The sequence below is a fragment of the Oryzias melastigma genome, linkage group LG24, assembly GCF_002922805.2.
Source record: "Oryzias melastigma strain HK-1 linkage group LG24, ASM292280v2, whole genome shotgun sequence".
In the NCBI taxonomy this organism is placed as follows: Eukaryota; Metazoa; Chordata; class Actinopteri; order Beloniformes; family Adrianichthyidae; genus Oryzias; species Oryzias melastigma.
Window position 1 is genome coordinate 10,878,566 of NC_050535.1, and position 70,428 is coordinate 10,948,993.

Here is a 70,428-nt window from a genome sequence, read left to right on the forward strand (position 1 = left end):
CGCAATATCGATATTTTGGCACACTCCTAATATTGACATTTGGTTAAGGCCCATTCCTGGATGTTTTGGGCGTCCCCAACTCGTTTTTTGACGTGCTGGCTGTTCATAAAATCAACGGTCCGCAACCCTTGGAGCGCGGTACCATATGTGCAGTGGTCCTCTGGACGCGCCCAGTACCGATACCCTAACCATAACCCAGTACTGGCCCGATGCTGCGTCTGGCATTGGTTCAGGTCTTATACCACATTTGGTCCCGTGTCAGGTTAGGGTTAGGGTACCGGGTTTAAGGTAGTGGTCCAGTTTTGGCTCGTGGGCCCAGAGCTTGGGGACCTGTGATTTAATGGGAACAGCCAGTACGTCAAAAACGATGAGTTGTAGAAACCCAAAACATTTAAAAAAGTAACAAGGAGGGGTCTTTAACCAAACGTCAACATGTGACGTCTTATAAGTTGATAATGTACTGTATTATCAGAAAACACACTCTTTGAAATAAGCTAGACTTTCCTACAATTCAAACACTGTGTTAAAGTTATTTCTGCTACATGAAATGAACACAATAAAATCCAAAAATGACACTATAAAGGCACGGGTTGGCAGGAAAGCTGAACCAATGGGAATATTTGACAGACCAGTGTCGACCTACATGCATGCAAGTGATTGTGATAGTCTTTAAAATATAGTAACAATACTTTTGTAAAGGTAAAACATGGATAAGAATCAGTGTGTGGGTGTTGAGGGGATAACTCTACCATGAACAGTAGACTCAGCCTCTCGATCTCTTCTTTCTGATGCCTAAAAATCTGGTGAAAGCAGAAGGAAGTGTTAGTTTGGGACTTCATTCCTGTGTGTGTGAGAGAGCAAAACCTGGAGGATGTTACCTGACTGCTGTGATTCCGCTGCTGCAGGAGCTGGGAGTTCTCCACCTCCAACTGCTTCAGGTCCTGCACAGGCAACCTAACACCATCACTGAAGCACTGCTGCACCTTACTCTGCAGGCTGGAATTAATCAGAGGACAAACAAAGAAAATGACCAGAAAATGTGAAACTCAATAATCACTGGGAAAACAAATATATGTATACCTTCAAAATTAAGGTTCTTTCCTCTTTTTCTGAGGGGCCTCTGGTCACACGCAAGATGGCGCCAGAATCTCTAACCAATTTTGCAACATTAGCCGGTTGCGTGAGCCGAAATTTCCTAAACTTTAAGAAACCCTTTTAAAAAATGAGATTTTAAAAACTTTTCAGAACTATCACCTTTTAAGCTCTCTAATGCGAATAAACTGCAACTGTCTAAACAGTTTACTGTGCAAGATGAGCTTCAAATGGGACAAAGAACATTATTAATTTTATTTTTTTTCCAAGTCAATATTAACAAGTGTTAACTTTGGGCACAAATTACGCTTTTTTTTCCAGCTGGCTCCGGCAGAGGGAGGGACTTCCAGCTAATAATTTATATTATATTGCAATATTTTTATCTGTGACCATATTCTCTTGTTTTTTTTTTTCTTTCAATACTCAAGAACAACACAAAGAGATGATTCTAGGGACAGAAAAATAAATCAGAGTCAGTCAAAACAAGACTAGTAATTAAGTTAAATGATGCAGTTTACATTTTTTTAATTAATATATAAAATTTTCGTTTGTAGATTAATTTTTCCATGGCTTTTGGGAAACTGAATGCATCTCCATAGCTACTGCCCTCTATTAGTGGAGGTTGGAATTGTGGGTACCAAAAGAACACTCCCATAACTACATGAAATTGTTAGCATTTCAGTCATTGTGTGTTTGTTGAATCATAATGTAATAATCTATTGGAATAGATTGTTGATGGGGTGGCGTTTGGCCCCTCCCCACCAATTGAATGTCCCACTGAAGCAGGAGGTGTGGCCCTCTGTTGATTGACAGGTCTCTGAACGGCTTTTGCTGACTTTAGGCCGGGGTCGGCAACCTTTAACAATAAAAGAGCCATTTGGGCTCGTTTTCCACTGATCAAAACCTAGAAGGAGCCATATAGTCCTACTTTAGCCTTTAAGAAATTTGGATTTGGATTCATGACTTCTTTTTGTTTTTTTTTATTTATTTATTTTTGTTTGTTTAGTTGTTTTAATAAATGTGAATTATTTGAAATATTTTTAGCCTGAACAAAAGCGAAAACATAAAAAGAAACTTGCATGTCTCAAAATTTTTTTTTTTAATGGTTTTATCTTCTACCATCAGTAGAGGCCAAATTAGCGAAAAATCTAGCTCGTTACTTAATTAAAGGCTGAACTTCAAATTAGCATAAAATTCCTCAGTAAATTAAATCAACCAAAAATGTTAGCATGTTGCAAAAAGAAAAGCTAAACTCTAAATTAGCCTACAAACCCCAGAAGATAACAAATTAGCCAGAAATGTTAGCATATATGGCCAAAATATTAGCTAAACTCCAAATTAGCATAAAAAACTAATTAGAGGCCAAATTAGCCAAAAAAGTTAGCTTGTTGCTTAATTACTAGCTGAACTTCAAAATAGCCTAAAATTCCTCAGGAAACTAAATTAGTCAAAAATGTTAGCATGTTACTAAAATAGAACCTAAATTATCCCCCAAAAACTTCGGTAAATAACAAATTAGCTGAGAACATCAGCATTTTGCTAAAATATTAGCTAAACTCCAAATTATCATACATTTTTTCAGTAAACTAATTAGTCAAAAAACTGTTGTTCAAATAGAAGCTAAAATCTAAACTAGCCTAAAACCCCCAATAGAGAACAAACTAGCAAAAAAAAAAAAAAAACGTTAGCATGTTGCTAAAATAGAAGCTAAACTATAAATTTTATCCTCTAAACATTATTTTGTTTTCTTCAGCCAGAGAGCCACCATGGAGAGATAAAGGAGCCACATGTGGCTCTGGAGCAGCAGGTTGTAGACCTCTGCTTTAGGCCATACCTGATTACAGATGCAATCAGCTCCTCCTCTCTCTTGGCCTGTGACTCAATCACGATATCCTTCTCCTTCATCAACGTGTGGCGCTCTTCCAGGTTCTTCTGGAGCTTTGAAACGGTCTTCTCCAGATCCTGGGCTTTCTGATGCAGATCCTCCTGCTGAGCACACAGATGGAGAGAAGACACTGGGAATGTCAAACGAGCAAACCGAACTGCAGAAACTAGGTCCTAGAAAAAGGCTAAATAATCATAATTAAAAGACCACTGGGAACGCTTTTACAATAAAAACAATCAAAAAGTGATAATTGAGCAAACATAAGAATGGGCCCAAATATGTGATTATATGTAGTAATGTCATAAAAGCAGCTAAACTTTACTACTTTCCCGTAGGTGATCTATGAAGTCCCCCTCCTCGACCTCCTGATTACCTGCTGGGCGCGCTCATGAACCTGTTCCACAGTGGGCAGCTCGGACAGGTATCTCTCCAGCGTCTCGATGCGCTGCTGCTTCTCTCGGTTCTGCTCGCTCTCCCTCTGACACTTCTTCTTCAGGCTGCAGATGTAGCGATCCCTCGTCTTCACCTATGGGCCACACAAAGCCGTCTGACGGATGCTCTTCCACGACGGCGACTTCTCTCAGGTTCTCACCTTCTCCTCCAGCTTCCTCATGTCTTCTGTGTATTTTTGGGTGACCTGCTTGAAGAACTTGTTCAAGTGGAGGACTTCAAGTTCTGCCAACGCCAGTTTCCTCCCAACTTCTTCATGGCAGCACGACCAATCCGTCGGCTGCTTGCAGAGTGTCCTGGCTGGTGACTCCTAAAGGACAACAGAGTCTTAACCCGATTTGTTCAATGTAAAAACTCAAGAACAATCCATCACACCTCTGCGTTTCGGCTCAGGGGGTCATCAGACCAGCCTCTGTGGTTCTGAAGTAGCTGCTGAGCTCTGAGCTCATTCTCTCTGATCCGGATGTGCAGCTGCAGGATCTGCTGCTTCTGCCTGGAACGGAATACGAACGTCAAAGAGGAAGAAAATATAAATATATCGACAAAAGCAGAAAAACGAAGAGCCAAAGACTCAAACCTGAGGATCTCCAGCTCCCTCTGCCGCAGCACCTCTTCTTTCACCTTCACCAGAGTGTGGACAGGAAGTGAGGTCTCCATCAACGTCTGCTGACGAACAAACACGTCAAGTAAACAGAGACACAAACACCCAACCATCTACTCAGCAGTTAAAAAAACACAGTTTTATGTAAATAAAAATCAGATTTTCAGTTGTAAACACCCAGTTTAAGACGATGCCACCAACCCTTTTTTTTTTCTTTTCTAACCTAAAAATATTTAGTATCACTGTTTACCTAAATGTTTTTGGAAAAAAAAAATGTTTCCAGATTTCAGATTTTATTCCCTGTAAAAATAAAGAACTGTTTCTACATAAACGTCCATCTGTCTGCAGTGTTTTCCTCACGCGTTTCATTACCTGGTTGAGTCCTTGTTGCCATGGCGACAGCTCGTCTGCGTCTGAGCCGGGCTCTGACTTGGGCCTGTACTCCATCTGCTCCGTCAGCCACATCTGCGTCCGAACAGCCGGCTGAATCGGGGAGGTTCTCTCCCCTTTCTGGACCAGAGAACGTTCTGCCGACTTGGAAAAGCTCAGTCCAAACCCGTGTCCTCCTCCGCGGGCCATGTTCGGCTCAGTTGATGGAGCGTACTTCACGTCCAGACTGCTCTGTTTGAGTGGAGAGGAGTGAGCTGAGGACGGGAACCGGTCCATGTCCAGACCCAGAGATCTACTGCTGTGCTGGTACCAGGAACTGGGACTGGCACCTGGTGATCGCTGCAGTGTGGTGCTGCACGTTGAGATGGAAGACAAAGGCAGATAGAAGTCCATGCTGGTGCTCCTGCAGGCCTTCCTGGACCCGTACTGCAGACCTCTGTCCAGAGAGCCTTGAGCATCCGCGTTGTACTGGAAGCTGGATGTTCTGGTGGAGTTCTTCTCCGATCCTGATGACAGCTTTGTAAACGAGGACCACCTCCTGATAGGCTGGGGGTCCTTCAGGTCCAGACAACTTGGCGCCCCCATCTGAGAACTCCTGGCTTTTGGAGAGTACCAGGACTGGGTCCAGCGTCCAGCGCTGTGGGGTGAAGCTGGGGTTCTGCAGCCACTTCCAGGTGAGAAGGACGAGGACGGAGTGATGGCGACGACAGGGACAGTGTCGTCATCCCGGATAGAGTGAGGAAGCAAAGACAGATGGAGGGACGGGGGGGTGGTACCAGAACCAGAGTCGTCTGAGAAACAAATGGTTGAGGAAAAAAAAAAAAAACTATTAAAAGAACACCAAAAACATTAAAGACTATCTCAACAAGTAATGCGTTTTTTCAAGATTTACCAGTAGATACAACAGTGTCATCAGCGTAGCGATGAATGTTCTTGACTATGCCAAGCAAAAACTCTGAAAAAAAGAGCTGGTCTGCAACTTTTTGGAAGTCCCTTTAGATAAAAGCATATGCTAAATTATATCTGATGTTAGACTGAAAATGAAAAATAATAATTTTCCCCAATGCAATCACAAGCTAACTTCTTATTTGCTCTCTTTGGGTGTTTTTGAAGAGCTCTTTATTAAAGTTGTTCATCACAGCGCCGCGGTTTGAATCTTTAGAATGACTAGAACAAGGTCTTACCTTCCAAACTGTCCGAGCACAGAGTACCGATACCAGTGTCGCCGCTGTCAGACACCGCGCTTCGTCTGCGTCCGCCGTACATTCCACTGCCACCGGGCCAGGCCGGGTCAGGTCCACAACCCCAACCTGGGGACCCTTAAAGAGGAATATTAGAAAAGGATAATGAAACAAACTGGATAAAGGGTAGATCATGTGACTGTTTGCACTCCGTCCGGGTTCTGCTGAGTTCCCGATGTAGTTGCTTCAGTGGTGTTGATGAGACTTGGTCCAAACAGACATGATTCCTATGACAGAATCTCTTTAAGGACTCGTATTTTGATATATTCATAAAGAGTATAACAATGGGCTTTTATTCATGATTATGCAGTTTTTAGGAAAAAAATCTCCCCTTTTCTAGGACATAGTTTCTGCAGAGCAGCAGTAGTTCATTAGAAGTTTGCCTCTGACTGTTGGCATGGAGACCCCCTTGCCCCCGTCCTTTTTTGTTTGTTTGTTTGTTTTTTAAAGACAACCTGGCAACACTAAGGCAACCTGGTAGCAACAAAATCCAACTTGGCAAGGTTAAAGTACCTGGAGACAATGAAACTAACCTTGCAATTAAAGAAAAAAAAAACTTACCTGGCAACACTCAACCAACCAGGAAAAATTGGACCAACTTGGCAACATTTATCCAACCTGGCAACGCTGAACAAACCTGGAACAATAAAACCAATCTTGCAACACTCAACTAACCAGGCAACATTAAACTAACTTGGCAACGTTGAACCAACCCGGCTACAATAACACAAACCTGATGATTATAAAATCAATTTTGTGGTTAAATTGAGAAAGAAAAAAAAAACACACACACACAACAACTTGGCAACAATAAACCAATCTGCTGACGAAGAAAGCAACCTTGCAACAACAAAAAAATAAAATAAATTAAAAACAAAAAACTGGCAACGCTAAATGAATCAGGGAAAAATAAACAAACTACGCCAATCTGGCAACACACAACCAAGCAAAATTAGAACATCTTGGCAACGTTAAATCAACCTAGTGACAATCACACCAACCTGGCAACGCTGGACCAATATGGAACGGTAAAACCAACCTGGCAACATTTAACCAATAATCAGGAAAATGAGAACATTAAACCATCCCAGCTACAATAAAACCACTCTGGCAGACTTTTGGAACTCTGAATTTAAATAAGTGAAGTAAAACATTAGTTCAATTGATTCTAGCTCCTTCTATTGCCACAGTTAAACAAATGGGATCAGAATTCACCGTTTTGTGTTGATTTGTTTTAATAAGGACAACAAAACATTTATAATAGCAATTATTATTATGTCTTAAGGAGAAGATCTCTGTTCTTTGGACCCTAAAACGCTCCGTTCAGAACCGAAACACGAAAGAAACCAAAGTCCTGAAGCCCAGCTGCCTGGGCAGCAGAAGTTCTGGTGAATCCTCACGAACCGGATCATAACCCACCCGTTTTATCGGAATCGTCTTGATTTCCTCCCCACATCCTGAATACTGGAGGTCTGTCAGAAACGGATCAGCACCGGGCTGCTGGATCCGTCCAAAGACGAACCGCAGGGGACCCTTTCGGGACCGACTCCATCTGCCTGCAGTGAACTTCCGGTTCCTTCTTCTTCTTCTAATAAGTTCCGGCAGGCTGTACACTGATGTGTGTAATGCTCCCCCCCACAGGTTTTTAGTAAAATTTAACTAAATCCTAAAATATAAACCAGTCTGACGGAGAAAATGCAGGAGTGCTTTTCTAACCAACAAATCAGTAACGCACAACGGCAACACAGATTGAAATGAAAAAGTGGAAATGTTAAAATCACTGAGTCTGTTATAAAAACACCTCCTTTCCACCCTATATTTACTGCAACTGAAAATGACATGAGAAATAGATTCCCGTTCTCCACATTCACAAAGGCCACTGTCATGTTTGTTAATATTAAATAAGTATTCAGCCAGTCCACAGTGTCCCAATCGTATTCTGCTGATGACTACCTCTTCTTTACGGCAAGAGTATGGAGCTGGTCGGCTGACTTTCACTGACTTCTGACAGGAATATAGCAGTCGTCGCCGCTGCTCCTTGTCCCATTTTTCCTGCCACTGTCTATCTAGATGTTTTTTGCAAATACTAAAGCATTCCTGTTTCTCTAAAGGAACTATTACATCAGGATTATCTTTAGCAAGTGACCCCTTGGCCAGAGCATCCGCAGTCTCATTGCCAGTGATCCCAACATGTGCCGGAACCCAGATGAACTGAACTGTACATCCCAAATTCTCTACCTTGTGATGACACTGCAAAAGAGAATAAATCAAATCAGGGCGAGTTTCCGAATCCCTGTGTCGAATGGCCATCAAGGCAGCTGATGAGTCAGAGCATATGAGTATACGTGGATGAATATTATCTGTTACCCAGTCCAAAGCCCATAATATTGCTAAAAGCTCAACAGTGAATACAGATAGACAGTTTGTCACTCTGATGCACAAACTGACCTGCAACCCATCAACAAAAACCCCAAACCCAGTTTTTTGTGACCCACTCTCCTTTGACCCATCAGTAAATATTTTCCTCCCTGTTTTCACGAAGATACAATCTTAATTGCTGACACGCAATCCCTTTATCCATTCCTAGTAGATCCATATTTACATCCGGTTCTGGCATGCACCACGGAGGCATTGGAGGCCACTCCAGTCCAACCATAGATTCTACAACTTGTGCTACATGTGTCATAAAATGAACTTTCTTATGAACGCCCTCAAACTCCCAACAGTCAACAAGAAGGCCTTTTGCAGCCAAATCGCCACTGTACCCTGCCACCCTAACCCAGTAGTGCACCCCCAGTTTCAACCTTCGCAGCTGCAAAGGTAACTCCTCCATCTCAACCAACAGAGCTGGAATCGACGTTGTTCTAAATGCCCCACAGCAAATTCTCAAGGCTTTTGCTTGAATTCTGTCTAATTTAAGAAGAAGGGTCTTAGCAGCAGCTCCAAACACTTGACAGCCATAATCCAAAACAGACCTGATCATGGCTCTGTAAATTAACTGCAGAGTATATTTTTCTGCCCCCCAATCGCTACCAGACAGGCTTCTCATAACATTAATAACTTTTTCACATTTAATCACAATTTTTTCAATATGTGTCTGTTTTCCATGTCAACCGTTCGTCAAACCATAGTCCGAGAAACTTGAAGACTTTGACCCTCTCAATCACATGTCCATACATTTTAAGATTCATGGGAGGAATCTTCCTTTTAAAACCAAAAATTATAAATTTGCTTTTTTCGCTGGAAACCTTAAACCCCCACTGGTCACTTCCGGTTCCACCACGTGACCCGGAGCTTCATCATGCAGAGGCGCGTCCAGAAAAATGTGGAAGGGGGTCCAATGAAAAGGGGTTTGGGGCGCCCCATGTGGTCCATCTGTGGTCTTTATGTTTAGCTAAATAATGGCTCTTTCAAATAAATTAGTAATTTAAGGAAAAAACACATTTGAAATTTAATTTTAATACAACTTGGCAGCTTGTCCAGCACCTAAACAGAATAAAACTGAAAAATTGTGCAGCTTGTGTGTTCCCTTCCTGCAGATCCCGCCAGCTGTCTGTCATTTTTTTGTTCTGCAGGTACTATTTCAGCTGGGAAATAGTTTTCTAGTAAATAGTTTCTGTAGATACAAAAAAATAACTGTTTGAAAATTGATATATTGTGAATCTCAATCTAAACATTTCTCTGTGACTTTTGTTTTAGGTCTACAATTATTTATCAGAATCACTAATATATTTTGGATTAAAGATGACTCATTTCAAATTTGTCCATGCCAAAATATTCCTTCCCCAACGTTTAGGTCACATTCTCAGCCGTTCACGACTGAGGGAAAATATGAGAGCCAGCTTCAAGACTCCAGACTTTAACCCCTTTTGATCACCCAGGCTTCTTTAGAGTTATTTGTGGCTTTAAATGCACAGGAAAATGGGTGTTTAATCGATTTGTCTCTTTATCTATTTAACCTTATCTCGTTTTGTGGCTATTTTATTGCATAGTTATTAGTTATGTTGTTAAATAAAAACATATTTATATTTTATTTCATAGACATTTTATTGTAGTGGTATTTTATTGCATTCAATTCATCTGATTTTTATAGTTTAGATTGACTGTAGTTGTACTTCCAAACCACCTGGGGGCGACGTCCCCAATTCAACAGTTTGCGACCAGCCAGACCTAAAAGAAGAAAAACAGAAGTGTCAAAAAAATGTGGCGCGAGGGTTGTGGATGTTTGCGAAACTGTGACCGGGTTGAAGTAGTTGCTGCGTTTTAGTCATGTGGACCAGCTGGAGAACCGGAAACAAACAGAACATCATGGAGAGAACGTTTTGCGGGTTCTGGCCCGGACGTGGAGAGTAACGGTCTGCAGGTTTGTTTACATGTGAACCCGGAAGAACCAGGAAAAGTGATCACGTCTGGATTGATCAGATATTAGAAACATTTCTGGTAAAAAGCAAACCCTTAATTGTGTGAGTTTGTCTAGATAGTTGCCATGGAGATTTATTATTATTATTATTGAAAATTTACATTATTTTTTTATTAGAATTATTTTAATTGCTTTGTTTTAATTTTATTTTTTGCAATTACGCTTATTTGATGGTATATATATATATAAGAACGAAATGATTAAAAACTTAAAACAAAAAAACTCGGTTTGATTTTTCAGCAGGTTTTTCACTATTTATTTCTTTGTTTACTGTTTTAGTTTCCAAAACAAACTTCTATTTACAAAAATGAAATTAAACTCCACTAAATCAACGTCAAACATGAATGATATTGATTATCGATCGACTAAAACACACACGATCAGCTTCTTATTGACCCTCGTTTTCTTCCAGAATATAGTAACATTTCCCCATCATGGCGATGACTCCGCAGCAGGAGGCACTGATCTGCCGCGTGTTTGATGCCTATTTGAGTAAGCATCACCATGACGACATCCTCCTCCTTGTTGACGATGATGGGGATGAGACTCATCACCCGGTGGTGGTGAACGCCATGACTCTCTTTGAGGTCAATATGGAGGTAACGGCAACACCCCAGAAGAAATGAAAATGTTCAAATCTGCTTCTCATTTTTATCACTGAATTATCTTAAACAGATTAATTTAATCTTACTCAGTCCAGTTATTATATACAGTCAATCAGATATTACACTTTTTTTTATTTTGTAGATGTGAACATTTATTTCTGAAAAATTGGGCTGCCTTTCAAACGAGCTCTGTATGATTTAAGACAGCTTTCTACTGGTTCTGTAAAAGCACTAGAATATATTTTAAACAAGGTGCTGTGATGTTTTAAAGGCACCCGTCATTATAAGAGTCAAATAATTGTCAGGTTTCCTCATTTTAGGGAAAAAAAACATCCCATAATATCAGCTATTGGAACTGCAAGACACTTTCAGGCACCGTGATCCTTTCTTAAAATCACATTATAAAAGCAAACCAAAAGTCTTTGTATCTCCTCACAGGTCGGGGATTTCTTCAATATGTTTCCTGACAAAGTCTTGGCCATGTTTGATGAAGTTCTGCAGAAGAAAGCTGTCCAGATCTCAGAGGACGCGTCGTCTGGACACAAAGGAGGACAGAAGTCCAGAGAAAGCAGACTCAGACGCACGCTCCACGCTCGGATCACAGGTCCGACTAACGTTTGAAGAAGATATATTTGATCTTCAACACAGAAGCTGTTGGTCTGTGGGGGAGTGACAGGCTGAATGGGCTTTCCTTTTTTTGGGCTTTTTTTAATAAAACGTCTCAAACCTTTAAGAGTTAATCGTTTACTGTGATGTCACTGTGAAATTCAAGAAAACTCTGAGATTCTGATGTGAAGTAAAGTGGCTTTACACTGAAATACAACACTGTACGCTAATACTTTACCAGTGTACAGTGTGTTGCATATCAGCTGCTTTTCTCCTTTCAGTATCCACTGGAATTACTTTGATTGTGTAAACATTTGAAGATGTGAATTAATTTAAACACTAGAGCTGATGTTAAAAGGTCAATGATGCCTTTAAATTATTCTTTTTAAGTGGACGTTTCATAGCTAATTTATCCAGGTATGTATTTAACAGCAGCATTATTTTTCAGTGGTACTTATACACCGTATTATAAACACAAATGTGACACACAGACTCACTCAAAACAACTGTCAAAAACAAATGCATCTTCAAAAATCCTGGTGTTATTCCTTCAGACACGCACATGAATTGCACTAGGTGAACACTGATACAGCCACCACTGAGGGGTTCTGCCCTCTTCAGTATAGGAGACAAGACACAGAGATTGATTGACAGTAGTCTATAGCAGGGGTGTCAAACATATGGCCCACGGGCCATATCCGGCCCCCCAGATGGTTTAATCCGGCCCAGTCATGAAGATAAAAAAGTATTAGGATGTTGGGGAAAAAGAGCACGTTTCTAGCCCATTCATGTGGCAAGTTATGGGTCTGTAAAGAAATGACCGCAATGCGCAATTCCGCCACTAGGGGGAGGAAAGGAAAAGCAGCCAAAGCAGGAAAAGATTTTTGGAGATTTCTTTGTATTTTGCAGACTGACAATGACACACACTGACGGGTCACTTGAGATCAGGCGAGTTGAATGCGGCCCCTAAACCAAAATTAGTTTGATACCCCTGGTTTATAACCTATCAGGGTGCAGAACAAAAACATGGAAAATTGTACTGATAAAAATCCATGAGGGAACAGTGTATTTTTGCTTTTGTCTAAATGGTTTCTTCATCGTAGGTCTGCCAGTGTGTCCAGAGCTGACTAGACACACTATCCCCAGGTCCAAAGACGTCGGACACTTCCTTTCTGTGACCGGCACTGTGATACGGACCAGCGTTGCCAAGGTAACAGGACTGTTCAGGCCTGTGGAGCAAGAGCATTTGTAAGACGAAAATATGAGGAACATGAGGGTGAAAAACTCTGAAGTTGCTTGTATCAAACCAAGTGGATGGAGAAAATCCAAAGTCTAACTGTTCATCGTCACTCGTAGGTTCTGGAGTATGAGCGGGATTATATGTGCACCAAGTGTCGACACGTCTTCAAGGTGCATGCCGACTTTGACCAGTTCTACACCTTTTCGGCACCGGTGAGCTGCCCGAACCCGTCCGGCTGCAACTCCATGAAGTTCAGCAGTCTGTCTGAAGGGTCGGAACCGGCTGCCTGCAGGGACTACCAGGAGATCAAGATACAGGAGCAGGTACAGCCTTTTACAGGTTCCTCTGTCTACACAGCAGGTTACCTTCTGCCCTCATCCTACAGGTGCAGAGGCTCTCTGTGGGCAGCATCCCTCGATCTCTGGTTGTGATTCTGGAGGACGATCTGGTGGACGGTTGTAAATCTGGTGAGAATCGCCCAAATTGGTGATCTGATTTCACTGCAGCTTCCTCTGACTTCTTTGAGATGGTTGCAGGAGACGACGTGACCATCTACGGGGTGATGTGTCTCCGCTGGAAGCCCCTGTATGACGGCACCCGCTGTGAGGTGGAGCTGGTCCTCCGAGCCAACAACCTGGAGGTGAACAACCAGCAGACGGCTGCCGCTCAGCTTCTTAGCGACGCTCAAAAGGAGTTCGAGGAGTTCTGGAGTAGTTACGAACACGATCCCATGGCTGGCAAGTGTTAACTGTCTCACTTTACCCTCACTTCTACCTGCTGCTCACCGAACCCTTCTGTGTTCTCTGCAGGCCGGAACCAGATCTTACTGAGCCTGTGCCCGCAGGTCTTTGGCATGTATGTGGTCAAACTGGCCGTGGCGATGGTTTTGGCTGGTGGGGTGCAGAGAGTAGATCCTTCTGGGACCAGAATCAGAGGTTTGTGTCGAGAATGTTACACCAAATAAAAGATTACAGTTAGTACTGAAGATATACTGAGCAAGAAAGTATTTGATGATCCACAATTTTCCCCTAATTTCTGTATTTTAAATGTTATTTGAGAGAATTACCTCACATGAAATGAAGCAGTAATCTCATACATCTGAACAGCAGGAGTTCAGTCTTCAATCTCTCTGTGATCTACTTGCTGTTGAATGGAAATTAAGGTTCTTAATGACTCAAAAATGGCGAGGATGCCACAAAAACAAGCATGATGGTAGATCTGAAGCACCAGAATTGGGTTGGTTTACTAGAAAAGAAGTGATTCCAGATTTTCTGAAGGAAAAGCTGTTTGTGCCGAAGATATATCCCTGAGGTACATCGCTGTGTTAATGTCATGATGTTCCTCTGCTCTTGTGTCACCTGCTTATCCACCTGATATTCACGGTTAGGAAAGGCGGTCCTCCATGTGCCAGGTGTGTTCTGATCTGAGCGTGCTTGTCTTCCGTAGGAGAGTGTCACATGTTGCTGGTTGGTGACCCGGGAACAGGGAAGTCCCAGTTCCTGAAGTACGCAGCCAAGATCACACCGCGATCCGTTCTCACTGCTGGGATCGGATCAACAAATGCAGGTCTGTAGTAGATTGAAATTTCACTTTGAAGATGAGGAGGTGTTCACTTTTCCTCTCCGTCTCCGTGCCAAAGGGCTTACGGTAGCTGCCGTGAAGGACGGCGGCGAGTGGCACCTGGAGGCGGGAGCTCTGGTCCTGTCGGACGGCGGGCTGTGCTGCATCGACGAATTCAACAGCATCAAGGAGCACGACCGCATCAGCATCCACGAGGCCATGGAGCAGCAGTCCATCAGTGTGGCCAAAGCTGGGTACGACCTCCAGCATGACTGATCTGTGTTAACGGTACTGGATCTCTAAAGTCTACTATAGATTTACAGAGTTTATGAACAAAAATGGAGCAGGAGACTTTAATTAAACTTTAAAATAGTTCAGCATATACTGAGGAAGTAAACATGAATTAAAGGATTTCATTTGTGACACTAGAACACGTCTCAAAGTCGAGGCCCAGAGGCCACATATGGCCAATTTGGCATTTAGCTAATATTTTAGCTGGCTATTAAGCGTTTTCAGCTATCAATTTCAGTATCTTCAGCTATCAGCACCAGCAACTTCAGTGGCCAAATTCAGCTTACAGCATTTACACTTGCATTATCACAGGTAATGCTATATATCTAGATGATCATTTTGTTAAAAAGTTATAGTTTTAATATTTAAAAAAATGTAGTTTTAGAGTCTTCAATAAATGTTTATCCTGTTTGGCCCGTGACCTAAGGCGTGTTTTGGATTTTGGCCCCTTGTGCGGTTGAGTTTGAGACCCCTGCACTAGAATAAAAGTTAAAAGAATAAACTCCTCCATGGTTACAGCATTGTTGACCCATTCTGATTAAAAAGACAAACAAAAAAAACAAAAAAAATGGTCTTTATTTTTCTTTTTTCATTTGTCCTGTCCAACAGCTGAACAAACATATGGGAACTGAAAGCCTCTTGTGTTTGAGAGATTTTACTGTGACAAATAAGGGTTATGGACACACACACGAGGAGTTTATTTGTATAAACCCCTTTCGTATTTGAGGCTAAACTTTATTTATATTAATTATGTTTGTATACATTTCTTGTATGGAAAAGAGAAGAGAGAAGGTGAGAGCGGGAAGTTAGTGATGGGTGCAAAAGACAGGGGAGAAAAAAGAGGTTGAAGAAGTAGGAGGGGATAGAATCACAAAAACAGTCAAAAGGGCGTGGCCTGTCCACAGACACACTTAAGTATTACAAACATTTGTTGGCTCCAAAAACCTTCACACACATACATGTCAAAATGTTTACAATACAAGTACCGGTCAGAAAATAAACGTATGCATAGAAACAAACATGTCAAACGTATATCATTCCATTGTTCACTATTCTTGCTTGTCTTCTTCACCAAAAATGTCAACAGGTTGTAGCTCCATAGCTAACATCAACACCTCCTCATGGAAGTCCTCCTCCTCTGTCCACAGAATGGTGTGTAAGCTGAACACCAGAACCACCATCCTGGCTGCCACCAACCCAAAAGGCCAGTACGACCCCAACGAGCCTCTGTCTGTCAACGTGGCGCTGGCCAGCCCCCTGCTTAGTCGCTTCGACCTGGTTTTGGTTTTACTGGACAACAGAAATGCCGAGTGGGACAGAGTCATCTCCTCCTTTATCCTGGAGGAGCAAGGTGAGAGCTCACCAGAATAATCCAGTAAATCTCCACCGCTGTTGATGAATATGTGACAGAAACCGTCCTAGAAAGGACCCAGATGTTTGCCGCACCACAAACATCTTGTTGCTTCTCAGGTCTTCCAGCAGAACACTCTGCTCTGTGGTCCATGGAGAAGATGAAGGCTTACTTCTGTGTGATCAAGCAGCTGCAGCCGCAGGTTTGTGACCAGGCCAACCTCATCCTGACCCGATACTACCAGCTGCAGCGCCAAAGCGACGGGCGGAACGCCGCCCGCACCACCATCCGCATGCTGGAGAGTTTAAGTCGGCTGGCTGAAGGTACAGTAAGAACGGTGTCTTGGTCGTCCCAGGATACTGGTATTTAGGACAACTGAACTTTAGAGGTCTATCTAGAACCTCTGTTGTCTCTTCCCTAACTTCTTGTAAGAATACAAAGAAAAAGGGCTTGAACTGGTCTTACTTTAGCTCGATTGAACACTGCAGTTTGTCCAACCCTCAGCTCACGCCAGGCTCATGTTCCGAGAGACCGTAACCATCGAAGACGCTGTTGTTGCCGTGTCCATCATGGAGTGCTCCATGCAGGTGAGGAGCAGGACCACTCTCTGGATTCTACCGTTGATTTCCATGTTAAAAACTAGAGATGTAAAAGATACAGGTAGAAAAATTGATCGAGCATTGGGAGTAACATCAGTATTGGTTGAATATAAAGAAGATTATGTTGAATAAAGTGCATAAAATCAATCAGGAAGTGAATAATCAGTTTCTCTTCCTGCCACGTCCTATAGACATTTTGTTTTTGTTGCAAGAATATCAACATCCATATAAAATTATATACACACCCCTATGAACCCTATATAACCATTTCTGAGACCTCCATCTCAGTAACATAATCTAAACTTTCTTAAAAACCCATTCTTCATAACTTGGTTCCTGTTTACTGCCGTGTAGTGCATCATCTCTCCACTAGGGGCAGTCGACGTGCTTTTCCTGCTCCTTTCAAAATGGCTGCTTCCATTAAATCTCAAAAACACTTTTGGCGGGAAAAAAGTTTAGCTAATTTCCCCCCCAAAATGCAAAATTTGTTGATAATGAATTATTAATGAGATTTGAGACATTAAGGAACTTTTTTTCCCTGAACACTCATGATAATATTTTAAATTTCAAACTAACCAAATCCTCTAGCGTATCACAACTGATACTATATATCATCAAAAAATATGTAAAAAAAAGTTTCCATTGATTTCATCAAAGGGTTTAAAAACATCTTAATTCCCCCAAATCTAAATTCTCTGTCAGATCTTTGATTTTGTTGCTCTACAGAATAAAATATTTCACCTTTACATGAAATATATTTACTGCCTGCTTTCTAGACGTTTTTTGCTGTCTGATGCTTTTGGTTTTATTTATGTTAATAATTTTTTTAACAAAACAATTTTTTTTTAAATCCACAAAAATCTACAATTCCCTTAGCCCTTCACATTTGGTATTGTTAAAAAGCCCCAATTGTCTTCTGTAGATACCAAAATGAGTTCATTCAGAGGTATGAAGTGGTTGAGAGATATTCAGGTTTACAAAATCACTTAATTAGCTTCCTCTTTGCCATGATTGCAATTATTGTAGCTGTTCTGAGTTCAGTTCTGATGGACAAAGGTTTTTTTGGTGTTCTGTTTCTCCTGCAGGGCGGCGCTCTCCTAGGAAACGTCAACGCCTTGCTCACCTCCTTTCCTGCTGACCCGGTTGATCAGTATCGGTCCCAGTGCCGGGTGGTTCTGGAGGGTCTGAACTTGCCTTCGCTTCTTCGCAGTGAGATGGGGCGACTGTCCAGGTGGGGGCGCTGTTTCTGCTGCTCACTTTACAGCTTACTGTTCTGCTGTGTCAATCTGACAGTTTTGGTGTCACATTTTTTTTCAACTCCTATTTAGGTTGAGGAGCTCTGAGCCTTCAAGCTCCGCCCCCAGCGAACCAAAGAGCCCACCCCTCAACGGGGACTGGGAGACTGTTTCGCCTCCGCTATATGGGTCTCCAATTTTCACGTCAACTCAGGAAGTGAACAGGAAGTCTGGCTCGTCTGATCGGACCAACCATCAAACTGAAGGCGGCGCTCGGAGTGATACTGCCTCCACGTTCCATCATCCCAATGTTTTGACGCCATCAGAAAACCTTAACATTCCCTTAAAAAGACAGAAACAAACTATAAAAGAGAAAACACAGAGAACCCAAAAACCTCCAGAGGGGTTTGGTTCTACGGTTCCTAAAACTCCCAAACCCACAGGAACCCAGGAGGTGACCCGGAGTATTCATGGAGACTCAGCGGGAGGAAGAGGAGGAGGAGATGAGGGCAATAATGAAGAGCAGCGCTCTGATCTCCAGTTTCTTGGTAAACATGGGCAGGACAGGACGGAATCGAAGAGCATCAGCGCTGCGCTCAGTGAAAAGATGGTAGTGGAAGCTTCAACCAACCTTCACAGCAAGTTGTCAGGTTTTACGTTCAAACCGAGGAAGACAATGGCTGCCATGCTCAAGGATTCTGCTCCTCACCAAGAGACGGCCAAGACGGCCATAAAGAGGATACAATCTCTTCTAGACGATGAACCCAGAAATGAACCTACAAATGCAAAGAAACGGCGAGTACAGACAGCAGAGGGCGCCGTTTCAGAGGAGCATAGCAGACGAAGACAGGACAACGGTGAGGGAAGATCTTCATCGTCAGGAAGGGTGTTTGGTGTTACGTCCTCTGGAAAGGACAAAGGAGAACCAGGAGATGATAGTGAGAAAATAGAGTGTCCTGAAAGAGGTCAGAGTAATCCAGTGTCCGCGGTCGGTGATCCAGGAGGCCAGAAGAAGAACAGTGTGGCTGCGTCTGCCTTCACCAAACTGAGCAGATTTTCTTTCACGGGTTCAACAGAACACAAAGCTGCCCAGGAGTTACCAGAGAGAGAAGAGGACGCTGACAGTCTGAGAGCGGATCCAGAAGAAAGAAGCAGAAGACGGCTCTCGGACCAAAACATGGAGGTGGATTCTGAGCACCAAGAGAAGCAGGATGGACCCAAGAGTCTTGGTGCTGTTGCTCCTCCGAACCAAAGCAAAAGAAAGTGTTTCCAGTTCAGGTCCACAACAAACAGTGGGCCTTCCCCACGTCTGCTGACAGGACTCTCCTTGTTCGAGTCTGTCGACGTTAACAACGACGTTCTGGACACAGACTGGGACCAGGAGATCAGCAGTCTTAAAACGGACCTGTAACAGAACCCATGTGGTTCTGTCCGTAAATAATAAAAAACTGATGACCCAGAGCCTCAAATGAGTGAACATTTAAGATTACAAAAGAACTTTCAATGAGTCATGGTGATCTGAAACCAAATAAAGATTATGTCTTCGGTTTAAAGGTTTTTGAGGTGTTTTAACCATTCCTTCTGTTTTGACATGTTTTTTACTCAATGGCAAAATTAACCACATAAGCAAATCCTTTTAAATACAAAGTTGGTAGTGGTGACTTTTTTTTTTTTGCCAAAAAGAACCTAAATGGTTTAACCTCCAGCTTCTTAACCTGTTGTGTCATAAAAGCATGAACTTCTACTTTATGTTTGTTTTTTCTTCTTTTACATTTTCTTTAGAGCTTTTACTGAACCGCTCAAATTCCACCAACTTGCCACATTCATATGATATGAAATCATTTTTTTTAAAATGGCACATTTGTTCTTTTCTATATGTTTAAATGTGTTTTTCCCTTTCTCTAAAATTATGATAAAGATTTTCATTGCCTCTAATACCAAGAAACACATTTGGTTGTTTTTTTTAGCATAAATGCATGCTGTATGTTTTTAAAAAAAGAATAGAAATATTCACGTTATCAACCATAGTTGTACTAAAATATTCAAAAATAGATCTTAAAAGTTTTTGAAAAGGTGCTTGATTTTGAAGAAAGACATTCAACCCAGTTTCTTTGTCAAATTTGTTGTTTTTATGAGCCAGCCCTGTCAGTTAGCTCCGCCCCTTTGCTCTAAATCAATCAGCTTTAATTCGATGTTTTAATAAAGAAAACCTTGTGCAGTTGTACTTATACGTTCACATATCCCGGCAGAATTCATGATTTCTTTGGCCATTTTTCATAGAATGTGAATGGTAACACAAACACTTGGTTTCCACTCATAGTTAGTGGTTGGATGAAGCCATTTATTGAGGCAAAAATTCTGTTTACCCAAATTAAATCACAATGACAACAGAAACGTCCAAAATGACTGTCCTGTATTCAATTTGTGTGCACAAAAGATCTCTGAGTTTCTTGGATCCTAAGAGACCCTTCATCCAGTGCTACACTGACAGTTCTAGATCCTGAGTAATGGAAAGGATAAGGAGCTGTCAAAACTGAACTGTACTAAACAGGAAAGGGATATAAAAAGACATCCAAGGAACTGAGAAGGCCAGTCAGCAGTTTTAAACTTTGATCAAGAAGTAGAAGGTGAGGCGTTTTGTTAAAACCAAACCATGGTAAAAAGAAAAAAAAAATCTGCCGTAACTCACAGAAAAATTGTTACGGATACAAAAGAAAAGCCAACGGATTGTGATTCAAAATGCGCAAACATTGAATGAACATTGCAAGTTAACCAAGTCCAACTTTGACCAATCAGGGACTCGGATTTGGTAGTGACATATAGTGTTCTTTCTAATTCATGGAAGTGTCAACTGTTTGAACATTGATCATAAAAGGAGAAATTGATCGTTGTGGTTTGTGCCCGGCCAGAATTAAATGACACCAAGTCTAATATTTCACAAAAGAGCTGTTAAAGAGAAAGCCTGGAGCAAAGATTCAAAAGATTTACACACTTTTCATGAAATAGTAAACAGTAAAAAATTATAAGAAAGTAGATTCCTTTCCCTATTCGTCCAGTGTGAACAGCATGAGCTAAATGGAGGTTCAAGAATACAAGTTTAGCACTTTCTTGAACGAAGCTTAAAGTCTCTTGCTTCTTTTTCTTTTGAAAAGATTAGGATCTATCTGGGATCTCGGATTGTGCTCTACAAAGGAGCTGAAGTCATTCTTCTCCTCATCACGGTGACACTTTTCCAGCTGATCCAAAATTCGCCTTGTTGATTGGCTTGAGCTCTAGCGGTCCCAAGCTGCTTCTCCTCTTCCTCCTCCCTGTTGCCTTTGAGACCACAAGGTGCAGCAGCTCCACAATGTTGAGGATCACAGAGAAGCCCGCCATCGCCAACATGAAGATAATGAAGATGCTCTTCTCTGTGGGTCGACTGATGAAGCAGTGGTTGATGTGTCGACACGGGTACTGATCGCAGGACACTTCTTTAGGCATCAGGAAGAAGCCGTACAAAAAGTAGTGGCCAATGATGAAGACTCCCTCCAGGAGGATCTTCATCACCAGCTGGATCACGTAACTCACCAGGAGCGCCCCCTTGAGCTGGACTTTCCCTCTTTCGTCTGTATACTTTGGAAGTTTCGCTAAATACTTGTGCCCCCCCTTTAGTTGCTGCTTCCTCCTCAGTTTGTTCTCCCTGCGGATGACCAGTAGAACGTGTCCCAGGTAGACCAGCGTTGGCGTGGACACCGTGAGGATCTGCAGGACCCAAAACCGTGTATGGGAAATCGGGAACGTGGTATCGTAGCATAAATTATGGCATCCCACAGTTATGGTGTTGCATTTAAAGCTCTTCTTTTCGTCTTTCCACACTTCATCCACACCAGCAGCTAGGATGAAGATCCGAAAGAGGAAGAGGATGCTCATCCACACCTTACCGAACACGGTAGAATGGGATTGCACCTTGTCCAACAGCTCGGACAGGAAAGACCATTGCCCCATCTTAGCTGCCTGAGGGGAAAAAAAAACAACCAAGAAGGATCCATGAATTCACAGCTTCAGATGTGTCAGAATTGTCTGCCAACTAATAGAAGCTTATTTTTTCATGATGAATTAGTAACATTTTCAGACTGGTCAAATTTATAACATCTCCGTCAGTGTTTGTTAAAAAAATGTAAATGATAGTTTAAATTTGAAAAGAACTGCAAACTACACTTGTTAATGTTGCAGATTTTGTTCCATTGAATTATTATATGATGGAAATCCACTGTGATGTTTGAAGTCAGGAAGCGTTCACGCCATCAATCTTCAAGCAAAAACCCAACAAGCTGTCTTTACAAAACGTGATTCTGTCAAATAGTTCATGATTGTCTCTTTGAAAAAATTTATTTCTACAACCCTACTAATAAACATAACCAGCTAGATTTGTATCAGATAAGATCAATACTTGATAAAGTAATTCTTAGAAAAACGCCTTACCTCAGTGATGAGCTCTGTCCGTCTCTGGACGATTTCTCTCACTTCCTCTCTTTATAATTCCTCCCAACTGCCTAATTTGTCCTCGATTCCTCCTTGAGAACGCCCCCACACAACGTGACAGTCGTGATGTTGAAATAAACGTCTTTGAGGTTTGAGATCAGTCATTTTCTATCAATGTAGGGAGTTGATGTGATCTTGAAATGGCTGGCGCTCCCCACGTGTTCCAGCTGTCCCACGAGCTCCACCCAAACCGGGGCAAACTGAATTCATGCTTGATCAGCTGGCTTCATGACGGGGCCTTCTGGGGTCCATCACAGGCTGACAGTGTCCCAATGTTCTTTGAGACAGAGCAGCCTTTAGTCCACAACAGTAATCTAAACTTTTATGATTTATGAACTCAAGACAAAACAAAAATATGGCCAATACTAGAAGTGCTCATTTGAAGTCAAGTGATTTCCTTACACTGGTGTGGTGGGTGTGTCCCTTAGGTTTATAGTGGGGATTACAAGTAGAGTTCACCTGTTTTCTTGGGTGAAATGAACGCCAGATGAAGGAGGTACACCTGTTGCTGACCGCTTTTGATTCAGTTTTCGCTTTAGTCCTTGTGCTCTCTTATGGGGTCCAGATGACCGAACACTTATATTGATGTGTGATCCCTCCCATGAAAAAGGTGGACAGGATTTTATATCCGCCATGAACACCGGGGAAGTTAAAAAAAATTCTTGGGAAAAAAAAGGTTAGAGTGCTGTCTTGTGGGGTCCAGATGACCCCAATTCTAATATAAACATTGATGCTATCACCCAAAATACTAACGCTAATAAATTAGCATAACAAATACACACAAATAAATCACCGTCAAAACATACGGACGTCTCCCATTTGCTCCCATCAGAACATGTTTAACCCTTGTGCTATCCTATCAACCCTTCGAGTTTTGTGCAGAATCAACGCTGTCTCCCCATTTGGACCCACGGTGATTGATGTCTGGCCATCGCCCATGTAGGTGCAGAACAGGCCCACCAGCCCTTCTGGAGTGTCCATATGATTTCTAATAATTGGACAGTGGCAGTAGGGTGGTAGCCCAGGGCAGGGGGGTGGCAGTCTGATACTGGCCAATCATTAGATGATTTTCTGGGCCTTGGAGACTCTATCAGTCAATTATCACGCTGCCATTTGACTGCCACTAGACTGCCACTCAAACCAACAAATGTGCCCGGGCGGGCATTGACTGATGCCAGATAAAATGTTTGATCGCTGTAAAATGTTATATTTTTCTTAAAACCTCAAAAATGCCTCACCCACAACTCATAGGTGAATTTCTGATGAACTACGGCCACTCTACAGAAACAATGTCTTAGAAAATGACACAAGTTTCTCGATTTTGGCTAATCATAATTGACATAATCATAGTTAAAACATCACTGAGAATGCTTCAACAATAGATGATCAGTGTGGGATTTTTAAGAGACAGACACAACACATCTCTGGACCAATTAAAGACACGTAAAAGGAAGAGATTGTTGGATTGGAAAATGGGATTTGCAGAAAAACTTCCTCAATGTTTTTGCAGAGGTGTTGAATACGTGTAAGCATACGTGCAGTGGAGCATTGTTTCTTTGTTTGAAGTAACAGCTGTCACTATACAGTTTGATGACAGCAATTCCTCCTTATGGTTCAGTTTTAGGGAGGGTAAAATTCAGTTTGTAATGAAAACTATCCCTGTGGTCATCAAGTCACAATGTTTTCAGGAACTGAGAGTGATGAAGCATGCGCATCCTCCGCAACAGACGCGTCAGCGTTTTTCTCTTCGTTGGGAGTCATCCACGTATCTTCTTGAACTATTTAAGTCCCTTCCTGATTGCCGGCGGTCACTCAGCTTGTTTTGTGACTTTCTTACGGCTAGGACCTGCAGCTAAAAGACAGGTACGTGTTTGGTTTTTAAAATCTGTTTTACAACTTTTTTTTTTCTTGATCAAACTCAGATTCTAATAGCTGGTATAGAAAGACTTTGGCAAAGAGTGAGCAAGTTTCTATCAGTAAATGTGATTTGTTCAGGGTTTATTTTGCAGATTTTATTTATGAATTTGATTTAACCTTTAATTATCCAGGCAGGACAGATTGAAAACAGCTTTCTCATTTTTAACTATAGGCTGGTAAAAAGACAAGACCTTTAGAGGAAGGAAGGAAAGAAGCTACAAGAAATAGAGAAAAAAACTAATCTGAAATTATAAAACCCTAAAATGATTGTCCTGACTGCAGCATCTGTCATCCATACATCCATAGATCATGGGGGACTGGTCGTATCTGTCTCGGCTGCTGGACAAAGTTCAGTCTCACTCCACGGTGGTGGGGAAGATCTGGATGAGCGTTCTCTTCCTCTTCCGGATCTTCGTCCTGGGTGCTGCTGCAGACGACGTGTGGGACGACGAAGCCTCAGAATTTTCTTGCGACATTCATGAACCTGGATGTGAGTATGCCTGCTACAATCAGAGGTTTCCCATTTCCCACGTGCGCTACTGGGTCCTCCAGATCGTCTTCGTGTCGGCGCCCACCCTGGTGTACCTGGGCCATGCTGTGTTCATCGTCCACAGAGAGAAGAAGATGATGGAGAATGGGGGTATCCTAAAGGGGTCAAGGTACACGGATGATCGAGGGAAATTGAGAATAAAGGGCATCCTGTTCTGCACCTACATGACCCAGCTGATCTTCAAGATCCTCCTGGAAGTGGGTTTCACTGTGGGTCAACTCTACATCTACGACTCACAAATCATTTCCCTCCATATCCCCTGTAAACTTGAGCCTTGCTCCCGTCAGACCGGCGCCGAGTGTTACATCTCCCGCCCCACAGAGAAGACCTTCTTCATCTTCTTCATGTTTGGAGTTACGGGCCTCTCCGTGCTCCTCAACATCATTGAGATCATCTACCTGCTGTGCAGCAGAAGGAGAATGGCCGCTAAACGGACTCTGAGGCAGCAGGAGGCGCTCAGCTCACAGATATACTCGGTCAGCCCCACCCTGAACTCAGCGGGTGGCCTGTATGCTGGTTTGCAGACACCATCTCCCCACTTTCTGTCAGGGAAGGAGGACGAAGGAGAGGACTTCAGCAGCAAGGAGAAGGAGAACTGATGCAGTAACGTGAATAAAAACTTTGGAATGATTGTTGGTCTGTTTCCCTCAGAGGTGTCATTAAAGAAAATGTTTTTTTGATGTTTTTATCATGCAATTATAATGCTGGAGCACAAATATATGGAAAATTGAGGTCAAACTTAAGTTTCTGAGTATTTCTTCATTGAAATTGTTGTAAATCAGGAGCAGAAGAAACATTGCCATTTGAAAATCATTGTAGTTGTTACCTCCATTGTAATGGATAGACAACTAGACAACTGAACTGGTTTCTGGGTCAAATCTTACAGCTGGATAGCTCCAATATTGCTCAGCCTTTTTGTTGCACCGGTAATGTTAAGTTGGGGTTGTGGGGGGTGTGAGCTAGCAGGGGAAGGTGTAAACAGAGAGCTTTCAGCAATGGGGAGGGGAGGTATTCCACGCTGAAACTCAGAGGAATATTTCTGATGCCGCTCTGCAGAAACTAAGTCTTAGAAAACAACATAGGATTTTTATTTAGGAAAAAAATGGCATAATCATAATTTAAAGACCACTGAAAAAATAAAGTCTCTACAATGTTAACTTGACTTCAAAAACTTTAAATCAAACTTTTTTTTTTTTTAATTTCCTGTCAATTAAAAAAACAGAAGGCATTTAAGAAACTTTTTTGAGAAAATGTATTAATTATTGACAAAAAACAAATGATTTTATATTGACAAAAAGGTATAGATTTTGCAGGTGTAGATTTCTCATTTTAAGTATTTAATTTAACAGTGACTATATATATATATATATATTTTTAAGTGTACACAAAATGCTTATTCAAAACCACGGTCCTCCAGAATGTACAGATTTTATATGCAAAGCAAAAATTTGGTAAAAAGTTTGAACTTTTATGAGTTAAAAGCACATATTATCTTGTGCTGCACAACATTGGTTACTAGCTGTCCAGAACTGCACTGAGATGATCCTGTTTGGTCTTTTATTTTCAAAATAAGTTATTGGAGCTTTTGTCAAGTGTAAACAATTTTTTTTTAAATCACAATTTGAGAGATGCTGGTTTATTTTTATATTTTTGCTTTTGTTCATGACAAAAAAGTAGACATAATTCATATTTATTAAAAAAAAAAGAAGGTCATGAATGCAAATTCAAATTTCTTAAAGGCTTAAGTTAATCTATGCGGCTCCTTCTAGGTTTGATCAGTAGAAAATGGCTCTTTTACTGTTAAAGGTTGCTGACCCCAATGCAAAACCAATATTATACAACTATCATGTCAGTGGGTGTTAATGAACATAGAAGAACCAGGTTGGACCGGGTCGCAGGAGCAGCATTCTAACCAGATTTCCCTCTCCCCGGTCACTCCAGTCCAGAAGAGAGATCGCAGTTTGTTCCTCGGTGCTCAAATTTTAACACGGTATTCGTCACTTCTGCCACTAGGCAGCGCTAGTGACTAAAGCAAATGTAACATCACTCTGTGTACCATGAACCCTCAGAGGGACCATTCAGAGAGAAACTGCAAGTAAATATCACCACATGATCATATGATCAGGAACCTTTTAACAAACAGTTCTGTTCTTCAGAACCTGAAGGTTCATCTGGAAGATGTTTTCCTGCTCATCATTGTAGATTCTTTAGTTTAAGAAAAACAATAAAAAATAAAATTGATCATGATTGTAATGAATAATAATAAATAATAACAAATAATTTAAGATTGTTACAATTAGAATTGGCCCAAACGGGAAAAATTAGACTAATATCAAGATTTTCTTATTTATATACACTGCATTTTTTTACTGTACAGATGAAAAACAATATCTTGTTGTTTACACATGCATCATTGACAATGAAGGTTTTACATAAAAAATGTACTGTTTTTTATTAAAGGCGGTGTTCTCTCGTAAAAGGAAGAATTTTGAGCAGAAGAATACTTATTTTTTAAGTTCTTTCGTTTGTGACTTGTAAGCAACCCTCCTTTTTTAATCAATGGAAAAGTAAAATGTATATTTAATATGTTAAAATTCTTCTTCATAAATCCCTGGATTTGATTCATTCTCTCAAAAGATAAATAAATATTGTGTTTTTTTAAACTCTACGCGGATTTAGAGTTAGTCAATGAGCCCAAATAAATAAGTATTTTTTTCCATTTAATTTTAATAAATCAATGAATATAGCCCACAATTATCTTTTTTTTCCTTAAAAAAATGGCGCAACATTTTTACATGACACTAGCAATTGCTATAGTATTACTCCAGCTAAGTAGATGTTTAAATTTAAGAAATATAGCATAAATGTTTTGACTTATTGGTGAGTCTTTTTTATCAGAACTTCCTATGAAATTGTTATTTTTTTATGTTCTGAAAAATAGTTTACATGTTTTATCACTGCAAAAAAAAATAATAATAAATAAAATAGCAGAGCGATATTTCAAAATTACTGAATAAAAATTAAGAAAAGTTAAAAACAAACCTCCCACCTGTGTTCTGATTCCGTCCCTAAAAAGTCTAGTTCCGGCCCTGGTCCTTCCATCCTTCTAGGTGAGCCGCTGCGCGTGCAACCCCCCCGCGCGCGCGCTCTCGCGCCTCCCCCCTTGAGTCTTGACGTGGATGTGGTCACGTGACTGGACCTCCTCTTATAGAGTAACTTTGACAGTTTGGTTCAGTTCGGCTGCGGGTCCGGTGCGCGAGTCCAACTCCTCCAGACGGGACTGAGACACGGCGGACACGGTCTGTCCGAACCTCCAGGTGAGTTCTGCCCCAGAACCTGGCAACTTTTGCTTCTTTCTTACTCCAACACCTTCACCAGTTGAGGAGCTTCTTGAGGACCAGATGAAGGACACTTTCTCCTCTGAGTGTGGGCTCAGGTGAGCGGTTCTGGACGGGTTTCTCTGAAGTGGATCTGGGTTGTGTGGTGGAGAGGAGCCTTGGGGACCTTCTCGGAGCTCTGCAGGGCTTTGTGCTGCTTTCTCTGAACTCATTCATGCAGAAAGTGGCGGGACATTGTGTCTCTAACAGTCAGCGACTGTTCTTCTCCTGGGCTCCTGAGGAGTTGGACCTCCAGATAAGTGGGAGCACATGCAGAGAATTGAGCCAGCCTGCAGCTTCCTGCTCATCCACAAAGGTCTTTCTTGTGAGGGCCACTTTGAGAAGCTTTTCATGTGTCACATGTTGGGGATTTTTTTCTTTTTTGACCTGATGTTTCCATAAGGTCAGTAAAGTCTGCAGAAGTTTGTTTGATTTACAGCTGGTGTTTTACAATCTTATAAATGACGCTCTGATCTGAGGGACCTCGTGCACTTCTGTCTGACAGTCAAAACTCTTTGAAGGACCTGTTGTTGTATCAGTCACATGAAAATACAACATTCTGCCTCTTGTTTCTGCATCTGCGAGGCAGCAGGTTTTCTCCTGAGCTCTTGTTGCCCCGAGTGAACCCTGTCACAGCACAACGGCTCAGGCGCTTGCCTCCTTGTGTTAGTTCTCTGCATCTTTTTAGGCCTCTTGAAATCATGTATGTTTTACTTTCAAGTCTAAATTAAGGTAATTTTGGAGCTAATGTCAAAACGTCTTCATGACAGGTTCTAAAGATCTTTAAGGAACCCATCAGAACCCTCAGGTATTTGTTGATCTGTGGCTCCACCATTGATATTTCTTGAGTTTTGTAGTCCAGACTGCCTGATTTTATGAGTCGCCTTGATTTCTGCTCAAAGAGTCTAAAAGAAAACAAGGAGACGCACCCGAATGTGCATCCACAGCCCCTTTGAGTCCGAGCCAGTCCGGATTTAAAGTGCAGCTCTTAAGGAAAAGAACAAAAATGTGCTCTTTGTCCCCGGCTCCAGTAATTGGATTAGCTTGTTGCGTCATTAAACATTTCGTTTAGTCTCCTTAAGTTCTGCTCAATTACATAATCCTTCCAAAACAAACAAAAAAACCTGAAGTTCTTTCATTGGAATCAAACGTTTTCATCAAATGTGAAAGATCTCAACCAAAAAAATCTACTTTTTATGGAATCTTAACATCAGAATTATGTCTACTAGAAAAGTAGGTCTGAAAATGAGCAAATCAGAAATCTAAAATATAAAAACTGCTTAGATTTCAACATTATTTAATGCAAAAACTAGAAGTTGTAACAAACTGGGAGAACAGTGAGTGGAAATGTGAATTGAAGCCACAAATTTTCCGTCAGAAGTAATAACTCTCAGTTATGCTTCCTGTAAGATGGTATCACTCTCCCTTTGCTTTTATCCAACGTCTGGCTGCTTCTGAGCCAACACTAAAAGTTTGTTTGACTCCATGACATCGTCAGCTCAATTTTTCTTTTTCTTCTTCTTCCACCAGCTAACACTCCCCAACGATGGGTGATTGGAGTGCTCTGGGTCGCCTGCTGGACAAGGTCCAGGCCTATTCTACTGCGGGTGGGAAGGTCTGGCTGTCCGTGCTCTTCATCTTTAGGATCCTGGTTCTGGGTACCGCTGTGGAGTCGGCCTGGGGCGACGAGCAGTCGGCTTTTAAGTGCAACACCCAGCAGCCTGGTTGCGAAAACGTCTGCTATGACAAATCCTTCCCCATCTCCCACGTCCGCTTCTGGGTCCTGCAGATCATCTTTGTGTCGACGCCCACTCTACTCTACCTGGCCCACGTCTTCTACCTGCACAGGAAGGAGCACAAACTCAACAGAAAGGAGGAGGAGCTTAAAGCCGTGCAGAACGATGGGGGTGACGTCGACGTACCGCTTAGGCAAATTGAGCTAAAGAAGTTGAAGTACGGCATTGAGGAGCATGGAAAAGTGAAGATGAAGGGAGGCCTCCTCAGAACGTACATCGTGAGCATCTTCTTCAAGTCTCTGTTTGAGGTGGGCTTCCTGTTGATCCAGTGGTACATCTACGGCTTCAGTCTGAACGCTGTCTACACCTGCGAGAGGGACCCGTGTCCTCACAGGGTGGACTGTTTCCTGTCCCGGCCCACGGAGAAAACGGTCTTCATCATCTTCATGCTGGTGGTCTCTCTGGTCTCTCTGCTGCTCAACGTCATCGAGCTTTTCTACGTCTTGTTCAAGAGGATCAAAGACCGCGTGAAGAGACAGCAGCAGCAGCAGCCCGGGCTTTTCCCCGGGGGAGGGGGAACTTTGAGCCCCACCCCCAAAGAGCTGTCCACCACGAAATATGCCTACTACAACGGCTGCTCGTCCCCAACCGCCCCCATCTCACCTATGTCCCCCCCAGGCTACAAGCTCGCCACAGGGGAACGAGGAACCGGCTCCTGCCGGAATTACAATAAGCAAGCCAATGAGCAGAACTGGGCCAACTACTCTACGGAGCAGAACCGGCTGGGCCAAACTGGTGCGGGAAGTACCATTTCAAACTCCCACGCACAAGCCTTTGACTTTCCTGATGACACCCATGAGCACAAGAAACTGTCCTCGTCAGCGGGACACGAACTGCAGCCCATGGCGCTGATGGACCCCAGGCCGTGCAGCCGGGCCAGCAGCAGGATGAGCAGCAGAGCCCGGCCCGACGACTTGGATGTCTAAGGGGCCCGGGCGACCTTCCCGCTCTGCCTGGCCGACAGGGTGTGAGGCTGCAGGCGGACAATCAGGCAACACTTGATCAGAAAGGTTCATGAAGAAGGTGGGACTAACCTCAATCACTGTCCTCACGATAGAGACTGTGTGTCAGTCAGAGACATTAAAGCTTCAGTGTAACACTTTCAAAAGGTACAACTCGCAACTATTTTGTCTTTACTGTAACTTTGTAGTTCCATTAGTCCAGCTTTAGAAAACACAGCAGCCATAGGGCCGGTTCAGAACACGGAAACCCGGTTCATTCTTTACCCACAAGTTTTCAAAATTTTTAGACTGCCGCCGTGGAGCTACAGCCGGCGAGGGGCAACAGGGAAGGAACAACGAATAAGGTGGAGGGCATAGAAGAGGCAGGACCACCTGCTCAGATTTAAGGAACCTGAGCAGAACTGCCTCCTATTGACACACGTGTCTCTTTGGTATTTGTAGCCTGCACTATTTAGTGAAAACACTGTACTTGGTGGGCGGTGCATCAGACAGCTTTTGTTAACCAGAGATAAACATTGAGAAGTCTTGTAGAGCAGGACCCCCGTCACAGAAGAACCACATGGAGTTGGTCTTCAGAACCTCTGAGATCTTCAAAACCTGACAGGATCACCAATCTGGTTTTGGTTTGTCAGGGTTTTTTTCATATTCTTGCCCCCTTGATGACTTTGCTACCTTCCTAACCTTTAACTCCAAACTAACCTGCCGACTAACGGGGGTTTATCTAGTCCTTAGTAGAGCTCATAGTGTTTGTTTGAGAATGAGCCAAAAATAAACCCTGATCAACCAGAACCTGTGGAGATATTCCTGGGTCTTACATCTAGACTCTGGTTCTATCATTGGTGCTCCAAAGAGCCATTGATGTGAAGATGCTATAGATCTAAGGGGAAGTCATCAATTAGTCCTCTCTAGGGCCTGGTCATTCTTGAAACGTTCTCAGCAGCGGTTTCCCTAACCAACCGTGGCCTTCAGGGACGCACAAACCTTTGGTTACAGTAAAAAACTACAGTTTTATTGACTAGGTGCCAAATACAGTTGTGATAGATGACCAAAACAAGAGCTGTAGTCCTTAAGAGTCCATGCAATAGTCTTCATCAGTTCCTCTAGATTCTTAAGCTCTGGTCGGCCCACTCCCCCTGAATCTCAACTGAGGAGGATTTTGTCCAAGAAAACTGGAGTTGTCGTTTGGTGCATTTTATGTTAAGCTCTTTGTTGAGCACTTGTCTCAAACAGGTCTTCATCTCATGTGGAGGATCAAGGTTACGGCCTTGAATGTGCCATAAAAATGAAAAAAAAAAAAAACAATTGTATCCCCAAACCCCCTTTTATATTAATTGAAAGCAAACCAAACCGTTTGCCTTACAATCGCAGCCGACTGTAGATTCCTGAGAAACTTTGAATCTGTGTGGTGTTGTGATTTTTGTTTTGTGGCTTCCACGAGTCACCACCAACTAGTGCTCGGATTGAGCTCGGATTGAGCTCGTCTCTCGAGGCGAACGGGAACTCGGAATGTTGAGTTTTGTAGGGACTGTTTAACCGCTGCTGCCTGACACATAGAGACATAGTACTGTAACTGTAGCTAGCTGTCCAGATGAAATGTGAGATTGTAGACTAATTTTTAGTGGTGTGTGTTAACGTCTGCCCTCGTAGCTCCACAGCTGTCCCTCCCCTCCCGTCCTCCTCCTGACCTGTTCATCATGTTGTCGGTACTCTCATGTTTTGGATGTTTGCACTGAGATCTTGGTGTTAGAAGACGTTTTCTGAAGCACGAGTTTTCTTACAGACATGTTACTAATTTATTGTACAACACACAAGTCGGCCACACGTGATGTCAGTCACCTTGTTTCACAGGGAGCTGTGGCGCACACCAGTGACAGAACCGGACCAGCGGTCTGTCACGCGGTGCTGACCCACGAGGATCCACTGTTGTACAGTGAAAGTGCCTGATAATAAAAGACAGAGTCGCTCTTTGTATCTGTGAAATGCTTCTCTAACCAATAAAATTTTCTTTCTTAAATCCTGACTGTGTCACCTTTTTTTTGAACAAAACAAAAATTTCGTTTCAGGTTTAATTTAATGTTTTTACCAAAGATTTGAGTTTGCACAGAGAAGAGCAGATGTTTCCTGATCAATAAGTCTCTTGTTTGTGTTTCAAAGCTAACAGGACTTCTGCAGGTTGACATTGCATTAACGAATGACCCAAGTAATGTTTTTGATCCTGTTGGGGTAAGATGTTTTGGGTTAGTGGCTTAAATTCCTGCTAGGCTATTTCTGTTTGTGTGCTCGACTGGATGTCCGGTTGTATCCTCTTGAATCCAGTACAACAGCCAGATGACAGGAAGTGCTGTGACAGGAGAGAACCACTGAACCACAGAGTCCCGCTCGGCTGCTTCAGCTCTGACGGAGCATCCAGGTTGGAGGTCTCATCGTTGCAGAGCTTTGGGCTGCCACATTCCTCTCAGGCCACATGCCGTTACTGACCGCTGTGCCGGGAACACCGTTTGCCTAAAATCGGCCTGTAATGTTCAGCCGCCACATGTTGGGTAACAAGTCGTTCCTGATGAAGTTTTATTGTTCGACAACAGAAACCCAGCGTGCAGTGAGTTATTCTGCACCATGAGGCGTGTACCAAATTTTACAGATCATTGTAGGAGTGAATCATGTAGTAGATCATGTGTCAGAGTCAAGGCCCGGGGGCCGGATCTGGCCCCCGGTAATTATATCTGGCCCTCCAGATCATTGCAGGATATTATCTTGTGCTTATTTCTAACTTGTATAAGTTTGACAAAATATATTTTTATGGAGAGAAAATATTGAAAGTTATTTAAGGTTTAAGTTTATTTATTCTGAAATAATATTCCTGCCTTTTCATTTTTCATGTTCATACTAAAAATTTAGTTTTAAAGTTTTAAAAATTGCAATTCTGCTAGCTTTTTGGACTATTTCGGCATTTAATAAGATTTTTAGGCTATTTTGAAGTCTAGCTAACATTTCAGCTACATGCTAGCTATTTTGGCTAATTTAGGCTTTTTTCAGTTTTTAGGGTATCTTGAAGTTTAGCTATTTTTTCAACTACGTGCTAGTTGTTTTGACCAAGCTAAGTTCTTTATTTACTTATTTATTTTAGTTTTTTAGGCTAATTTGGCATTTAGATAATATTTTAGCTGTCAGCTTCAGTATTTTCAGCTATCAACTTTTCCGTTTTCAGCCATCAATTTCAGCATCTTCAACTATCAGCACTAGCGGTTCAAATTCAGCTTACAGCATTCACACTAGCATTATTGCATATAATGCTAGTTCATAATTATATTAAAAAATTACGGTTTTAAAGTTTAAAGAAAAAATCATTTTTAATGTTTTCAATAAATGTTTATCCTGTTCGTCCCGCAACCTAAGGTGTGTTTTGGATTTTGGCCCCCTGTGTGATTGAGTTTGACCCCCTTGTAGTAGATGATGGTCTTCGGAGATCTGTCGAGGCTTCTAAGTCAAAAGCTTTCATGAAAGCTCCCAGTTTACTGTTTAAGAGCTCTTAATTGAAGCACATGTGCAGAGCTGAGGCCTGAAGACCACATGTGGCTTACAGTGAGGGGGCGGAGCCACGGTGCTGGGGTGGGGGTTGGAGGGGTTCAACCTCATTAATGAGAGTTTTATTGTGAGCTTCCAGCAGACTGAGCAACTACAGAGCTGGCCCTCTCATCGCATCAGCATCCAGCAGGCCTGATTGGACACACACAGGCACATCTTCAGTCCTGCTTTCAGGCAGTTTCTTTAGACCCACTCTGATCATCTTTTGAGGTATTGTAAAAGTGTTGCCATTGGTCTTTTAATTATGCTACTTTTAGCCCAAATCTGAAACGTGTTGTTTTCTAGGACATCATTTCTACAGTAGTTCCTTAGAAATTCACCTCTGAGTTGTTGCTGTTGCTGAGAGCTCTCTGTTTACACTAGCCCCTCAAACCCCCAAGCTAACATTACTGGTGCAACAAAATGGTAAGCAACAATAGAGCTATCCAGTCGTGCAGACTTGATCAAGATGTCAACTCAGATGAGGAAAATGATGGATCTAGTCGTCTACAAGTGGATGCATCAGAATGGGGTGGAGCAGGGAGCCCAGGATATTTTTTTTTCAAATGCCTTTTTATGAGTCTGTTTCTTATTCATAACAATTTGCACAAAGAAATACTCAGAAATGAAATTTTACACATAATTGTCTTTATATGTCCTCCACATTAAGAAAAATACAACAAAAAACATATTAAAAACACAATTTTCATTGCAGCAGGTATTGAAATGTCGTTTCTTTTTCTGTGGTTCCTGTTAGTCCAACACGTTTAACCCCCCCCCCCCGCACACCCAGCTGCTGGCTTACACCAATAAAGTTTTTAAGTGGGAGGAAGGCGGGCGTCAGTAGGTTAGATGAGTTCATTTTCACCATCTGCAGAGCGGACACCAGACCAGTGAAACATCTGGTCACCAGAGTATCTGGACATGAGAACGTTTCAGCTGCAGTGCGTTGTGTTCTAATAGGTTTAAAAAATGTGATAAGTTAGAAGGTGGTAGTCACACATGTTGTCTCCGGGTGTGAAAAGTACCCAAAAAGGTGAAATCCCCGCAGGAACTGTTGTTCTGAGGGAATATGTTCAATATACTCAAGCTTTTCAGCTTTGAACCTTTACCAGGAGTCTCCCTCAAAGTACTTCAAGTGAAAAAAAATCCATAAGTATAAAAGACAGTTTTAGTCCAAACAAGCAGTGGACTAGTGGCTAGGATAGGCTCCAGCAACCATGTGACCCTGAAAGGGTTTAAATTAGTTAATTAAATTGCATGAATAGATGTTCCAAACAAAAATGAATGCAGTGTTTTTGGAAGGCTCATTTTAAATCCATCACACCAAGATATTAAAACCAGAACAATTATGGGCCAGGTGTAAATTCGTGGTTGAAAAGGCAGCATGGTCGCAATACAGAAACCAAAACAACAAAAAAAAAAGAGCTCTAGTAGTGAAGAAGATTCTCTGGGAGAAATCTGCTGCATGAAGTCTACTTATAAAGAGGTCAATCATCTGAAAATGTAGCTGGAACTGGATCACGACATGTTGGTAGCTCTAGTAATGAAAGAAAACCACACACAGGTCACTAAAATAACTAGAAACTGAGTAAATAAAAGCAAATGAAACTTTTGCTTCCAACCAAACTACATTAGAACTGGCTTTTAGTAGAATTATTTAATTAAAACTAGCAGGTTGTACAAAAGTGATGGTTCCCTTGACTTTATATTTAAGAAAATCACTGCAACCAAATGGACATAACTGTGACTTAGACCGCTACACCTGTCAGCAGGTGCTTTAGTTCTCCGCTCCAGAGCAAGCTGATCCATTTGTCTCCACTTTGAGTGGTTTCTTCTACAGTTGACGTGTTTCTGCTCCTTCCACAGATGTTAAACAGGTGTTGGATCAGGGCTGACAGAGACCACTTCAGAACGGTCCAAGGTTTAGCTTCCAACTCTTCTAACACTCTTTTAGTTTTTTGAGTATTAGGTCATTTTCCTGTTGGAAGATCCAGAAATTATGACAGAACACATTTACAGCACATTTGTCTTCAGATTTCTTTGATCATATTGAGATGTCATTAAACTTGTAGAGCTTCAAGGCTTTTTGTGTCAGATGCAGGAAAGCAGAACCAGGATTTAACCCAGCCACATCCATGTTTCACAAAAACATATTTACAAACAGAGAGCTGGTGTTACCTGACATCATTGTCACTCCTTAACTCTATAACTGTTTAAATCACATTTGGTGAGCACATTTTGAGACTCCTATCTTATTAGCCTGATCTAAACTTTCCTTAAAAAGACGTCGGATATAACTTGGTCTGTGTTTTCTGCTCTGCAGTTCATCACCATTCCACTAGGGCAAGAGTGTCAAACTCAATTGCACAGGGGGCCAAAATCCAAAACACACCTTAGGTCACGGGCAGAACAGGGTAAACATTTGGACACTGTAAAGCTAAATGTTTTTTACTTCAAAACTGTAACTTTTTAACATAATTAAGAACTAGATATATAGCCTTACCTACGCTAATGCTAGTGTGAACGCTGTAAGCTGAATTTGGCAGCTGAAGATGCTGGTGCTGAGAGCTGAAGATGCTTGAATTGATAGTTAAAAATGCTGAAGCTGAAAATGCTAAAAACACTGAAGCTGATAGCAAGCTAAATTATTATCTAAATGCCAAATTAGTCAAAAAAGCTAGAAAAAAACGACGTAGGTTAGCAAAAACAGCTAGCATGTTGCTAAAAAATAGCTAAATTTCAAAACACTAAAAAAAGTCTAAATGATTGCTAGCTAAAATATTTGCTGAATACCAAAACAGCTAACATGTAGCTGTAAAAAATGTAGCTGAACAAATACCTAAACTTCTAGCCAAAAAACAAACAAACAAAAAAGCATAAATTAGCCAAAACAGCTAGCATGTAGTTGAAGCATAGCATAAAAATCCTAATAAATGCAAAATAGTCAAAAAATCTAGCAAAATGCCAATTTTGAGTTGAAAACGCTCAAGTTGATAGCTAAAAACGCTGAAGCTGACAGCTGTAATAATTGAAGGTAGTAATGGAAAACGCTGAAGCTGATAGCTAGCTAAAATATTAGATGAATGCCAAAACAACTAGCATGTATCATTCCCTTATCATTGTAAACAACTGGTGCGAGTGGAAAACTCGCTGGTGAGTTCAGACACTACAGAGGGTTAAGTCCTGCAAGTCCAGCAGGAGACTTTGAGACCTTCAGCAAAAGTGCTGATGTTGCATAAGACTTCAACAGGAGCTGGATATCAGTGGGTACCTGTTCAAAGAAAGACTGAGGCTGTTTAACCTGCTCTACGTCTTATCAGGTTTGCCCACTGAGACGATTCATCTGAACATGTCTGCAAACACTGAGCCTCAACGCCTCCAGAAGATACCATTCTGGAGCCCAGCAGGTCTGGTCCAGCTTGTCTGCAGCTGCAACAAAGAACATATCAGCACAGCTCTGCACTGGCCATACTACTGGAGAGGTCAAGCACTAAAGCAGCCAGAGGAAGGTGAGAACCTGATTTTAGGAGAACATTTTCATCTAGATTCTGCAGTTCAGTTCTTGTGTTTTTGGTTTCTGGTTTCCCATTATTGTTCTTCTTCTGTAAACTGATAAGTTTCATGTAAGTCTTTTTGAGCAACCTCCTTAAAAGTCATGTTTCTCTTTTATTACACACAGTTGCCATTACTTTTTATGACTTATTTCCTATTTTTTTTGTGTGTAAAAGGAAATGTAGTTCTCACACAGAAGGTCGGTCCATAGTAAGGCTGAGTTAGGTTAGAGTAACGACACCAATCTGTGCTCGGGCGCAGTTTGGTGAATGGAAATGGACCACTGCCTGTTTTGGTGGAATCCAGCGAATGTGATGGCTACAAGCTTCAGGGCCGTTTCTCTGAATCTTTATTCACAGTTAAGTGACACTGTGTTTTAGAGTTTCTAAGCATTAAAAAACATTTGCTCCTCAGTAAAACTATGCTGTATGAGTTTACCTCCACTAAGAACGGTTCATTTTTGTATGTGTTTAATATTTATGTCCTCAAATTACAAATGGAACTTCAAAAAACTTATTTTACCATCAAAAGCTGTTAAACAACTGTTGTAGAAGTTAAAAGAGACCAACATTAGGAACAATTCAGGAACAAGTTTGTGCTGCTAATCTCACCATCAGTGTTGTGCTTCTCTGTATGTTGAGCCCCGCTGCACAGAAGTGTCAATTAATCCACTTTTTAAAATCAAATATATGTAGTATACTTCACAGGAAAAATAATAGGTGCAGGACTGGTGTGCAGGAAACCTGTGTTCGCCTCCCAAATGAGCTTCATCCAGAGTAGGTCCGTAGGCGAAACCCTTTACGCTTATGCCTAATTATGTAGCCACAAAGGGATCTTCGTCTGGTTCTCCCTGTGCCGGTCCCCAGCCCAGATAAAATATAAGGTTTTGTCAGGAAGAACGTATGGCATAAAACTCTGATTTGCTGTGTCAATCTTTGGCGGGATGTGTTGAAAGGTGAAGAACAACATGAAAAATCCTGCAACCTCCAAAGACAGGTCATGGATGACAGGTAATGAAATCATGACTCCATAAATTCAATGATGTTAACAAAGGTGAGTGAATCACTTGTTAATAAATAATTACTTACTCATCCAGTTCTTGTCAGGAGCCGTAGAGGTTGATTAAATGTGTGTACAAACAATCAAATTATATATTAATTTCATAAGGTTTCCAGTTGTCTGCACAGGTTTTCCCAGTACAGTTCTATGACCGGTTGCTTTGAAATGCAGATTATCTTTGTCATGAAAAGTTGGTCTCTTGTTCTGACCAAACCTGAGTTCAGATAAATGTGAGAAGAAGCCCCCATTTTAATGAGGGTCAGCGTAAAAATGCTCCTCCTCTGCAATTTCTAATCCAATCCATCTCCCGGTGTCTGTTTCGCCCAAACACTTTTCTGCCTCCTGGAGGTTTCCACCCCAATAAAAATCTAGACTGAAGCTAGAGCAGCAGCCCTGTCATTTACAGGAGTCAACAGAAAGATTTAGGCATCAAGGAGATCTCCAAACAGTTAAATGCTTTACATTCAGCTTTTTATTAGACTTTCTCCAGATAAATAGTGAGGTTTGAATGAAGCAGCTTTACAGTTTTGTATGAGTTTACACAGCGGGAGCCTGAAGGATTTGTTGGGGGTTCAGCAGGAGCAGCAGGAAGTCTGAAGTTCTGCTGCGTGCTGTTTCCCCAGAGACATCCTGAAGAATTCAGAGGTGTCTCTTTTCTTAGTCTCCATGCTCCATCCAGTTTCTTGACTCTTTGCTTTGCCAGTCGAGTGTCAGCTTCAGTGTGGATGGACCCAGATCCAGTTCTACCTCTTTTCCTGTCATCACGAAGACAAAGAACGATTTGTGAATCTCATAGCTTTATGTTTCTAATGCAGCTCTAGATTTTTTCTTTTGTTTCTCAGCTTGTTGACCATCAGCTGACTCTGTTTCTTCTCAGTGACCGCGTAGATTCATTAGTTCCCGAACAATTTAACTTGAAAGGCCTTCAAGACGCCGTTCTGCCGTCACTGTGCTCGACGTTTGTGTTCAGTTCCAGTACATACCACGCAAAACCATTCAGATCTGAACAAAGGTCTCTGGAGATCACATATGTAAACACTCTCCACATTGATGGTGGACCGATAGCCTCTGAGCTCTCAGCGCCAAAGCCTGTGGAGAACTCTATGTTCACTGGAAATGGGCTGTCACATTGTGATGGCACTTTCACATTGGTCTGTTTGGTCCAAACCAGTTTGTTTGGCTAGTTTTCCGCCTTTGTTTAGCAAACTGAGCTCTGGTATGAACCGAACACGTCAATGGCTTGTGAACTCTGGTTCCACTCCACAGCTTAGATCCAGACAGACTTCTCAAGAGACCAAAAAGGAAAGAAAATCTAAGTGAGCAAATGACATGAAAGGTCAAGTTCTATTAGAAAAGTATTAATAAAAATAGACCATAGAGTTAATCCAGAGAAGCATAATTACATTTGAGGATGAGAGGAAAATGTTGAGTGAAAACAAACAAAACCAACTTAAAATCTGAATTTGTCTTAACCTTATAGACCTCCGGACCAATCAAGACTCCCTGCAGTCAGTCAACCATTTTGGCAGGAATATGAACAGCGCCACCGTGAGCGCCACTACTGAAACTTTCATGCCATCGGAGCATTCATCTCAGTTTAATTCACATGACATTGAACTTTATTTAAAAAAAATTAAAAAGATTAAATTTTACCAACCCGTTTAATTTAATGTGCTTTTTAAAGGTATTGGGCAGGGGATTCTCAGGGCTAGCAGTTGGAGTGTTTGTTGACAGTAGCTTTGCTAACGCGTCTGGTTGCCATTTTTATTTTTCTCTTCCTTGGAGATGGAAGATAGTTGAAAATTGAAGGAATAAAGTCCAAACTCAATGGATTATCACTCTTTCTTCCTACAAAATAAATAAACAAGTCAAGTCTTCAGCAAGTGTTTATTTTTTGATTTAAGGAACAGAGTAATACTCTTCATCTTCATCAAAAAGTATGGTACGCTGTCGCTACTGTATGGTCTTTTGTTCTGAATAATAATAATGAAACTCTTTATGTTGAGCAATAATCCAATTTTCTTTAATAAATGTTTTACAAAACATGATCAGAGTGTTTTTGCTGAGTATGGATGGACCAGTAACAGACATTCTTATCTGCGGATTCCTCTGGTCCCTAATAATAATAATTGCAAAAGAAAAGGTAATTCAAAGCATCTATTAGTATACATGTTTTCACCAATATATATTGCCAATGGTTTGTAGTAAACAAGCAAATCTATTGCAAAAGATTTATTATTAACACAAAAACAGCAATAAAGAAAAAGTACGATTTAAATATTAGACATTGATATTTGGCAACACATGTTTGAAAATGTTGGAAACATCATTATTGTGGATCTTAATTTTTTTTTATACATTAGTGAAAATCTTGTAGATACCAAAAAAGACTGTTACTAGGTAGGATTTGTTCCTTAAGAAAAAAAAAATCAATATTTGGAAATATCAGACTTTGTACTGTGAAGTGTAGTTTTTGTCTCTCAGAGACAAGAGCCGTAACAATTCATTTTAACTATGGTTCGATTGATATCAAAACATGTGTTTGACAGTGTGATTCCTAATTGATACTGGTTCATTTGGAACAATATGATTTCAAATGATTTGCTGACCCAAAATTGACCTCTTAAGCCATAAATTCAGCCAGTGTGACTCAGAGATAAATACCTGGCAAGATGCAGGAGAAGTTGTCCAGATTCCTTGTATTTCTTGCAAGATAATCAAGTGTAAATTAAATATGCTTACAAAAAACAATAATACAAATAGAACATTATACGGCAATGTATGGTCACGTCTTTGTAAAATTCAGTGTTTCCACACATTGGACGTCAATTATGGATGGACCTTGGCCGATTTTACGTTATAGTAAAATAAACTGACCATGTGTCAATCCAAATATTACGATTTTATAATGGTGTAGGTCGATCTGATTAACAACTTGACTCAATCAGCTCAATTGGCTTAGATCGTAGAATTTTATTCTATTAATCGATTACTTGTTACACCCCTACAAGAGACACATTTCTTTTTATTTTGAAGGAGTATTTAGCTGTAACCCCAAACAATGTGTGATTTGTTTCCACATAAACAGGCAGGATGTTAGTCATGGCAGTGGTGGCTTCTGGATGGAGATGTTTGGAGCTGCCGCTTTTTCCATGTTGGGAGTTATTTCTGTGCCGCAGATACCAGCGGTAAGGTCGTAATGGTTTTAAAAATGGTTACGAAGGAGAGCTGCGCTGACATTCACTGAGGAAAGAGTGAAAAAGGTTGAGAGGTGAGGTCACTGAAAAGAGGCTGAGGTTATTTATTTGGTTTGCACTTATCGTGTTCCCGCGTCTCAAAGGCCTGCTGACATTCTCCGGGGTTTCCAGGCAGTGCAGTCAGCATGAAGCAGAAACAAAGAAATTATCCCTTTTATAGCTAAGTGTTTTTGGCTGTCGACCACTTCCCCCGCCACGACAACCCCCACCCAGTCCACACTCAGTTTACCTTGAGCTGCAGATCCAGCAAAAAGGGGGTTCAGCCACCTTCATCCGTACATGTCCATGTAAAAGTGTCCCCTGTGATGACCATTTTCACACAGAAAACCTCCCGTTCAGGGCTAAAATATAGATTCACAGACACAAACATGGGACAAAACGTATAAAAGTACTGTCACCTCACACAACTTGTCATTAAAACTGCTCCAGAGGCGACCACTGTTCTCGTTCTTCTTTCATTTTCTGACAGAATTTGAAAACAACAAACATTTATGTGGAATTTACAAGCAGATCAAAGCGATAAAACACGTGATCATGTGGCTTTTTTTTACAGAAACTCCAAAAAGGGTTGAAAATGTGGCTTTTTATTTTGTAGAAATCTATAATAGCAGTAGTATAAAATCTGGAATTTCTTTGTCAGATTTTGTGAATTCATAATCACTGGAAACTTAAGGAAAATTGCTTTTTTGAAAATATTTTTATGGTTTTATGCATTATTACCATTTAATTTTTTTCTAATCAAGTTATTTTTTATTAATTTAAAAGTGAGACTTTGAAAGTGAAAAATTACTATCAAAAGAGGTTTAGAATGTTAAAATGAACGATTAATAAAACAAAAACCTTAACAATAACAGAGAATTGTTATTGTTTTTTTTATAATTTAAGCAATATTACAAAGAAAAAAGTATTAGATATGTATTTTTATGTGTTTTAGCAACTTCTGCTAATGTGTAACAAAATAAATGTTTTTTTTAATTTACCAAAAATGTTTATTTTATTTTTTTCATAAAAAGTCTTTACGTTTTTTTTTTTGTTACTTCCTCCATCTTCTAAGTTTGTTTTAAAGTAAGTTCTTTAACACTTTTAAAGCTATTAAAAATAACTTAAAAAATACGGAGATACAGCAGATAGAATAGATGCGTTTTTCCCTCATATTTATTTCCCAGCTTGGTTTTTATATGGCTTTACAGTTGGTGTTTTTCTTTAGGTCTTTATCCGAGAATCTTCTCAGGACTTCCAGCTTCTTCTCTAAGTTTGGTTAGTGGTTCAGTTCCCTTTATAGACACCTGTGCAGGTGAACCCGCATCAAATCCAGTGAAAGATGGGATCCAGCAGAACGAACTGGAACAATGGTGGAAAAAAGATCATCTGTGAGGATTGAGCTCTATGGTTTGGTTTTCCAGTTGTGTTCTTGGTTTAATTCATGTTCCGTTTGCTGTTTTCCATCTGTCAGTCACACCAGGTTTAGATTGCCCATTATCTACAGCTGTCTTGATTTATGTTAATGACTCTCAGTGGTTTTCATCTGGCTTGTCACTCTTTTGCTGTGTCATGAAGTTTGTCCCAGTAAAGTTTATTAATGAAATGTTTAAATTTCTGACAAAAGTTCTGGTCTTCTGCATGTTGGGTTCTTTTCCACCTGTTCCTGACAGAATCATTCCAGGTAAATTTGCTAACCCAAGAAATCCATCTGATCAGGGAATGACTTCAGACACAGTCGAACAGGTAATATTGTTTGATTATGAAGCACACTCAATCTGTATCTCTGCCCTTAAAGAGCAAGAAGACACGTAAGTATAGAACACCCCAGCCCAGGTAGAGATGAGACCCCCAGATGACCAGAGTCCAGTTCAAGGCCAAATCTATCCTCAGACCAGCCCCAGATGTGACTCGATCCCAAATGTCACATCTGAGCTACCACTACCAAAAAGTCCAACTCGGGCTGATCCTGGCCCCCAACTGCCTGATGAATTGTCTCAAGGCTGGTTTTTGCTGGTTTGTCTGCGGTGTGTCTCTTTTGTGTTGACTCAAAGAAATAGAACTTTCATCAGTCAGAATGTGTTCATCACCTTCACCATGTCTGAGTCTCAAGTCCGTCCCTCTGCAACACAAGTTCTACTTCAGTCCGTTGTCAATTCACTGCAAAACAGTGGATTTAAAAATAAAAACTTCCATTGTACTTTCAAAATGAAACTTTAAAAGAAATCGTATTACTAAGGTAACATGCCCTATTATTTATGTTAACACTGGCGCCCATTTTTGCCATGGCCTACAACAGTTTAATTTGAAAGTACAAAAACGTAACATAATTTATAAGACAAAACATCCATTTTACAAGGACTCAAATAGGAAGGAGAGGGAATGGGGCCTGACTGCTAAAGTTTTGGATGTTGATGACACTGGGGTGGCGGGACAAACCACTCCTCCGGGAACCAGGGGGGGGCGTGGACAGACCATAGACGCAATGGAAACAGTGTAAGCTGATGGTTGTGAGACAGACTCCCCATCCAATGCAATGGAGTCGCACCGCAGACAGACCGGTGTAGGAAAGTAGTGCTGCAGGAGAGGAGGTTATAGAAGGAGCAGCTCCCAGACTGCACTCAGCGTTGCCTCCATCTCCCAACCCCCCAAGCAGAAAATGCCAAATCTCTCTGCTATGTGATTTTAGACACATATACCTCTACGTGCTTGCGGAAAATACCAATTAGAGCTCAAGGAACTGTGTTGGGTCCCTTGTTTTTGTTTAGTTTCATTGAGTTAAATTAAATTTCTGTTGCTATGCAGATGACACTTTGCTTCACTAATATGTTAAAGCTCATTAAATCCAGCATTTAGCTAGACCACAACCCCTTTAAGGATACAAAGACCTGGAAAGCTTCTAAACTGATGACCTGGGACTATTTCTCAGGGCATTATGTTCTCTTTAGAGCTCCACCAGCTGGCTCTCTACCACAACTTCACACCTCCTTCTCTACCCTTACAGTCCCCATTCCATTCTCCAAATCCACCAGTGAACATAGCTGTGAATGTCAGAGCTGATGCTGCAGATGAACAGCTCCCCCCTCCACCTCTTCTGTTAGCCCCTTCATGGTGTAGCTGAGGCTGACTGAGGGGGGAAGCCGGCTCCAAACCTCAGCTCTGGATTACAGCTTTGATGATTATAGTTTTCAGCAGCTGGCTCTCAGCTCCTCCAGCTTGCTGAGGCTGCTGTAAGTCACGAACTGTCCTCAGACTTTGTCGTCACTTCTGTTTTTGACGCGCAGATGAAGTCGGAATTTGGTGTGGAAACTTTTCTTCTCTTCTTTTTTTTATTTCTCCCCACAATAAGATGCTCCTTTTCTGCCTCCAAAAGCTGGCTGAAAGTGAGATGTTTCGGCGTTTTAGAACTTCATTAAAAAGGTGGTTTTGAAACAAATTAGAACAGAGGCAGGGAAAAAAAGAGACTTAATGCCTCTTTTGCTTTTTTATACCAAAGAAAAAAGCCATCATACCACATAAGACAAGAGAACAATGCCCACAGCTTGTAATTAAGTTTGAAATGTGGTAACAGAAATATCGAGATTTCCAATTATTTTCAAAGAGGACAAGAAAGAAAGGCCTTGAGGAAATATAAGTCTTTGCCTCACATGGTTCCACTTTACAGGCTCAAAGAGAAACAAACAAATTGCACCTCATTTGGTCGGCTTGAGTATTTTTAACTGCTTTTGGCTGGAAAAGCCGCAGCTCAATCAATGGCATGTTCGAGAACAGCACTGACTCTGCAGAAAACGCCATGTGTGCGCCACACACACACTCTGTGCAACACACACACACAGCAGAAAGCTGAGTCTCGGCGTGCACGTGGCCTCGCCTGACTCTGCTCACAGACCGACTGACTTTCACGCACACATCCAGTAGTTTCGGGGGAGAAAGCTGAAGCTGTGGCCTCACTTGACTCTCCACACAGTAGACAGGCGGAGTGGGTGCTGCTCCTGCAGGAGAACGCACCACTTCCAGGCTGACGGAGTCAAAACTCTTGGTGGATCTGTTTGCGTAAACACAAAGCAGTCGGCGAAAGCCAGAGGTTCTGTCCTCAGAAATGTTCTCACCTTTGATTTGAAGCCACTTTGATTTCTCTTCAGAGGAGCGTAGGCTTTAAAGGAGGAGCCTCGTCCTCCTCAAACAGTCTTTGAAATTGCACAGACGCTGTCGTTTGTGCTGGTTTTTCCTTGAACAATTGAGTTTTTTCTGCTTTGTATGAAGCCTAAGCTCTCGTCTGATCTCTAAGCTCCCATCTGCTGGTTTTACCGATCACATGATAAGATATTCAAAACTTCCCAGCTCCAAATGTCCTCAGTGTTCAGGATTGGTGTAAAGGTTTGGGGAAAAAGAGTAAAATTAAACCGCGCCACTGTACTATCAGTTGACTAAGCTGCCAGTTCTGATAGACTGAGTATACCCGGTAAAAATCAGCAATCTGCACAGGAAAAGCTTGAAAAAATCTTTAAATCTCTAAGACTAGGGTTTGGTTGCCTCACAAAAGACACGAACAGTCTTCTTTTTCACATTTTTACTCCATTCCTGTTTTTTTCTGATCATTTTTTCCTTTTAAATGTAATTGTTTGTGATTTAAGTCATTTATTGGTCTTTAATGATTTGGAATAAATTAAGAAATGAATGACAAGAAAGAATAAATAATGAATTTTCATTACTTTAGAGTCACTTGACTTATAGACTGAAGGTTAACTTGTAGTTGAGGGAAAGGTGAACAGGTTCATGCAGGAATTATGAGGTCACAAAGTCCCCATTCCTTGAGTGCTGGGCAGAATAAGTCCAATTTCTTGTCTTTTAGAGCTTTCACATTGGGATATTGGTCTGTACTAACATTTGCTTCCTCTTCCTCTAGTCTTTTTGCCAACCTATCCAGGGTGTGTCCTGCCTTTACCCACTGGGTTATGCTCCAGAAACCCCATCACCCTAAAAGGGATTCAACAGGTTTGAAATATGGATGGAAAGTTCAGACCAATAACATGGTACGAGCCAATTATTATATTCATGTCTGTTTTGTTTTCGGTAAGTGATTGTTTGAGGCCATACTGTCTTCTAATGAGCAGCTGGTGTAGATGCATGACATTGGTCTGCTCTGAAGTATGCACCATGACGAATACATTCTCTGACCATTTCCAGGGATTCTGTCAATGTGTGAAAAAGCCTCTTGGTACCACCTGACAATTAAATCAAAGCAACAGTCTCCCTGTGTTTGACACTTCCGCCTTGGTCAATGAGATGGTTAATCTCCAATAACAATTTCAGTGAATCTCCAGGTGTGGAGATAGTATAGGAAAAAGATGTTCAGGTAGATAGTCAATTAAGCTAGCATGCTGCAGTCAGAGTCCAAACCAACAACCAAACAGAGCTCACACGTCACCAATTTATCTTATTATAAACTAAGTAGACTACAGGGGAGGGAGAGGTAGTGATCTGTTCCTGATTCACATCTCATCGTCGTGGGATATTATCCAAGCCCAGCTCATTTCCACAATCTGATTAACTGTAATTTAATTTGGCTTTATGGGTGTTTTCTTGCATCCATGGTGTCAAAGGTGTTTAAGAAACAATTTACAGCATTTTTATGATCCTGACTGACGTCTTACAGTCAGGCAGCATCACAAACCAGAAGATCCCTTAAGAGCTGTAATCACAAGTTATCTTCCAATGACAGGAAGGGCCCTTCTAAAAATCCTGGATCCTGATATGCCAAACTCCTCCCTCTTGAGAAGAATGAAATGATTCTGTTCGAGCAGAACCACTGGTGTATGGATCTGCAGAGGTGAGAGCAACAGAAGGATGTAATCAGCGCAAGCATTTCAACAAATACTGTCAACAGAGTGTGAGACGATAATAAGGCCATGTGACACTGACATGAAGACACAAGGGATCCCGTCACTGTAGAGCCCACACAGTTGGGTGGAGTCAGGTGGGTCTACACTGGTTAAAAACCAGAAAGTGTTCAGGCCTTCATTCTCAGTTCTGGTTGATGTCTAGAGCTATCTAAGCAGCCCCCCTTTTTTGTGCCATTAGTTCTAGAGTGAGTGAAACAGGAGTGTCTGCACTAAACATAAACAAAATCCGAGTTTAGACTCAGGCTAAGTCCAGGTCTGCTTTGAAGAGCATCCGTTTTAAAGGGGTATTTTTGAAAAACGTGATTCTTTACTGTTTCTCAATCAAATTTAAAATGCAATAAATCACGAAAGGGGAGCTCATGTTTATACAAGAACATTATACATTTTGGCATTTACCTCCAACATTTACCTGCAACCTTTTCCCACCATTACGCCATTAAATTTTAAAAAACATATTAAAAAAATGAAATCCTAGAGCAGTAAATTTAAATAGAAAAGCTGTTTGATGCTGCGTTTACATCAGGGACACATGTTATTCAATATGCTAAACACGTATTCTTGATCGTATATTGGACTGTTGCTACCCAATACTAGCACATGTACACCACCTACAGTTGGAGGAGGCTTGGTGCCAAATGTCCAAGTGCTGCAAATCTCGTCAATCTGGCTTTTTCTTTCACAGATGTGTGACAGACTTGGTGTTATATAGATCCAGCCAAACACAAACCACAATTATTAACTTTTCCTACACGACCAATTTTCAAACAGTTCCTTGAATTAAAAGGGACACCATTCTTATTTCGTCAGTTTTTGATACCTTAAATCCAATGTATTGCATTTCTGTCCAGTCAAATCAAGTAAACTTCTTTGTTCCAGTTCACTCTTGTTAAATCTCAAGGATCAGTCCAGAATTTGTTCTACTTTATTTCAGTTTGTCTGATTGGAGAAGGTTTATTCTTCGTGTTCATCAAAGTTCCAGCTGCATCACCTTTTGAGTTTAACCTTTTGTCCTTTTAACTCCAGGACCTTTAGATTGACTTGTGCTGTCGAAACACCAGCATGATCCAAAGTCCTACAGTTTGAGGACTCAGACAACCCTCACGTCATTTTAGTTTGGACTGAACACCAATCTTTGTCACACAAAAACAGTTTTGTCAGAAAGTACAAGATATCATCTTTTGCCACAGGGCTAATAGAACATACGACACGTGTTTTCTAAAAATCTATTATCACATTATTTCGTTAGATTCTGTTAGCCTGCCAACAATATCTTCAGACTCTGAACAAACAGCCTTCTCTCATCTGTTTGCTTTGGAACTCTGTAGAAAACTGAAATGTTGCTTTGTGCCTTTTTGAGAAATTACAGAGAAGTACAAAGAAACTAATAGACAATGTGCTCGATTGCCTTAGATCCAAGATTAAGACTGTTAATTTGGACGCCCATGCTGATTGTTGTTTAAATAGGATTTGAAATATTTAATGGGAGTGACTGTGGAAGGGATAACAGGCACCAACATCCGTATTTAACTGAAGATTTAGCATTTCCTTTGGATTGTGCACATTTAATCAATGTAATGGAGAGTAGAGAAAAAGTACAATAGATGTAGTTTTGCTGAAACAGAATGGTCTGTAGTACCTAAATATTGTCTAACCCTTTTACAGCTGAAATGGGCCGTTGACCTCTATGGGTCCTGTGGTTGTCTGGGCCAGTGGAGGGTCGTAGACATCTACAAGAGAGCGCTGGTGTGTCTTACCATTCATATGGCCACCTCAAGGGACGTCAGGAAAATAGAAGTTCCTGAAATGGAAAAAAGCTAAGTTCTAGTCGTTAGTGATGTGCAAGTACTAGCCCCTTACTGATTGTGTGTAAATGCTGCACACACCAGGTGTGTATGTGAGACGTAAGTACTCTTTGGATAATGGGGTGGTTGGGCAGTGTGCAGGATTTGGTAGAGTTGGAAATGCCAGGATCTCACCAAGACAGATATTTTGTATTTGTTATGATCACTCCAAGTTCTGTTATCCTGAGGATGCTTTATGTTATAACCTTTTAGAGAACACAAGTTATAAGAACAGCACCATTTACTTGTTTCATAACCACACAGCATGCTGCGACCACCTCAGGATCGGAGGCTTAGTATACAGGTCTCAATCATGTTTCTACATTTATTTGTGAAATGGGAGTCAATAAGAGTAGTGGTTGGCACTCTCACCTACCGGTGAGTAAAACCCTGATTCAGATCCTGGGACCTTATCGCGTGCTCCACGTTTTCCTAGCGCATGTGTGGCTTTTCTCCGGGCTTCCCAGTTACCTCCCATAGTAGAAAAACATGCCCGGTAGGTTAATTGGTGATTCTAAATAGACCCTAGGTATGAAGGAGTGTTAGGGTGACCTTGCAACAGACTGGCGACCTGCCTTCGCTCAACAGATGTTGGGTTGGTTCTGGCATCCCTGAGACCACAAAAGGGAATCAGTTCAATAAATTGATGGAAATATTTGTAAAAGGTCAAAATTACATTTTTAATCCTAACTTCTAGTTTTAGCTGCAACTCTGTGAATTAATAACCAGTTTTGAAATATTTGAATAAGTTTGGATTCTGCCAATACAACCTTAGATAAATTTAGATAACTTTCTGTTTTGTGTCAAATGTCTCAGTTTTTGCAAAAAGCTTTTCAAAGATTGTTAGAAGGTAACGAGATAACCAAGTCTTTCTCCTTAAAGTCTTCCAGCGTTCGACCGCACTGCTGTAAATATCATCATTCAAAGAGGTGACTCAGAGTTATGTGATGTCTCAGCTTCAGGTCTGATGAGAAAATCAGACCCTTCTTGATATGAGATTTAAACACAACTGCAATACTGCAGATGATTATAGTTATTATGCCAGAGATGTAAGCTCCACCTGAGACTGGCAGACGTCAGCTTCAGCCTCAGCCTGACAGACGAAACATACAGAGACGGAGCCTTTATTTAGCGAGTCCAGAGCAGGCACCCAGACGGCAAACAGAGGGTTTTGTGTTTGGGACTTAGAGAAAATGAACGCTCTGATGCTGCAAAATGATCCGCAGCTGAGCTGATGATCCATCTGTCTGCTGAGCCAACCTCCACACGCTGTGAGAGCTGCCACACAGCTCCGCAAAAGTGATGCCAGGGTTTGTGAAGGCGGGTTTGTGTGTCATGTCTGCTCCCACTAAGTTATATGCTCACTAAATTTTACTGAAACAGCCCTTTTCTGCTCTGATTAGACACTTAAAGTGCTTTATAAGCTACATTCAAATGCTAACCCTCATCTATGCTGCACTCTTAGTTGGTTTTTTAAACTATAAACTATAGTCTGGCTGTCGAGATTAGGTATCAAACGCAAACTTTTTGATCAGCAGAAACTTTTTTTAACCCTGAAAGCACAGAGTTATTATAAAAGGGTTATAGTTCATTAACTTTTAGCACAAGAACAAGAAAGAACAAAAAGACTTTCTGACTTGAAACTAACTGTGTGTAAAACCTTAAATCTTTACAGATGTTTTTCTTTTTTTTTTTTTAGGAATTTTCTTGTCAGCTGATTTACATAGGTGTTGCATTTTTTTTAATTTTGCTCTTTTGGAAAACGTTAAATACAAATAACAAGTAAAAAGTTGCTACAATTACACTTTTTTTCTTAAGGAAGTCAGTTTGTCTCAAACTCACCTGTTCAGTGATGGTGTCTACACTATCTGTCATATCATGCACCTTGGGGTCTTTATTGACCTCTTTATTGGGTGTTTGATTGGTTTATGATTGATCAATTTTTTGTTTTTTTGGTTAGTTGGTTGGTTGATTTCTTGGTTGGTTAGATGCTTGGTTTCTTGGTTGGTTGCTTGATTGGTTGGTCGGTTAGTTGGTTGGTTACTTAGTTGGTTAGTTGGTTTTTTATGGTTGGTCGGTTAGTCGGTTGCTTAGTTGGTTGCTTGCTTGGTCGGTTACTTGGCTCGTCATTTGGTTGCTTGTTTGGTTGGTTGGTTGGTCGGTTACTTGGTTTGTTATTTGGTTGCTTGGTTGGTTTGTTGGTTTGTTATTTGGTTGGTTGCTGGTTGCTTGGTCGGTCGGTCGGCATTTCTGTTGATTGATTGATTGATTATAGTTTTATACAATACATTTTCGGCAATTGTTGACAATTGGCAGGTGGACAATGGGTCAACTCATCAAAACTCTTAATTGACTGTCACGCACAAGCGCCCACTTTTCAAACGTTATGATTGGCAGAGTAAACTTTTGTTGAAGTCCATCACACTGCATTTTATATATATATATATATATATATATATATATATATATATATATATATATATATATATGTATGGTTTAACCTAATGGATGATGCCAATATATATGGCCAGTGGTTTGAAGGCAGATTAAAGGAAGATGAATCACAACTTTAAATAAACTGGGATGTTTGCAAAATATGTTTCACCATATTTCTTTGGACCAGTAATGGACAAACAACTGGATCAGGGTGGACCTGTCTTTGCTCAACAGAAGCTGGATTTTCTTCTGTCACCCTGAAAGGAATCACAGAGATGTTTCATGACTAGTGACTATGATGGTATAATGGAGTTTTGTGATGTTTGAACTCCATGAGGATTGGTTTTTTTCCATCATACACTCACTTTGTGGCCTCTAAGTAGCATCAATGAAACAACTAGAGCTCGAAGGACTTAATGAAACCACAGTACAGGTGTTAAAGGTGGGATAGTTGACATTAATTAAACATTTCCAGGTTTCCTTGGAAGAGAATTCACAGCTCGTTCTAGTGTTATCTGTGCTGGGACGTGAGCGCCTGCTGCTCCGCTGGCTTCCTTCCACACAACTGCTCCTCTGACCTCCTGTGAAACATTCCTGAAGGACATCCTGAGGACAAACAATGGCAGAGAACAAAGACATGCAGACGTTCCCAAGCTGCCCTCCACACCCTCCCCCTGCAACAACACCAGGACGGACCGGGCACTGGACTAACACGGCTTTGTTTGAAGGTCCTGCTTCAATCACATCTATCACCTCCACAGAGAGTCCTGAATATCCTGAAATTCTGACGTCAGCAGACTTCCCTCTTACTAGCAAACATCTGTAATGAACAATCTGAGCTGGAACTGTGTTTTTTTTCTAACATCATTAAGATAAAGCTCCATTAGCCGGTCCTTGGTAATTCACATTACACACCAGCATTTTATTCTATAAAAAAAAAAATTAAAGGTTACAAAAATAATAAAAAATAATACAATGCAAATAATTTATAAAGTTTAAAAAATGTATTTCCACAGACCAGACTAAAACTGCTTCAGGGAACAGAAGAATATTTACTGAGAGGGAACAATAAATCAAGATCTGTCTGTGGGGTGAGGTTGTGAAACATGTATTTGTGAGGATTGTGGACTTTGGTTTGGTTTTTGTTGGTTATGTTCTGGGCTTTGGTCATGTTTTGTTTTGAATTGTCCTTCAGTCACAGCAGTTTCAGGCTTGTCAAGATTCACAGATGTCTTCATTTAGTTAATTACCCTCAGTCTATTTAAGTGTCTGGTTTTCACTTCTTCCTTGTCGGGTCATCTGCTCTTTTCTGTTCAGGCACCACTTTTTTTTTTAATATAATTTAATCTCTCCATGTTTTTTTGTCTTTGTCATGTTGTGGTTAATTTATCAAATGTTTTACTTTTCTGCCACCTCGTCTGGTCTCCTATGTGTGGGTTCAACACCAGTTCCAGACAGTATTAAAATTATTAAAAATGTAACGTAAATAAATAGAACCTGAAAAATTTGTGAACGGATCAACCAGAAAATAAGCCTAGAGGAACAATGTACATCATGATAATTTTTTCCTCTTTTTCTTAAATTTTGTTGGGTTTATGTGAATACTTATATGTTCACCATGTAGAAAAGTATGTATTAAAAAAAAAAAGATGAGATTGAGGGTGGGTTTTAATACGATTTTTCTTTTACCCAATGATTTTTTGTGAGCATTTGATCACTCTCGTTTTATCATCTTTATTCTGTTATTTACTATAACTGTTAATCAAATCAAGTTGTTGACTCACTGCTTCTTTAAAGGGAAACAATTTACAGTTTAAACACCTGTTCATTTGATAATGGAATATCCCAAAACAAGCACTGACCATGACTGAAAAGACTGGTTTGTAATTGTTCCCCGATATCTGATCTGTATGTCTTCTTCCATAAGAAATGTAATCTTCTTTGGACCGTCCTATTGCCAGACTAGCTAGTAGTCAGAATATTTAATTTATTGTTCACGGATGGATCACCCGTGATCCTGTTCTTGGCCGTGGACCACGCCTCTGGCTCATCTTGGCTGTGGACCTCAACCCCACCTGTCCCCCAGTCCTATCTGGCTGAACTGTTGCAGAGTTGGATAAACTAATTCTTCTCTAACAGTCCTGGTAAATCTCCTGTCTGTCCTGGGAGAGACTCTCTCCTTCAAGTGGATATCCCTAAGGTTTCGTCTTTTTTTCCTGAATCAGGTTTTTTCTTAGAAAGCTTTTCCTTACCGGGAAGGAGGGCCTTAGGGGATAACCAGCTTTATTTAGTCTGTTAGTTTAGCAATTAGCTTTCTGGTTCTGTAAAATTACCAGCATTTTTTGTATGATATTGGGCTATATAAATAAAATTGAATTGAAAATTAATCAAATCTTCCTTAAAGAGCTGCTCTTTCTAACAAGGCTTCATCTTCTACAAATAGTATACTAGCATTGTGACTTTTGGCAATAAACTCAGAAACCAAAATGTTAAAGATGTCAAAAGATAAAATTAGAGAGGTCGGAAAATGACATTTATTTTGACTGTTCGATTAAATCTTCCTTTAAAATCTGAATTTTTGAAATAAAACAGAAAAAACTATAGGTTTTGTTTTTTCTTTTTTTCCTCTGCAGGCTGTTACCAACCGTCCCACAGGTTTGGTGAAGGGGACCACCACTCTGCTATGCTCAAATTCACCTCATTTAGCTTTGCAGAACTTTTAATGACTGTCATTAAACCCAGGTGCAGGCAGAGTCAACTAGAAAAGTTGGTGGACCGTGTGCTGAAGCCCAGGATAGGGAAACCCTGCTCTCCAGAGCTTGTACAGTGACGGCACAGACAAATATGTACTATTGAATGAATTTAGAAAACACATCAAATGTGTGTATAATTAAATATGTGAAATGGTTTTAATTAATTGCGTTAAACACAGGTTAGATGCATACTGTTTTATGCAGATTGCCTCTGTAATTGTAATTGACGGTACGGGTCACATGCAACTTGACTAAGCTTCTAAGAGGTTACTGAATTAGTGGAACACACATTTCACTTTGTGTGCGTTCATTCAAGTTATCTGCTCCGTTTGACCTGCAGATCTGCTCCCTCATTTTCCGCACTGAAACCTGAAGAAGCAGCAGGAAGTCTCGGGAACCACTTGACGAAGACCGATCCCTTGTTTGACCGAGAGCAGCTCCAGTTCCTGCACCGATCTCTACAGGACCTCAGAACATTCCGACAGGAAAAAAACATGTTTCTGAGTCTCGCTGACTGGGAACGTCTGGATTTAATGGACTCTCCCTTGTGTTTGTTTGACCTGGGACATCTGCTTAAACAACCGACAACCCGGATCAGAGACGGTTTGTTGACTCTGCACTGCCTCCACCAGCTGGTGGTGGGGCCTTCAGTTTCTACGGTGTCCTCTCTGCTCCGACTCCACGCTGCTCCACCCTCCAGAGCCGTCAGTCGATGAGGTGGAGGACAATATCGTCCACTATGTGTGATCTATGAACAACAAAATTTAAGACATTCACACATAGGATTGTGTTTGTTTGAACATAATCAAAAGAAAGGGATTTTTGTTTAAAGGCGACCTATCATAATTCTATGTTTTTGAGCGGAAGCAGAAGCTGCTCAAGTCCTGTCATTTGCGAAAGCAGAAAGTTGAGGTTTCATAGTATTGGGCTTATTAATTTATTTTGACATATGTTGTTTCTCAGAATGTAACTTAACTTTCAGAGTAAATAAATCCAGTAGCATAGGTTCTAATAAATAATATTTTTTGCTTAACAAAAAACATACAAAAGTTATTAAGTAGATTTACTTGCCACACACTAGCAAAAACAATTTTGTGTTATGTGGAGCATGGTTGTAGAAGTACAACTAAAGGGAACTACGTTCACACCAGATTTAGCAACGCACGTTCAACCGATCATTTGTAATGAAAAGTCTATGTAAAGACGTGTAAATGCGCGTTTTGGGCTTCCTTTTATTTCAGGTTCTATGAATTGAACAAACGTTGCAAGTTAAATCAGGTCAAACTTTGACCAGAGACTTGGATTTGGTAGAGATGTATGGATAACATCACTTTTAGGTCACAGAGGTGCCAAATGTGGAGGAGAAATTCGTAATTAGTTTGTGTCAAAATTAAATGACACCAAGTCTTTATATATTGGAATAGAGTTGTGAAATGAAAAGCCTGGAGCAAGATTTGCACCACTTCAACATTTTCTTCAACCTCTTTCAACTGTAGATGGCAAACATGTGTTAGTAAACAGTTGAAAAAAGGCATTGTCAAGAATCCCCATTATTATGAATTAATATTTTGGAATATTCGTCATGTATCCGATGTGAATGTAGCTTTAGACCATTTCCTCAATCAGCTGATTCTGACTTGCAGAAAAGCTGGTTTTAAGATCAGCTTTCCACAACAGAATAAGTTGCTTGTATAAATGCTGTAGAACGGTGGTGTTTTATGCTAAAGGGATGGGAGGTGTGAGAGGGGGTTGAAGTTTGTGTACAGGTGTGTATGTAGGGAGAAATTATATATTACATATTTTTTAATTCTTTTGTTATTTATTTATGGTTTACAGCACTGTATGAGAAGTGCTATATATAAAGATTGATTGATTAAAGGAAAGCTGCTTTTCTCCACAGCAGAACCGATTGGAAACGAGTTTATTGCATAAAGTGTTACAATATTTGAAAGAGTGTAAACTAGTGGTGTAGGGAAAATCAATTGGCAATATATTGTGATATTTCATACTAGTATCCAATTAAACTGTAGACATAATGCTATTTAATTCATTATTTATGAGCATCTTTCAGCGTCTCACTTTATTTTCCATCTAAACCTCCGACCACTAGTTGGCAGCATACTAAGCCTCTTTGAGCAGTTCTACACCAAAACAACAAAATCTCATGAGAACCAGCTTGCGTTAAATGTTCAGTTAGCTTCAGTGTTTGTTGTTGTTATCAGACATGTACTACTTAGTTTTTAATTATGATTAACTAACCAAAACTCTGTGCCACGCTGCTGCCAGTATCACAATACAGTTACAGTGTTTAATGTTGTGATCATCAAATATAATTAATTTAACCATTTGATTACAATGAAACGTGTGTAAATATTCATGTGAAAAATGTTTCTGGTACAGTCTTGGAAAGTACACAATATGCATCGTATTGTGAGATGTGTATCAAGGTGCGTATCGTATCACCACACACTTGCCAATGCACACCACAGTGTAAACACTAGAGCTAAAGCTCCGGTGTCAAAGGGTAAACTGCATAAAGTCTTCAAAACTGCGTATTCTGTGTCAATAGTTTTAAGTTTTTCACAGATCTTTAAAAAAAACTATTTTTGGCATTGACAGTAGCCTTTAAAAGATGTCCTCCAATTTCCCATGAGTGTAAGTTTAGCTGCAGAAACTTTGTTTCATCTGCAGCAACTTCTTGGTAAAATGACTCAATCTGAAGGTGAGAGAACCTGTAACCTCAGGAGAGATGCTCTCTGAGAAACCTATACTCGTTGGTAAAACTATTTGATCAGATCAGAGTAAGATAGCAAAAGTAGAGGCAGGCTTTGAGCGTAACATGAAGAATGCCAACATGGGCTTTTGTAGTTTTTACTTCTGAATTCCTGGGAGTCATCCCCGTGTGTCACAAAGCAAACCAGTGAGGAGAGCGATGGCGTTGTGGAAACACAGATCACCGTCTCGGACGCCCTGTTGGCTTTTCCACTGGCTGACCTTCAGGTCATTGTGTTGGAGCTTTGGAAGGACTGGAACCGGGCCAGCCTGGAACAGAGGATATGAAAACACCCTCTCCCATACGGCGTGGATAAACTATGAGAGTAGCAAATACTTGTGGGAACTCCTCCTTCACCTGAGGAGTCGGTTCATAACCCATCAGGGCTCAGTAGGATGCGCTCGGAGGGCCTCCCTTGTGTTTATGAGCTGAGGGGTTGGTCCAGAGAGGTGGGAAGGACCGTGATGGGTGTGAAAACACAGCAGGAAGTTGGCGTTGGTGGTGCCCGTCTCTCCGTCTCTCCAGTGGCTCATTGTGAGCCAACGGACAGAAAGGAAGAGCAAAGCCCTCCTGTCTTTCCTGCCTCTCCTCAGATGTTTCCTGTAATTGTTGGCTGAGCTGATGATGAGCAGCTTCCCGACATTCACTCAATTTAAAAAACTTGTTTTTTATACTTTATGTGAGTTTAGATTAATTTTTTTAATTGCTCCAATGCTACGTTCACACCACCCTCAGCAATCGATCAAACCACCATTCTCAATGAAAAGTCTGTCAGGGATAGGCAACTCCAGGCCTCGAGGGCCGCTTTCCTGCATGTTTTCCAACATACCCTGCTCTGGCATATTCTAACTAGCTGGAGACACCTAAACCAGGTAACCAGTCATCAGTAGGGCTTTGATATCTGGAAATCATGCAGACACTGCGGCCCTCAAGGCATGGTTGCCTATCCCTGGTCTATATGAAGAAAGATGAGGAAAACCATTACTAGTCCCACAGTGGGGAAATTGCAATATGCAACAGCACAGATACAGTCGGAATAGGTAATAAAAATAAGATAAATATACATTATAAAGAGCTAAAACGGTAAGATACACATTATAAAAAGAACTAAGCAATAAAATACAATATACAAAAGCGAAATGAGTAATATATAGAATGAATGTAAACTGCCGTTTTGGGCTTCTGTGCTAACAACTCTTGCATTCTCATGTTACTACACACATTTTTGAGTCAATTTTCGCGTCCCTTTGCCCAAAATGCGCTCCTATTGAATGTGCACCGAAAGTTAAACCAGTTGCACTTTGATTAATCAGGGACTCAGATTTGATAGTGATGTATGGGTACCGTCCTTCTCAATTCACAGAAGTGCCAACCGTTTAAAAATTAATCAAAGCATGAGAAATTAACAATCACGGTTTGTTTCATATATTGTAATGGAGCAGTTAAAAAAAGAAGACTGAAGTAAGGTTTGCAAGATTTGCACCTCTTCCAATTGTAAATATATATACTAGTATCCCAAAGCAACAGTCCAGTGTAAACACCTCATGCTAAAAGCATTTTGAACTTTCCTACAGCGCATAAAATAGCATTAGACGTCAGAGAAGATGGAGAAGTGGACAAAATTAATTAAATAAATTATATCAATATCCATCTATGAGTCCATTCATACAATAATAATAATACAATAATATAACTGAATTCTGAAAGGGGCGTGAGATTAGTTAAGATTTAAGTCCTGCTAGTAATTTCCAAATTGTTTTTTCAATTTGAAGACAAAATATTATGCAAACGAGATGTATGGATTTCAATTTGTTATAGTATTCTGCATTCAAATGTAAAATTTTTCATACAAGTGCTAATTAGAGATGTTCCAAACAATCATTTGTGTCTATAAAAACTCACTCCGATCATCTTTTAGCCATTTTCAAAGCGTTCCCAGTGGTCTTATAATTATAATTGTCTTTTTTAGCCAAAAAAAGAGCCATTTTCTTGGACACAGCTTCTGCAGAGAGCAGCAGTTTAGTAGAAAAAAGACCACTGAGTTATGGGCAAGACTGTTGTCATGGAGCCCCCCTTATTTAGTTTATTTAGCGAGCCCCTACTCCTTATTTACAACTTGAATAAAGAATCACTCAGAAATGCCATTTTAATCTTCCTTTTCTTAATATTTGGCCTACAGCATGAAAAAAAAAGCTTTATGATTGAAAATACAACTTTTTATCAGAGTGGGTCTTTAAAGCCAAATAAATGGTTCATATCTTTTTCTCATAAATATAGTTGTCAAAAAATTGAAACAAATGGCTGATGTTGGGAGCCTTCTTTTAGAAAAGCTGTCCTTTGTGTGGCTGATGTCAAATTACAGATCATCAGATTTCTGAAAAACTGTTTTCTGACTATTTAATTTTTGACAGTCTGTTTTCTGAGTGTCTGTTTGCTGACAGATTCATCTCTGAAAGGCTCCTTGATGAGTTTTTTCTAGAAGGATTTTTTTTTTTTAATAATCTCTTCCTAAAGGACTGATCTATTACAGGCTCTTTTAAGCCACATTTTCTTATCAACTTTTTGGCGGGCAAGCAAATTGTTCAATATTGCTCTGTTTTTTGCTTATTTTTGTTTTTTTCAAAAAAAAAAAAATTTTTCTGTAGGGCTTAATTTTTGGGCTGTGTCCAAAAAGACGTGAAATTATTATTATTATTATGAATGCCGGTTTTCAACAGTGCGATTTCTTTTCTGGGTTTCTCATTGACTGGCTGGTTTTTGACCGAATGATGTCCGCCCCACTGCATTCTGGGTGGCTGAACGACTGCCGTCCAGCTGATTTCTCTGCAGCTGACATCTAAAACATGGTTTCCAAGCAGCTGAGCCCGCGACCTGCTTCACACCTTGGTGGCACAGGAGAAGTTCTGACTGAGCTCAGAAGAATGTGCCGATGGCTCGAGGCTCCGCACCTCCTCCATGGTAACGGCCACATTCCTGGGAGCTGCTGACCGGCTCCAGTGGAATGCAATTAGCACCTATTAGAGAGAACCTGAAGGAGGCCTGTCAGGTCCAAGGTCCGTCCCGACTGCCAGCGCAGACCGGACCGTGACAAAAACACACCCTACCTGCCAGATGTGGTCACTGCTTCTTTGCTGGGCTTTAAAGCTTCTGGTGAAATGATAGAGTGGACCAAGACAGATGTAAAGCTCAACATTTTTGGTAATTTGTGCCAACCATTTGAAAATTGATCATATAGGAGAAATTAATATTTTCGGTTTGGAACTATATGACAACCAGTTTTTTATATATCAGAATAGAAATGTGGAAGAAAAAGCCTGGTGCTAGATTGGCGAGATTTGCACCGCTTTGACATTTTAAACCAAGCCTCATCCAGCTATGTGAACATGTATGTTAAAAGTGCGTTCAAGAACCCACGTTCAGCGTATTCATGACACCTGCGGAGCGTGAACTAGGGGTGTGACAAAATATCGATATTGCAATATATATCGTGATATGTAGTACTGCAAGTGATTCTCGATGGGCTCACACCAAGTATCGATCTTTTATTTTCGTTTGAAAACATATTTGTCATCCTTTGGTGTGACATTCCTTTGGATGTAGATAGGGGGCGCACGTTATAAGACTGGCTGTTGTGGGGACTAATGTGTCCCACAGCTACTTGAATTGTTGAATTTTTGTTCTGTTGTTTCCAATAATTTTGACTAAATAGTGGCACAGGTGTTCATGTTCACTGTTAATACTGAATCTTACAGATAATTCAAATTCTATTGGTGTCTTATCAAAGACATAGTACCCATTTCAGCAATGTTGCACTAAAGTGTATATTTTTTGTTTGCCCAAAATAAGACACAAGTTGTTTATTATGATTGTATTCAAGCTAAAAAATAGATGTGGATATATTTTCCTAAAAATATGTGTTGTTCTATATAATGTGAGTTATTAGAGATGATTTTTGACCAATTATCGCAGTATCGTGATATAATCGATATCGCCATGTTTCGCGTATCCTATCGTATCGTGAATGCCCCATTGATTCCCAGCCCATGTAAACATAATATTAAAGCTTCTGCTGATGATTAAAAAAATGGATTCAAACTAGAAAAGACTAAATGATGAAGTTTCTCAAGAGACCACTAGAGGTTGGTGTCAGAATTTGTTTCAATTTTATACTATATAGGACCTTTTGATGTTTACTGTTCGCTACTTACAACTGTGGGGTTGACTTTTTTTTTTTTTCAGTCCAATAACATTTTCTCAACATTACATCCAGCAGAAATATGAACAGGCTTGTGTCACTTAACGCCTTCTGTGGTTACGGGACATACATTGACTCACATGCCTATTACTACTGGGATGATGTCAACAGGCTGCTTCCTGTTAAAGTCCCGTTTCCTGTAGGGTTGTGACCCCATTCATAAACATTCATTGTGTAACTGGTGCTAATCAAAAAGCTCCCACCGCTCTTAAGCAACCAGCGTTTTCCTGATCTGTCACTTTTCTGGGACTCTACTGGTGACAGATGCATCACTGCACTGTTGTGTGTACTACCTGTCTGATTCACTTCTACTTCTTTGTTTTTTTAGTGGTGCCTCATTTTGTTTGAGCTCAACTTTTCTGCCTCTATTTCATGAGTCTTTGGTGTTGTTTTATGACTTTTTGTCTCCAGCGTGTAAGTTAATAAATTCTTAGGACTCTGGTCCATCTTCGCTTGTGGTTCTTCTCTGCACCTGGGTTCCCATCTCCTTATCTAAACATGACATGAAGAGTTATGCTGATTGAAAGAAGGCCAGCACTGAAGCTAAAGCTCTGACTCTAAATCCTACGAATCCAAACCAAATTGTTCACATCAGTTTTGCTACTAGATGTTTTATCAATGCACTTTGAAGGTCATTGAGTGAAGTCTACCCATAGCTAGGTAGAAAGTGGACAAGCTAAGATCCTGAAGTAAACGTGGACAGGCTCAGTTAGTAGTAGAGCCAGTTAGGTTGTTATTTCAGACAAACTGTGCATTTTGTGATACAGGCACCAAATTTGGAATGGGTGTAGCTTTGGTTCCTCTCTTTAAGAAAAGCATTTAAGCTGCAAGACACATTAAAAACAGCGGCCATTTGTGAATATGGCAGCCACATACGCTCAACTGACTGTCATTTTTAAGCTGTGTATTATGTTCTGTTTTTATCTGTAGAGCGACTTTGGGTGTCCAGAAAGGCGCCATATAAATACAATTTATTATTTTTAATTGTTTTAAAAATGTTCAGTCTATTTGGGCTGTTAAAACACAAAATGCAGTCTTTAGGGGCTACCCAGATAATGCCATAATGTGTGCTTTATATATAGTATATAATTTAAAATCTTGGATTTTCTTGTGGCTAACGAGCTTTTCTGAAAGAGGTGATCTATGCTAAATTTGATGCTATCGATATTTTACTAACTATAGGGCTTTTATCAAAATAAGCTGAACAATATAACAATAAACACAAACAGCTGAGACCCAATCAGATACACAAACACAGAAAGGGCCAGAGGAAATAAGAAGTATCAAAAATGTATGAGTTATTTATAAAATTTGAGTTCAAGCACATGCTTTTTGATTTTCTTCATGCACTAAACTTGTATTTTTTGTGTTTTTGATACATATTTTTCGCCATAATGTTTTACTTGGGTCATAAATAACAACACAGAATTTGGGATTGGTTTGAATATTTTTTTAGACTTAACTAGATGTATTTGGAGGTATAGAGTTGCTCTGTTTTGCTATATGATTGGTTGATTTTGTTTATTTCAAGCATTAATTGTACTCATACAATCACAATCTCACTGTTTTAACCTCCAACCTGTCGAGGCTCTAATGTAGGAGTACATGTGTCCATAAGGGTTTTTCAAAGACAGTAGTGAGTTTCTGAAAAACAAAAGAAGAAAGCTCAGAAAAGTTTTGTTTTATCCAATAATCCTAATCACACTTTATCTATGACAAAATAGACCAAAATGAACTTCTACATAACTGATGCAGTTATTTATATGTATTTCTATTTCACCCTTTCATAGCAATAATGAACTCTGTAGCTTCAAGTTTCTTGGGTCTATGAAAAGATTTGAAAACCCCTTGAGAGGAGTTTAGACCTCACATAATAATGACGGTGACAACTCTTCACACACATGGAGAAGTTGTGTGTCATCAAGCCTTCACACTGAACTGTGACAGTACATCGGATCCCTCCCCTTGATTGAGTCGCCAACAGAAAATTTAGAAATCTGAACCATTTGTGTCTACCTATGTGGCCGCATAGAGTTGTATCTACATGATTGCTGTTTTGAGAAGAAAGATTTTTTTCCCGACCTAAAAAGAACAGTGTCCATTAGGAAATGGGAAACCGCAGGACTTGGAAGCCATAAAAGGGGGAATCCTGCCTTCATCAAAAAGTGTCTGGGATAGGCTCCAGCAACCCTATTACCCTCAAAGGGACAATGAGTGCTTAATTATGGATGGATGGCAGGGGAATCAATGGAACAATGTAACAGTTACATGACTAAAATTGTGTTATTAGATTGTAACAGTCCAGCAGACTTGGTTTGGTTGTGCAGAGCATCCTATAACCTATCTGTCCATCTATCCATCCATCTTCTTCTGCTCATCTTGGAACTGGCTTCAGGGGCAACAGTCTAATCAAAGTCACCCAGACTTCCTTCTCCCCGGCCACTTCCTCCAGCTCCTCTGCGTCCTCCCCAGGAAGGCGTCCAGGAGGCTTTCGGACCACATAATAGCAGACCAAATGCCTGGAAAACAAAATGTGCATGAACTACAGGTTTACATATGTTTTACCTGCAGACAGCAGCATATATACTGTATAAGGACAGTTGTGGTTCATTGGGCAGTTTAGTGCTAGCTTGTTTTGTGGTTAGCCGGTTGGAATTTTGATTTTCTGTACGTATAGAGGCCGTGTTTTCATTTCGGATGATCCCCATTCAAAAAGCAGATCCTCTTCCCCCTTCTTCACAAATCCCAGTTTGACCTCACCCCTATGTGATGCATGGTATTTGGAGCACCCTCCCCAAACGAGTCCATATCATAAGAAAATGTGGAAAAATTCCTACTTTCACCCCTACAACAAGACAGCGCTGTTTCATGTAAACGCTGTAATTTCCCACTTAAAAGCAGGATCCATGAACATGTAAGCTTTAAACTTTCCTGCTGCTGCTCCAAATACCATGCAAAAAGCAAAACATAAAACTCAGAGCTAAACAGGCCTGCAGTGCTAAAAGCATATTGCCTTTTCATAAAGCAGAGCAGTGGGATTGAGAGGAGACCTTGGAGGGCTTTCTGCCTGCTTGGCTGTTCAGAGGAAGAGGCAAAATGAGCTTTTTATTTAGGCTTTGGCACGCCGTCCATCAGAGTGGGCTTTAAATGAGGCGGTGTGGAGACCGGCCTTCTCAGTGTGCTCTTCACGTTTTCCCAGGCACATCCAGAATAAAAGTCCCACAGAGCCTTTGTTGTTTGTGATTGCACAACTCAAGCAGGACCAACTGTTGAGGCACTTGTTTTTAACTCCAGGATGGCATGAGAGTTGTTGGGATGAAGGGAGAGAAAAATCTGAAAAAAAATGAGGAAACTATGTGAAGGGTAAAAACAACAAAAACATTTCGGTAGCTAGGACGATGGAGTTTCTTTCTCCCTGCAGGTAACCAGTCCGTTGCCCTCCATGGGGCATAAATGAGGGCTGGAAACGAAGCTTTAGAAAGGTCAAGTCCTTACGGTTTGCAAAGAAAACGCTTCACAGAAAAAGAAAGGAACACTCAAGAACGACATGTACAAAACTGGACTCAGAACAGTAAAAAACCTCTAAGATTTTTGCATTTTAGGTACAAATCACTGAATCCAAAGACATTCCAGTCTTTAATATTCAATTTTACAGCAAAATATCAAAATTTCACCAAACACTTTAATCAAAAATACGGTCAAATCAACGTATTTAATTTGATATGGGAAAAATAAAACATTTTACCAAAAGAAAGGGATATTTTGCTGAAAAAAGACATGTTGTAATGGGCAAGAAAATTCTTTTGACAGCATAGTTTGTTTCTGATGGTTCCCCAGTTGAATTCTTCCTACAGATCTGAAGCATGTTCAAGCGGTCACATCCCATGAAAAGTCGATGTAGAGATGTGTAAATGCGTATTTCAGGCATCTCTCTTTAAAATTGTTGTGTTTACTCGTAGCTACGCATAATTTTAAGACTGTTTTCCAGTTATACGTTCAAAACACACAAATACTGATCGCGAGTTGAAAGTTAAACCCGATTGGTTGAAGGGAATCAGATTTGGTGGTGATGTATAGATGGCGTCCCTTTGTATTTATTTATTTATTTATTTTTAGGTCAATCTGACACTCTGTTGTGGTTTTTAATTTGTGGTTTCCGATTATGGTCATCCATACCGACCTTCACAACCGGGTCACAGTCTGAGCTGCACATCTGTCGGACGAGTCGTTGGCTTTCAGACCGGATGTAGCTTTCAGCTGCATGGATTCAGTTTTGTGTTACTGCTCAGTTGTTTTCACTTTGTCAAATTTCTTGTGTTCTCTTTTAACTCTATCTATTTCTTCACCACATCTGGGCCTGTGGTTCTGGTGGCCTTCACATCAGCTCAGCCCGCTTGTTGTGGTGGTAGCAGATGGCGTCTGAGCGTCCACGTGTTTGGATCTCTGACAGCCTGAGAAAACAGGAGGTTTCTGACCGACGGGTCACTGGTCCTGACGGGCTGAGCAGCACGTTGCAAGCCCCGGAAAAAAGTGATGAAGAATTATCTAAACTCTCACTCGACTATTTACTTTAAAGTAGAAAAAACTTTTCCCAAAACACTAAATGACAGTTTTGGTTAAATTTTGTGATGAGTTGGAATCCCCTGGAGAGCAGATCTTCATGTTTGCACCCCAACAGAGGATAGGGGGCCTGTTTGTACACAAACACACATAGTGTGTGTGTGTTTGTGTGTCAGAGAGGAGGGGGGGCTCTTTTCCTCTCTGTTTGTGGGTGAGTTTAGTTCTCTCTGGTGAGATCCAGAGTTTCCTGCTCACAGTTCCCATGGTGAGAAGTTCCTGTCATCGCACGGACTGACACGCACACAAAGACACACAAACTCACACAAGCCTTCGCTTCACTCTGCTGCAGGGTGTTGTGTTGGTGTGTCAGTGTGTCTCTGTATTAGTGGGTTGTTGTGTGTAAATGGGCTGTTGAATTATTTTGTCATGTGTCTTATTCTGATTATGTGTTTGACTGTGATGTTGTGGATCAGTGTGTTGTTGGGTTGTGTGCAAGTATCATTCAGTGTTGTATGTTTTCTCACAGTATTGTAATGCTTGTTTAAAATAAAATTGTCATTTCTTGTTGTCCCACGAGTTTCAAAAGTAAAGAACAGAAAATATTTAGAGATTCAGAATTAATCTGTAATTGTCTAGTTCCCAGCCCCCGGACCCCAAGGCAATGGATCTGAACCGGTGCATAGGTTACCTTTTACCGGGCTGCACAGAAAAATATATACAGTTTGATTTTGAACCGTCTGTTACTGTAATAAATATAGATATTTTACAAAGACTGTTTATGAATCCAGATGATGAAAACTTGGATAATTAAAAAAATATATATTTAAAAACATTTATTTTATTGAATTTTTCTAATAGCTTTTTAGTTTCAAGTTGGTGTACAAACAAACCAAGAGTCGGAAACAAAACAATCACTGAACACACACCATGATGCTACAACATCTCATAAGCAAACATGGCACACATGTATACATATATAGAACAATAAATGGATAAAAATGTCATTCAATTATTTTTTTCTGAAATATGCGACAAACCACTTCAATGTCTACTAACAAGTGAAAAGATTAGTTATTTTCTTTATCATAGCTTGAAATAAATTCAGGCATTAAGGGGTTAAAAAAATTCAAAAGTCAATCACTTTAAAAAGTTGATTCTTCATCTTCTGTAAAATGTCTACAAGTAGTTTAAAAGAGTCTTTTTACACCAGATTTTGTGTGGAACCACTTTAATGGTATAAATGAACTCTCCCCTCAAAAGTTAAAGGAAGCCAGAAGCAAAAAAGATGGTACAAAACAAAGATAGAACTGACGTTAAAGCGCTCCGGGGTCTGAAAAAGGTTAGGGGAATTACTAATCAAGACAAACTTTTTTCGTTTAGACTTAAATTGTCATATGAAAACGTGTTTTTACCAGACTAAATAGTCCCTTTTTTTTTTTTTTTTTTTTTAGGGCTGTCAACTTTAACACAATAATGCATGCGAATGATAAAAAAAAAAAAAAATAAAGCTAATCAATTACACTTGGCGAAGCAACTGTCAGATCAGGCTTCCAAGGCGTGCATTAATTTCTGATACTGCACACCTCGTCGCGCATTAATTTCTGATAATGCACACCTCGTTGCGCATTGTCCCCGTTATGTATACAATGGTCACTTGCAAAAAAGTATATTTTCAACATTACATTAAATATTTAATATTTTTAGTGCTTTATTCTTTATTTTTTTAGATGCTTTTTTTACAAAAAGCAAACTATTTGATGCGAAGTGCAGCCCGTTGTCACAGTAAAATGACAACATGTCGCTGAGCCAAAACTGACCTCGACTGCGACGGTAAAAGAAACGATATATCTGTTGATCCTCATGAGTTCAGAGAGAAAGTTCACCTCTTACTGCTTGTTTTTGTCCAGATGATGAAGCAAACATTTGTTTTAAAGAACGCTGCACAGTAATATTCAACATTTGGGCGATTTGACTTTAACTTACAATGTGCATCCACACCTAGCAGCCAATCAGAATCGAGTATTCACCTGGACTTTTGTATAAGTTCATTTAAACACAATGTTTGTTTCTTATGGTGGTATGTCAGCACCCTTGTTTTCTTGGAGTAATACTGTGGACATAAGTCTTTACAGTTCTTTAGAATTCTACTTATCACACTGTTGATGTGTTTTTTGCACACTTCTCAGATATCTGAATTAACACTATAAATGTCAAAATTTCAGACAAAAAAAATGAAACATTTTCTCTCTGGATGGTTTTTGTTCAAAAGCTGCATATTGTCATAAAAATGTACCTAGTAAAAAATTTTATTATTCACAATTTTTTTCAGTCAATTGAGATCACTATTTTTTTTGTTATTGAACCATGAGAAAGACTGACAGCATCATTCACTAAACACGAGGAGAGCCTCTGATGCTGAACGAGGATTTACAAGCTGCTTTATCATAACCCAGATTGAGTTTTTCACACACTGCTTGTTCATTTAATGTCCCTTTCTGTTCAGTAAATAATGACTTAAAGTGATGTGTGTTTCAGTTCTTCTCAAAGGATTGTCGCAAACACCAGAGACAAATAAACCTGACACTTCTCACAGGAACTTTGACTCTTCACAGGACTGCCGCAGCTGGCTGCACATTTTTAAACATCAGATTTAATCGCGTTTTCGGAAAATTCCCAGAATCTCAGTTTAACTTTGAAACCAGAAAATTGTAACTCTGTTAATTGGTGTAAAAAAATTGCCTTTTCTCTGCACAATAAAGGAGCGATTAGGCAATTTTCACCTTCTACTCGAGTACGAAAACATTTCTCATTTAATCATTTCTCAATAATGTAAACAGGTTAAACTGGCTATAGCAACAAGACAGTATGAGAGCATTAAAGAAACTACAGCCATCATAAAATAAGTCTTTGTGAGTAAATGTTGCTTAATTATAATGCAATTTATGGCATTCTTCAGCAACGCAGATTGATGCTTAATTTTTGACATCATATCCTGTACTCCCTCATGTGTCTTTCTGGTGATCATATTACTTTTCCTACATAAATCACTACTGAATTAATTTCAATAAATCAGTTTTATCACCACTGAACAGTAATGCCGAGTCCTAAATGGTTCAAAGCATTAGACTCATTCATATCCAGAGAATTAGTCTAAAAATGTCTTTTTCTTTTACTTCTTCTTCTGTGAAAATAGTTCATTAGGTCTGACTGCCTAGTGCCTTAGTGTTTGGTACACTTTTATATGACAAATTTAGAACAGGCTGTCCATTGATAGAATGGCATAAAATCCAACTTGTCACCACCTTACAGTTGAAGAACTGGTGGAGACGGAATTAAAGGGAGTTCTCTATTCAAATGGAACACCAGCAAGAACACAGATACCATTCTCTAGACCTGACCGGGATGTCCTGGAGGTCAAATAAAAAAGAATAAACCAATAAATATGTGTTCAGAAGTACTAACGATCATGTTTCGAACCCTTTGAGGTTGAGTCTCAAGTCTGCCTGAGAGAGCTGGAGCGAGTCAAGTGGGATTCCTCGTCTGTCGCACAAAAAGCTGCTTTGGCAGCATCCAATCAGAGTCGATTCCAGACCTTAGAAACCTCAGAATCCCCAAATAAATGAAATAAAATTAATGTGACAAAAGAATAATTATCTCCAGTTGCATTAAGAGTTGGAGTGTGCATCTTTGGACCCTGTTTGTGTGCGTATTTGTGGGCACTGTGTGTCCAGAACATAATGGGTTTGGGCTCCCTGTGAGGCTCTGGGCCCCTCGGATCAGGCTCTTCTGAACAGACTCTTGGCACCC

The 70,428-nt window shown here is 40.5% G+C and overlaps 5 protein-coding genes and 1 long non-coding RNA gene across 8 annotated transcripts in view; 4 read left to right on the top strand and 2 right to left on the bottom strand.

The window, feature by feature from the left end:
- Positions 1–7,696, bottom strand: part of cep85l (centrosomal protein 85, like) — an 11,860-nt gene extending 4,164 nt beyond the window's left edge. Inside the window, exons 1-10 of one of the 2 annotated variants that reach the window (XM_024290506.2) lie at positions 7,079–7,696; positions 5,603–5,737; positions 4,401–5,209; positions 4,005–4,090; positions 3,803–3,920; positions 3,570–3,737; positions 3,351–3,503; positions 2,927–3,081; positions 879–996; positions 750–800 (exon numbers count right to left, since the gene is read on the bottom strand). In XM_024290506.2, coding sequence (XP_024146274.1) covers positions 750–800; positions 879–996; positions 2,927–3,081; positions 3,351–3,503; positions 3,570–3,737; positions 3,803–3,920; positions 4,005–4,090; positions 4,401–5,209; positions 5,603–5,737; positions 7,079–7,115 — 1,830 coding nt within the window. In that variant the 5' untranslated portion in view covers positions 7,116–7,696. Of the gene's footprint in view, positions 1–749; positions 801–878; positions 997–2,926; positions 3,082–3,350; positions 3,504–3,569; positions 3,738–3,802; positions 3,921–4,004; positions 4,091–4,400; positions 5,210–5,602; positions 5,738–6,220; positions 7,043–7,078 lie in introns of those variants that run through there. The other variant, XM_024290507.2, reaches the window with a different exon arrangement.
- A 2,088-nt stretch (positions 7,697–9,784) lies between these two features.
- mcm9 (minichromosome maintenance 9 homologous recombination repair factor) lies at positions 9,785–19,027 on the top strand. Of its 2 annotated transcripts, none has more exons than XM_024291476.2 (15): positions 9,785–10,099; positions 10,492–10,678; positions 11,123–11,288; positions 12,394–12,500; positions 12,647–12,853; positions 12,916–12,997; positions 13,067–13,267; positions 13,340–13,465; positions 13,977–14,096; positions 14,170–14,344; positions 15,530–15,732; positions 15,852–16,055; positions 16,237–16,319; positions 17,417–17,562; positions 17,660–19,027. In XM_024291476.2, the coding sequence occupies exons 2-15, from the start codon at positions 10,514–10,516 to the stop codon at positions 18,975–18,977; spliced, it is 3,303 nt and encodes a 1,100-aa protein (XP_024147244.1). In that variant the 5' UTR covers positions 9,785–10,099; positions 10,492–10,513; the 3' UTR covers positions 18,978–19,027. The 2 variants fall into 2 exon arrangements, with proteins under 2 accessions (XP_024147244.1, XP_024147243.1); XM_024291475.2 differs by having other exon boundaries at positions 9,786–10,022.
- An 859-nt stretch (positions 19,028–19,886) lies between these two features.
- On the bottom strand, positions 19,887–22,229 carry LOC112158226 (gap junction Cx32.2 protein). Its single transcript, XM_024291477.2, has 2 exons — positions 22,028–22,229; positions 19,887–21,559 (listed from the first exon to the last, which is right to left on the bottom strand). The coding sequence occupies exon 2, from the start codon at positions 21,548–21,550 to the stop codon at positions 20,783–20,785; it is 768 nt and encodes a 255-aa protein (XP_024147245.1). The 5' UTR covers positions 21,551–21,559; positions 22,028–22,229; the 3' UTR covers positions 19,887–20,782.
- A 1,530-nt stretch (positions 22,230–23,759) lies between these two features.
- On the top strand, positions 23,760–25,185 carry LOC112158108 (gap junction Cx32.2 protein). The gene is made up of 2 exons (XM_024291307.2): positions 23,760–23,950; positions 24,311–25,185. The coding sequence occupies exons 1-2, from the start codon at positions 23,795–23,797 to the stop codon at positions 25,151–25,153; spliced, it is 999 nt and encodes a 332-aa protein (XP_024147075.2). The 5' UTR covers positions 23,760–23,794; the 3' UTR covers positions 25,154–25,185.
- A 2,562-nt stretch (positions 25,186–27,747) lies between these two features.
- gja1b (gap junction protein alpha 1b) lies at positions 27,748–32,706 on the top strand. Its single transcript, XM_024291100.2, has 2 exons — positions 27,748–27,871; positions 29,462–32,706. The coding sequence occupies exon 2, from the start codon at positions 29,478–29,480 to the stop codon at positions 30,651–30,653; it is 1,176 nt and encodes a 391-aa protein (XP_024146868.1). The 5' UTR covers positions 27,748–27,871; positions 29,462–29,477; the 3' UTR covers positions 30,654–32,706.
- Positions 32,707–34,348: 1,642 nt separating this feature from the next.
- Positions 34,349–57,165, top strand: LOC112158284. The gene is made up of 4 exons (XR_002921285.1): positions 34,349–34,481; positions 37,574–37,762; positions 47,007–47,133; positions 55,374–57,165. It is a non-coding gene; the product is annotated as an uncharacterized LOC112158284 (long non-coding RNA).
- The last annotated feature ends 13,263 nt before the right edge of the window (positions 57,166–70,428 follow it).

Bases quoted from the DNA above. Each gene is read 5' to 3' on its own strand.
- mcm9 (XM_024291476.2), top strand. From the start codon at position 10,514: ATGGCGATGACTCCGCAGCAGGAGGCACTGATCTGCCGCGTGTTTGAT. The intron at 12,501-12,646 runs GTAACAGGACTG...CGTCACTCGTAG, and splicing joins TACGGACCAGCGTTGCCAAG to GTTCTGGAGTATGAGCGGGA. The intron at 17,563-17,659 runs GTGGGGGCGCTG...ACTCCTATTTAG, and splicing joins GAGATGGGGCGACTGTCCAG to GTTGAGGAGCTCTGAGCCTT.
- LOC112158226 (XM_024291477.2), bottom strand. From the start codon at position 21,550: ATGGGGCAATGGTCTTTCCTGTCCGAGCTGTTGGACAAGGTGCAATCC.
- LOC112158108 (XM_024291307.2), top strand. From the start codon at position 23,795: ATGCGCATCCTCCGCAACAGACGCGTCAGCGTTTTTCTCTTCGTTGGG. The intron at 23,951-24,310 runs GTACGTGTTTGG...ATACATCCATAG, and splicing joins GACCTGCAGCTAAAAGACAG to ATCATGGGGGACTGGTCGTA.
- gja1b (XM_024291100.2), top strand. From the start codon at position 29,478: ATGGGTGATTGGAGTGCTCTGGGTCGCCTGCTGGACAAGGTCCAGGCC.